The following is a 60,948-nucleotide window of genomic DNA, read 5'->3' as shown; positions in this document are numbered from 1 at the left end:
AATAGGCTTGTAGAAACCAGATTTTCATATGGGGTTCTTTCTCAAACAACAAAAGCCCAAGTGACTAAGTGAAATACCCATGTGGGAGAGGCTCATAAACACTCAGGTCTTCATCCTCAATGATTAACAACTTTCCATTCCCCTCTACTATAACCAGAACTACAACTATAAGTGCAGGAGTGTTCCTGGTACAAGGCAGGGCAGAAAGCCAGTTCTCCCTGAGGCTGTCCACGGAAAATCTCTGCCCAGACACAGAGTAGGAATGATTCTCTGGACCTGCCCTATCAACCCACCCAGTATGTAGGTACAAGCAAAGAGACCAGGCAGAGAAGGAGCTAGGAATTGTGTCACGTGAAGCACTGGGGATGCTTTATGGGAAAGAGGCTTGGGTGATTAAGAGCATTAGGTGCACCATCCAAACAGCCGAGCCTTGAATAGAAAGCAGAATTGGTGCCTGTGGAATTTACAGTCAGAGGTTGAGCCTGATTTCAACACAGTACAAGGAAGACATTTCTGAGTTGACTCCAAGGGTGTCACTACTATTGGTGGGGCCATGAAGCCTGTGCCTCATAGTCACAGAGGCTCTCAAAGTGCTATTTTAGTTTTTAATCTTCAAAGAATGTTTTATATACAATCACAGACACACCAGCAGGACTGAAAGAAGGCATTGCTTATCACCTGTAGAACTCTGATTTCCCTCCAAAGTCACTCTTCCAGGTCTCTATTATATATTGTCTTTTCTTAGACTTATCATTATTTCTGCCACTTCCCCACTAGAATATATGTTGTGTTCTCAAGCCATTTTATATATGTTCTCTTAACCTCTGGGCCAAAGGAGCTCTGGGAGAGGAGATAACGTAACACTAGATTTGTATCCCAGCCTCATCCTCTCGCAGTTTCGCGTTAGAACAATGGTCCCTGAGTCTCTATTTGATGACTCTGAGGAGCCAGACTTACATTATAAATTAGGAAAATGAAGTCAGAAAGGGCAGAAAAAGGATTCAAGCTCTGGAAACTGGGGAGTTCTGTCTTTGTCATAATCTAGCTGTGGGAAAGTTGTCGTGAAGCCAGTTATCTACTCTGGGTTGGTTCAGTTTTATGCTCTGTAGTAGGCTTCCTCTGTGCTTGAACCAATGAGTGCTCTTTGATTTTTTAAAACTTAGAATAACCTATTTATTGTATTAGTTCAATATATATCAATATTTAGAATCACCTATATTTTGATCAATCAGTTGATCCATCCATCCATCCCTCCATCCATCCATCCATCCATCCATCCATCCATCCATCCTCCATCCATGTTTTCTTTCTAAATCCTACCTTGAAAGCTGCCTGGGTACAAATATTCTGGATCCGATTTTCAGACTCAGTGGGAGTCGATCTCCTGCCGGGTAGAACCATCTCATTCATCATCCTCTTCTAGTTGCTCCTTCTCTCAGAGGACCTAGGTTACTTTTATCTTGGATCAACTTGATGGATGGAAACAAAAAGAATTTCCCAAAAGTTTGCACCAGGGAGAGGTGAGTAGTGTGTAGGGAGAGGTGACAAGTGTGAAGTTATCCTGTTATCCTGCCACTTTCCATCTCTAGCCTGAGGGAAGTTTATAGGTTCCTTAAACATACAGCCGGTACTTCATGTCTGTGGGTTCCACATTTGTGGATTCAACCAACTGTGGGTCAAATGTATTCAGAAAAAAATTCCACAAAGTTGCAAAAAGCAAAACTTGAGTTTGCAGTATGCAGAGTTCTATGTTGAACCCACCCCACACAATGAAGTGGTGTTTAGGAATTGTATTAGGTATTATAAATAATATAAAGATAATTTAAATTATACCAGAGGATGTATATAGGTTATATACAAACACTATCTTATTTTATATAAGGGACTTGAGCATCTGTGGATTTTAGTATCTATGGGAGGGTCCTGGAACCATTCTCCCATGGATACTGAGGGATGACTGTATTTGGTACTCAAATTATTTAAAATAACAGAGCCACTTACTTCCTTCTCCTCTCCCCTCTTCAGACTACTCTTTTGAGCTTCTGCCCACCCATCAGCATTGGATTAGAGATTCCGGACTATATGACTTTCCCCAGGGATAGTTGCTGGTGGACAAAACTTCCAGGTACACCCACTTTTGGCCTTTCTTATACCTCTGATCCTTGCCTCATGGTCCTGCCATTCGTTGCTAAGCAAGCCCGTCAGTTAGAGACCTGTGCTTCTCCATGCCCAGGGGCACTTAAATAATCTCCATCATTGTTCTTTGGGTTGTGAATGATTTAGTCCATTAAGTTTTGTTTACTAAATAACATTTTCTGTTATTTAAAAATAATATAAAACCTGTTACTTGAAAAACACAGTTGAGAACTAAAATATTTCATAACTCAATGTAAGATAAATTATATAAAAGATTGAACTAACTCTGTTAATGAGATTAGAAAGTTCTCTAATTGTATTCCTATTGTTGATATTACTATATATTAGCATGAAATGGTATTGATACCATTTGGTGAGGATTGAGAAATGTGAGGTTATTTTAGATGACTCAAAATCTTAGACTTTGGAAGACAGAATAGGTGATGTTGATATAGAGTTTTGGTCTTCCAGAAGAGCAGCAAGGTTATGAAGAATGGGATGGGTTTTGTTTTGGGTACACTGTGATCAAGAACTGTGATAATCTAGGTTGAAATGTTAACTGACTGTTTAGGAATATCATTCCTATGGTCTCCCAACAGGGCTGAGACACAGATGCAGTGCACAGAAGGTATATGGATGGGGTGAAGATTTGGGAAAGGAAGAGAACAGTCAGAGGGACAAGGTGAGTAGGAAAAACTGAGCTGAGGACAGAATGCCAAGGTTCAGAGGATTTGAGGGCTGCATTTTAGGCTCCAAAAAGAAGATGACACACCTCTCTTGCTTTGAAACTTGCTTTGGAATTGGTATACACTGCTTCGCAGCTAACATTTTGAAGACCTCTTACTCTCCTCTTATGTGTCCCCAAATATAGGAGCCCCAAATATAAATAGTCAAGTCTCTATCACCTATAATTCCAATTGCTATAGGGAGGCGTGTGATGTTTGGCAGGGCTAATGTAGTGGAAAGATGAGATGTTTAGAAAATCATGTGCTTTTGGCATAGATGGCCTTCTTTTTGGAATGTTTAAACAACCATACTTTATTTTATGAAACACAACCTCACCCATGAGATAATTTGTCAGCTGATCCCTCAGCTCCATTTTTTTCAATCACATGTGCACACAAAGTCACACTCAATCCATGCACAGTTCTAAAAAGAATGCTTCCTTTCCAGTGCCACATTTTCCATGTTATGATCATCTGGAAGCAAGTCTTCTCTGTCACAATACACTGTATATTCTTCAAGATTAGGGTCATGAACAGCTCTTATCTTCATCTTGTGCATTTTTAATGGTGTCTGCTATGTAGCAAAACTATTGACTGAATGGATGGTTAAAAACTGGTTTTGCTTCTACCATTAGTATCACTGGATCTGCTAATCGTGAGAGAAGATTCTTTATTGTCATTTTAGGCATTAGAACTAATGTTTATTTACTTGTTTGATAATATCTGTTTAACCCCAATTATGTAGCATGCTCTGTCATAGGCACTGGGGACCTGAGATTGACTAAGGCACTATCCCTGCCCTAAGGGGCTCATACTATCTTGTATAAAATATAAAGACACATAGAAAATTAAAATATTATGTTGGCAAGTACAATGATAAAGATGCACAGATTGGCTGTGGTTGGGAGAGGATTCCTGGAAGACATAATATCTGATCTGAGCTGGAAGTCTGAGGTGGTCAGGCCATGGAGTTTGAGGTTCCCAGTCCATGATGTGTCCTGCTTTAGGACCCTGTGGTCCCTCACTTTCTCTCTGGTCACCAAGCAATTCTAAGTCCAGGGTCTTGGGCCCGCACCATTTCAGTGGACTAATTTAACTGTGATTCTGTCTGTTTCCCCAGCCCTGATACACTAACTTGCTGTTTAATGGTGGGATCCATAGCAGTAATGGAGCCTCAAGAATGTCCTGGCTCAGGCATAGCAGAAGGGCAGAGTGTTTGGGTTACTCTAGGCAGCTCCCTGTTCCATTCAACAGAGGACATGCATTCCTGAAAATAATTGGTATTCACCATGGAATACTATGTAGCCACAAAACAGAATGAGATCATGTGCTTTGTAGGAACATGGATGGAGCTATGGGCCATTATCCTTAGCATAGTAATTCAGGAACAGAGAATCAAATACCACACATTCTCATTTATAAGTGAGAGCTAAATGATGAGAACACAGGGACACTCAGAGGGGAACAACACACAGTTGGGCCTATCAGAGGAAGGAGGTGGGGAGGAGAGAGAGGATCAGGAAAAATAACTAATGGATACTAGGCTTAATATCTGGGTGATGAAATAATCTGTACAACAAACCCCCATGACACAAGTTTACCCATATAACAAACCTACACATGTACCCCTGAACTTAAAATAAAAGTTGAATAACAACAACAATAACAACAACAACAACCCCCCTATTGGTATCATGGAGATGGTTGAAATGCAGTTTTCTGTCTTCTAATTTTATGAAGCAGATTTTAGACATTGTCAATTTAGAAAGGTCAATTACCATTATTTGAAACCCATTTTCTTTTTTATGAGAAGATTCTCAAAATCTGCATATGACCTGAGGATATATTTCTAATTCTAGAGTAGTCTTTGTAATTTTTGTCCATCTGATTTCTAAGATTATTCGCAGTTTATATATGATCATTCTCATTTCTTTGCTCCAGAGTTCCAACAGCCCAGCTAATGGCAGGCTAGGACTCTTAGGTGAGTCTAGGGTAATGATTTAATGCAAGTTATAGATGAAACTTACATGAAAATCACAGGCAATGAAATAAAAAAATAGAACAGTGGGGCTGTGTCAAACTAAAAACCTCTTGACAGAAAATGAAAGAATCAACAGAGTGAAAAGTCATCATACAGATTGAGAGAAAATATTTGCAAACCATACATCTGATAAGGGGTTGATATCCAAAATATACAAGGGACTCAAACAACTCAAAGGCAAGAAAACAAATAACCTTATTAAAAAGTGGGCAAAGTACCTGCATAGACATTTCTCCAGTGAAGAAATACAAATGGCCAACATGTATATGAAAAAATGCTCAATATCACTAATCACCAGGGAAATGAAGAGCAAAAACCACAATGAGATCTGACTTCATATGTGTTAGGATGACTATTATCAAAAAATCCAAAAAACGAAGGATATCAAGTGTTGATGAGGATGTGGAGAAATTGGAACACTTATGCACTGTTGGCATGAATGAAGAATGGTGCAACCACTATGGAAAACAGTATGCGGTTTCTTCAAAAAATTAAAAATAATTCAGCAATTCCATTTATGAGGATATATCTAAAATAGTGAAAATCAAGATCTCTAAGAGATAGCTGCATTCTAATGTTCATTGCAGCATTATTCACAATAGCCAAGATATGGAAACAATCTAAATGTCTATGAGCAGATGAATGAATTGAAAAATTGTGGTATATACATACAATGTAATATTATTGAACCTTAGAAAAGAAGGAAATCCTGTCATTTGCAAAAACATGGTTGATCCTTGACGATATTATGCTAAGAGAGCTAAGCCAGTCATGTAGAAGGAAAAACACTGCATGATTCTACTTATGTGAAGTTTCTAAAATATCCAGACCTATGGAAGCAGAGGAAAGAATGGTGGTTGCTAGGGCTGGGGTAGAAGGAAATAGAAAATTTGTTTTTCAGTGAGTATAAGGTTTCAGTTATATAAGATAAATAAATTCTAGAGACCTGCTGTGCAATATAATACCTATGGTTAACTATATGGTTGATATGGTTTGTCTCTGTGTACCCACTCAAATCTCATTTCAAATTGTAATTACCACATTTCAAGGGAGGGACCTGCTGGGAGGTGATTGGATCATGGAGGCAATTTCCCCCATGCTGTTCTTGTGATAGTGTGTGAGTTCTTATGAGATCTGATGGCTTAAAAGTGTTTGGCAGTTCCCCCCAACTTCTCTCTCTCTTCTGCCACGATGTAAGACGTGCCTTGCTTCCCCTTTGCCTTCTGCCATGATTGTAAGTTTCCTAAGGCCTCCCCAGCCGTGCAAAACTGTGAGTCAATTAAACCTGCTTTCTTTTTACCTGGTTTCAGGTAGTATCTTTACAGCAGTGTGAGAACAAACTAATACAGAGAATTGGTACCAGCAGAATGGGTACTGCTGTAAAGATAACTAAAAATGTGAAAATGACCTTGGATGTGGATAATGGGCAGAGGTTGTAACAGTTTGGAGGGCTCAGAAGAAGACAGGAAGATGTGGGAAAATTTGGAACTTCCTAGAGACTTGCTGAATGGTTTTAATCAAAATGCTGATAGTGATATGGACAATGAAGTTCAGGCTGAGTTGTTCTCAGATGGAGGTGAGGAATTTATTGGGAACTGGAGTAAAGGTCACTGCTGCTATGTGTTAGTAAAGAGACTGGTGGCGTTTTGCCTCTGCCCTAGAGATGTGTGGTGCTCTGAACTTGAAAGAGATGATTTAGGGTATTTGGTGGAAGAGATTTCTAAGCAGCAAAAAATTCAAGAGGTGACCTGGTTGTTTCTGAAAGCATACAGTCACATACATTCACAAAGATATGATTCAAAATTCGAACTTAGGCTTGAAGGAGAAGCAGAACATAATGCTTTGGAAAATTTGCAGCCTGACCACGAGGTAGAAAAGAAAAATCCCTTTTCTGGGGATAAATTCAAGACTGCTGCAGAAATTTGCGTAAGTAACCAGGAAAGGAATGTTAATCACCAAGACAATGGGGAAATGTCTCCAAGGTATTTCAGAGATCTTCGTGGCAGCCCCTTCCATCATAGGCCCAGAGGCCTAGAGGGGAAAAATTGTTTCATGGGCCAGGCTCAGGGCCCCACTGCTCAGTGCAGCCTTGCAACTTGGTACCCTGTGTCCCAGCCACTCCAGATCCAGCCATGGCTAAAATATCCCAAAGTGCAGCCCAGGCTATGGCTTCCTTCAAACGGTGCAAGTCTGAAGCCTTGGCACCTTCCACATGGTGTTGGGTCTGTGGGCATGCAGAAGATAAGAGTCAAGCTTTGGGAACCTATGCCTAGATTTCAGAGGATGTATGGGAATGCCTGAATGTCCAGGCAGAAGTCTGCTGCAGGGGTGGAGCCCTCATGGAGACCCTCTTCCAGGGCAATGCAGAATGGAAAAGTGGGATTGGAGACCCCACACAGTGTCCCAACTGGGGCACTGCCTAGTGGAGCTGTAAGAAGAGGGCCACTGTCCTTCAGACCCCTGAAAGGTAGATCCACTGACAGCTTGCACCGTGCACTTAGAAAAGCTGCATGCACTCAATGCCAGCTCAAGAAAGCAGCTGCAGGGGCTGTACCATGCAGAGCCACAGGAGTGGAGCTGCCCAAGGCCATGGAAGCCCACCCCTTGCATCAGCATGCCTTGGATGTGAAACATGAAGTCAAAAGGGGATTTTGGAGCTTTAAGATTTAATGACTGTCCAGCTAGGTTTCAGACTTGCATGGGGCCTGTGGCTCCTTTGTTTTGGTCAATTTCTCCCATTTGGCAGGGGAACATTTACCAAATGCCTGTACCCCCGTTGTATCTTGGAAGTAACGAACCTGTTTTTGATTTTACAGGCTCACAGGTGGAAGGAATTTGCCTTGTCTCAGATGAGACTTTGGACTTGGACTTTTGAGTTAATGCTGAAATGAGTTAAGACTTTGGGGAACTGTTGGGAAGGTGTGATTGTTTTTGAAATGTGAAAAGGACATGAGATTTGGGAGGGACCAAGGGAAGAAAAATATGGTTTATCTCTGTGTACCCACCCAAATCTCATCTTGAATTATAATCCCACATGTTGAGGGAGGGACCTGTTGGGAGGTAATTGGATCATGGGGACAGCTTCCCCCATGCTGTTCTTGTGATAATGAGTGAGTTCTTATGAGAGCTGATTGTTTAAAAGTGTTTGGCAGTACCCCGCCACCCCCCCTCTGTCTCCTGCCACCATGTAAGACGTGCTGTGCTTCCTCTTCACCCTCTGCCATGATTGTAAGTGTGGCCCCCCTCCAGCCATGGGGAACTGTGAGTCAATTAAATCCATTTCCTTTATAAATTATCCAGTCTTCGGTAGTATCCTTGTAAGCAGTGTGAGAATGGACTAATACAATGGTATTGTGCCCTTTAAAATATAAGAGGTTAGGTTTCACATTAAGTATTCTTACCCAAACCCAAACCAAACCAAACCAAAACAAACCAACCCATAACAACACAACAACAAAAAACCCATAGGGAAATTTTTAGAGGTGATGGATATGCTTAGTATCTTGATTGTGGTGATGATATCATGGGTATATGCATATGTCTAGATTCATCCAGATGTGTATGTTAAGTGTGCACAAGTTTTTGTATACCAATTATACCTCAATAAAAGCAATAAAACAGAGTATTATAATCTCTCTTGGATCCATCACCTAGCTTCAAAAATTATCAACAATTTGTTATTCTTGACTTCATCTACTCTCCCATACTTTATTTGTTCTTTTTATCACTGAACTATTTTACAGTTTCAAACATCATATCATTTCACCTATAAATTTATCAGTATGTGTTTTTAACAGATATCTTAAAATAGCCACAAGATGATCATCACACTTAATAAAATTAATGATTATTCTACATGTAATCTAAAAAAGATATATATGAAACTTGCACCTTAAGTTCTAAAAGCCGAGCGATAATTCACAAAGTACAGATAATCACTGACTTATGCTAGTTTTCCTTACAATGTTTTTGATTTTATGATGGTGCAAAAGTACTGTGCATTCAATAGAAAATGGTATGATATTCTTGGGTGATGCTGGGCAGTGCCAGTAAGCCCCAGCTCCTCAATTTACCATGTGGTTTACCCTGTAAATTGAGGAGATCTTTACATTTTGAATAAAGCCAAACAATCTTGTTCTGACCTTATGCACAGGGTGACATTCAGAAGAAATATTAGTCTGAGTTCTAAAAAGGAAAAACAATTGAAAATCAATTTAAATACTGACGTTTACTTAACAAATGGCAAACTGGAATTATATTGCAATAAAATAACTTAAAATCCTCTTTACCTCTCTCCCCCAAATTTGTACTCATTTTTGCATAGCAGCTGCCCTAACCTTCTCTTTTGCCTTTTCTGTGCTTTTTAGTATGACTCTGTCTAGGCTTTCTGGTATTATTTTAGTTGTCTTCTTTATCCATTATCTGGTTCAATATAACAAAACAAACTTCTCTACTAATCAGCAGTGGGCAGTGAATGGTGAGGGTAAGGGGGGATAGAGAAAACAGCGTGTATTTAAATGTACTGCTCTTACCAAATGTTATAAAAATAATATTTAATATTCTACTACCTCTGTCACAGGAGACATGAACTAAAGAAACTCTGCAATGTCAGTGTCTTTTAAAATTCTTTAGACAATTCCTTCTGTAATCCACTGGTAAGGTACATGGTGTTTACAAAGTTATTCAGCAATCACATGCATTGGGACAAATTGTCATGGAGTATCCAATTATAGGAGCCCCAAATCTAAATAGTCAAGGCTCTATCATCTGTAATTCCAATTGCTATAAGTATGTGTGTGGATTTTTGCAGGGTTAATGTAGTGGAAAGATGAGATGTCTGGAAAATCATGAAATCACATAGTAATTCTGTGGAATATTAAATGTTATTTTTTTCTAGTCACAGAGGTAATAGCATATTCTTTCCCCCAGAACTCACAATATTGTTGTGACACATGTAAGTCAACAAAATTTAGGAACTAAAATCATTAATTTTTTTTAACAACTATTTATTTAGCATGTACTGTGTTCCAGGTATTGGATCATGTCAAGTGTAGAAGGTGAAGTTGCAGTCCGACTGTTCAAAGCACATGCAAGCTCAAGGGAAAAGGGTATGGGTGGGAAATCCGCTTAATGCAGATGGGTTGCACTAAACATGTAATGCAAAGCTCAGAGTGTTTTATGGGACTCTTAGGTAGGGGCACCTGCCCTAATGGGAAGAATCCAGGAAGGCTTTTCATTGAAGTGATGGCTTTTAGAGAATTGTATGGACATTAGCCCGGTAAAACAATAACAATATGGCATATTGCCGGTTAGTAAATAAATTAACTGAGGATAGAAAAAACTGGTATGTGAGCAAAATTACACCGTTTGATACATGATAGCACACAGTACAAAAAGTGGAGTAATGAGGAATGAGGCTACAGGCGAAGGAAGGACTATGTAATGGGCCTAGAACTTACTCTTGTAAGTTAAAGTATTTTAAGCAAGCAAGTGATGTAGTCAGATTTTACTTTTTAATGTATTACTCTTATGGCAATGGAAAGATGGATTTAAATCAAACAAGACCGAGGAAGAGAGCTATATCTGGAAGCTATAGTAATAATCAAGCAAGAGATGAGGAGGCCCTGAACTAGGGCATGACAGTCAGCATAGAAGGAGAGAGATGGATTCCAGAGATATTCAGGCTGTTGAACTGTCAGGATGAGGTGTTTAGATAAGTAGCATGTAGCAGAGGGGAAAATGTCAAGATAACTCAAGTAGCTTGGTGATTATTGGTGTATAGGATAGAGAATACTGGAGGTTCTAGTGGTTTGTGGGAAAGATGATCAGTTTGTTGGTACTTGAGGATATTTGGACAGAGATATCTAGAGGGCAAGGGGATATTTAAGTTTGAAGTGAGTTCTGGAGTGCAAATATAGATGTGTGAGTTAGTAGATTTGCGATGACTGAAACCATAGGAATAATTGATATTGTCACCAGAGAATGCATATGATGGTAAGATCCACGGAATGAACAACAGAGGACTCCATTTGGCATTTAGAGGAGGAGGTTCAGATCAAGGAGGAGAAAGATTAAGCACAGGAGTAGGAGAATATTAAGTGGATGTTATGAAAACCAGTAAGTAGAGACTTTAGAGAAAGATGGAATGATTGCCACTGTGACATATAGCAGAGAAGTCTAGGAAGATAAAAATGGAGAATGACTCAGTTTATCTGACAGAAAGGTTGGAATAATTTCAGTAGATGGTGGGCTAAACCCAGACTGCCATGGGTTGAAGGGTTAGTGAGATGTGGGACAGAAGAGACAGCAGTTGTAGATGACTCATTTGACAAACCTCTAACTAGACTAATAAAGAAAAAAGGAGAGAAGATTAAAATTAATAAAATCAAATATGAAAGGAGATATGAAAACTGATGCCATGGATATAAAAAAGATCCTAAGAGACTACCTATAAACAATTATATAGCAATAAATTGGATAACCTAGAAGAAATTGATAAATTACTAGAAACATGCAACCTACTGAGACTGAATAATGAAGAAATAGAAAATCTGGACAGACCAATAATGAGTAAGGAGATTAAATCAGCAGTGTAAATACTGTGATAAAAGAAACTCAGAGCCACATGGCTATAGTAGTAAACTCTACCAAACATTTAAAGAACTAATGTATTAATAAATTATTATGAAACTTTTCCAAAAATTGGGGAGAGATCACTTCCAAATTCATTGTATGAGGATGGCATTACCCTGATACCGAAGCCAGATATGAACACTACATAAAGAAATTACAGACCGACATCCCTGAAGAATATAGAATCAAAAATCTTCAACAAAATACTGGCACACCTAATTCAATAGTTCATTAAAAGAATAATGCAGCATGACCAAGTGGGATTTATCCCTGAGATGCAAGGATGGATGGTTCAATAAATTTCCTTCTTTCCTAAAAAACCAGAATGATTCAATGTAGGCGAATCAATAAATGTGATACACTACAAAAACAGAATAAAGGATACAAATTGTATGATCATCTGAATAGGGATAGATAAAGCTTTCCACAAAATACGACATCTTTTCATGATTAAAGCAGTCAATGAATTAGGTATAGAGGAAATGCATCTCAACATAATAAGGGCCATATATGAGAAACCCACAGCTAATCTACTCGAGGGTGAAAAATTAAAAGCTTTTCCTCTAAGATCATGAGCAAGGCAGGGACACTCACTCTTGCCACATCTGTTCTTTTCTATTATTTTTAATTCTATATTCTCAAGAACTTAAAGACATATTTTGTAGTAGCAGCATATCTTAATTTATTTATTAAAATGGAAATAGTTTTATCTGGAGCATAAAGTACTAGGCTATAAATGTTAAATCAAGTAAAATCAAATGGTCCTTGGGAAATGTCATCATCTCTCTTTTTCCCTTTTCCTCTTCTTTCCACTCCCTTATCTTCTACCCTCTCTACCTTCCTTCATTTCTTCACTTCTGTGACTCCCATAAAATAGCTTTGTCCTTCTTTCCAAAATCTTTAGGCACATCAGGAACTTTGGGACCAGGTAATTCAGCCTCATAATTCCCAGCTTTCCACAGTTGTTTTACTAGGCTTACTATTTAATTTATTTTATTTTCACCTTATGAAAACATCCATCAGAGAAGTATTATTATTACCATTTCTCAATGAGGAAGCTGAGAATTGCAGAAATGTTAAGAAAATTGCTTAAAGTTACATACCTAATTAGGACTTAACTCAATCATTGTGTTTATACCATGCCAATTTGCTAACATAGTATTTACTCACAGATTTATTTATTTCAATTAAAAAATATCTTTGAACATTTAAATATTTAAATATTTTGAATAAGCAAAAAATAAACATGACACCAAAATTCAAAAGAGAAGAAAATGGTCATGCACTGAAAAGTTAGTCTCTCCCCCACTCCTATTCCCTAGATACTTAACTATTCTCCTGAGATAACCACTGTTACTAGTTTATAAGTAAACTCTAGCAAACCTTCATGTAGAGACTACGTGAGTTTCAGAGATTTAATTTGCACAGAGTGTTTCAAGTACCCATTATATGTGAAAAATGAGGATCATCTGTCCTTTAGCTATTTTCTCTTCATACAAAAAAATTATTCTTCTTTGTGAAGCTGGAAAATCTCATTAAGCATTCTTTTCTTTAAAAAGCCCAATCCTCCATCAGTTTATCAAGCATAATTGATAAACCAAATAATTTATTGGTAAAAATAACTTTGGAATCTATTAGTAATTCATGAGGCAAAAAAAGTAGGTCTAAAATTGTGTTGATAGAACTGTTTTAAGTCACGTAATCCTTAGCTAATTCTTCAGCATGCATCAGCTATAGTTTCTAGGATTTCAACATGAGAAAGAATGCTGTGAAAGTGCCTCACCCATCCCAGGAGCATCCCTGTTCCTTCTGGCATCCCTGAAGTGTGTCAGTTTCCTGATAGTAACTTAGATGACTCAATTGTTTGGTTTCAGAGTACTAGGGAGGGATGACTAGACTCATGTTGTTCCTCTGAGATGCTGAGAAAGAATTTAATAGTAGGACTCAACTCAAAGACGTTCCTACCTCTTCAAATTCCCATGTTAGGTCCTCAGTTTGTTTCTGTTTCCCTATTGTACCAACCCCATCAAGTTTGAAACATTGCAGATACAACACAGCATTATTCTAGGTAAAGAGAACAAGGCATGAAATCTTCCCTCAGATGGTGAGAGGAGGTTTCTCCGGAAAACAAGGTGGTGACCCTGCAGGTGCTATGGTACCCATGCCGTCTAATTAGTAGTGACTACAGCTGGAACAACGGGGGATGCAGGGCAAGGATCTTCACTGAATAGGCCTTACTCCAAACAATGGCATTCTTTATCATCTTTTTTGACATGTTTGAAATTATTGGTTAGTTATGATTAGTTATTAGTTATTCTTATTTCTTCTTCATTTTAGAGTTTATATTTCTTAGAAGACCCACTATGTAATGTGCATAATTTTAGGCCCCCCTTTGAGTTTTTGCAGGAGACTTTTGTGGTACATATATTTTTAATTTTTGTTTTACAGCTGTGTAAACTGTGTTTCAAGGAGGTTAGGAAATATTTAATGTCACACAGTAGTGGTGGCTGTAGATGTATGCATAACCAAGGTACTCAAGTTTTCTCCAAGTTGGGACAGTGAGCAATACTAGCTGAAGTGTTAATATGGTTAAATAAGCTATACTAAGAAATTATCCGTGGGATCCGTGCCAGCCATATTTTACTTATTTAGGTAAAAATATCCATGAAGTAAATGGCGGGATAAATAGCTTTACAGAACTTCATTCCTTGAACATGCAAAGAAAGGCTGAAATCCTACTAAATTCATTTCAAAAGAGAGAAATTGTGAAGGAGTAAATTGAATTAACTTGTAGGAGAAAGTAACACACAATATTTAAAGAGTATGAGTGGAAAAGCTTCAAAATGGATGCAGCACATACATTAAGTCAGTTTGGGAGAAAATGGGAGAAGATGAGTTTGGGTTTCTAGTAGACCACAGGTCGCTCATAGTTACAAGGGCCATAGAGATGAGGTTAGTGTGTAAATCTGCAAACGTGAAGCTTTAATGAGGGTCCCCAACATGACTCTCATGGCCTAGGAAACTGAGGGATGGTGTTGCCTTGTTCAAGCCCATTAATACCATGTCGGAACACACCCAGGGTGGGGCTGTCAGCATCTAGGAAGCTGATATATGATTTTGTGGCCCTGTTCAAGTCAATTAATTGTCAAGAAAAGCCTAAGGATCAATAGGCCATGATAAAAGGGGAAGTTAGTTGTAAAGAAAAACTGCAGTTGAGGGTTAGGATATAGCCAGGCTGCAGGATCAATACATACTGGTCTCTACTAAAGAGAACACAGCTGGATACTGGGCATGTGAAATTGAATGGGAGTAGTTTTACATAAAAGACGCTTTGGAAGCTGGGAAGTAGGAGAAGCACCATCTCTAATTATAGGAAAGCACCACAGTTGTCAGACAATTTGTCACATTCTACAATTGCCACTGGCATGAGGAACCTGAGATAATGTCCCAAGTGAATCACTGTGCACTTATCCTGCTGGGGAGGATCATGGACTAGGAAATTTTGTGACACCAGCGTGGATTGCATGTAGGTGGTATTTTGGTTGGGAAATAAGCACATCATGCTAGTCCTGGGCTGTTCCCTGTGTAGGGCTGCCTGCCCCTTATAAAAGGACTCTCCACCACACAGGCTATCTTCTTGACATTCAGTTGTAGATCTTTGGAGACTCTGGTGAGTATAAATCTTAGAAGCCTTTCTTGCACTTGGCTGGTGTGAGGGTTTAACTTGGGGACAGAAATGCCTATTTGTTTTAACCAATTTATCCTCATGGATAGGAAAAAGAAGATAATGAGGTCTTGAAGGTAAATTTTAGCTGGTATTTGGTAGATAAACATGAAGGTGATGAGGAACCTGGAGTCAAATAAACAAAATCTTAAACTAAAGGAGAGTGAGAGACACAAGATGCTGTTCTGTCTCGTGCTTCACATCTGTTCCAAATACATCTTCTTGGAGTGCAATCTCCTTGGGTGAAGGGTGCAAGTTTTTGCAATTCTCTTCAAAAACTCATGGCTCAGCACCACAGTCAGCTCATTAAAACTGGTAACGAGGGCCTCATGGAAGATACAAGTACAGATTTGTTTGGTATTGGCTAGAATTTCAATATCTGAGTTTTTCTTCTTCAGATAGTGTTTGTATTCAGACAACACTTGTTGCTGTCTCATAGGCAATTTTATTTTCAGAAAAAGGTAGAATGAGAGAACAGCCAGAAAGACTGAAGAACTGAGGGTAAGAAGTCCTAAAAGTGAAGTGTGAAGAAGCAACATAAAGTCATAAAGACTGTATTAGGGATCAGAGTTGGTCCTTAGATACTGGAGATTTGATGTTCTAGCTAATTGCTCCACCAACAGGACTATCTCTCTTATGAGCACTGTTGCTTGTGTATCTTTCAGATTCTCTGAGACTGAGGAGAGATGTCTTACCAGCAGCAGCAGTGCAAGCAGCCCTGCCAGCCACCTCCTGTGTGCCCCACGCCAAAGTGCCCAGAGCCTTGTCCACCTCCGAAGTGCCCTGAGCCTTTCCTGCCTCCTCCTTGTCCACCTGAGCATTGCCCACCTCCACCATGCCAGGATAAATGCCCTCCTGTGCAACCATACCCACCCTGCCAGCAGAAGTATCCACCCAGGAGCAAGTAACATCACTAGAATTCATCAGGACCATGAAACAACAAGATCCAGTGGCTCTTCTTAGTCCCAGCACTCCATCATCTTCCCTTCAGCTGTGGTGAGAGGCTGCATCTTCCCTAACCTCTGCCTGGCTTGAGAGCTGACAGAGAAAAGGCTTAGTTCCGAAAGCCGATATCATGTTGTTGTAAGATGAGCAGCCAGATCATTGCCTAATCTCGCCTTGCTGTCTGTGATGTAGATAGTGGTTCCTATCCAGAGAACAAGTGTGTTTATTCTTTTGCTTCTCCCCAATAAAGCAGATGTTTCATGGTTAGGCCCACATTGCTTTTGTTTGCATTTCGTGTCTTTAACCTCTTCTGTTAACTAAATCAAAGTGAGTGTTTCTTTTCATTCCTATTGAATTATTAGAATTATTAGGCTTTTCCATCACTGAATTCAGTGTTGCTTGAAATGTGTGTTTTGGGTTGGGTACAACAATTGATTCTCTTTTATTGGTTTTAAACTCATTTTTACCCCTTCTAGCTTGTATGGCTGAAAAAATTACCTAAACTGTCTTAGCTTCAGTTTCATCATCTGTAAAAAGTAAGAGAGCATGTATTCAGCTGAGTGTACTTATAGCAATTAACTTATTCACAAGTTTCCTAATTGTCTATCATGTGTCAGCCAGTCTTCTATGCCCTGCAGATAGGGATGATGATGACCAAACAAAGTCCTTGCTCTTAAAGAGTCTATAGTCTTAAGGGAGTTACATATTACCACCCCCCCCACCCAACCTACAACCTCCACACATGTCCCACACACATAGGACAAATTATAGTAATGCATGGGCTACATTTAAATAAAATTATTTAGAATGACTCTTTGAAGTGACTTTTGGCTCAAAGACATGAATGAATAGAAGAGGCAGCCATGGGTATATCAGGGGTAGATTGTTTCAGTTGGAAGAGATGGCCAGTGCTAAAGAAATACAAAATAACAGAAAGGAAAATGGTGGTCAAGGAGAAATGTTTGCAAATGAGGTCAGAGATGTTGGATCTCTAGGATACAGTCATGATTTCGATATATATTTGAAGTTTGACAGTCATCTTATGAGGATGGTCAAAGTCCTAAAATTTTATTGTATATAACCCAACAATTATATAATTACTTTTGCATAGCATTCAACCAAAAGTATATAGGGTGTTTCAAACATATATTTTTTTAAAAGTTGAAAAGAACTGAGGAATAGATTAAAACTCTTTTGCTAAGAGGGACTGCCCAAATGAAAAGTAGGTCTACCTGTTTTCACATCTTTTTTTTTTTTTAAATTATACTTTAAGTTCTAGGGTACACATGCACAACATGCAGGTTTGTTACATATGTATACATGTGCCATGTTGGTGTGCTGCACCCATTAGCTCGTCATTTACATTAGGTATATCTCCAAATGCTATTCCTCCTCCCCACTCCCCACAACAATAGGACCCGGTGTGTGATGATCCTCTTCCTGTGTCCAAGCGATCTCATTGTTCAATTCCCACCTATGAGTGAGAACATGCGGTATTTGGTTTTCTGTTCTTGTGATTGTTTACTGAGAATGATGGTTTCCAGCTGAATCGTGAATGAACTCCCATTCCCAATAGCTTCAAAGAGAATAAAATACCTAGGAATCCAACTTACAAGGGATGTAAAGGACCTCTTCAAGGAGAACTACAAAGCACTGCTCAGTGAAATAAAAGAAGACACAAACAAATGGAAGAACATACCATGCTCATGGATAGGAAGAATCAATATCGTGAAAATGGCCATACTGCCCAAGGTAATTTATAGATTCAATGCCATCCCCATTAAGCTACAATGACTTTCTTCACAGAATTGGAAAAAACTGCTTTAAAGTTCATATGGAACCAAAAAAGACCCCACATTGCCAAGACAATCCTAAACTAAAAGAACAAAGCTGGAGGCATCACACTACCTGAGTTCAAACTATACTACAAGGCTACAGTAACCAAAACAGCATGGTACTGGTACCAAAACAGAGATATAGACCAATGGAACAGAACAGAGTCCTCAGAAATAATACCACACATCTACAGCCATCTGATCTTTGACAAACTTGACAAAAATAAGAAATGCTGAAAGGATTCCCTATTTAATAATTGGTGCTGGGAAAATTGGCTAGCCATAAGTAGAAAGCTATAACTGGATCCTTTCCTTACTCCTTATACGAAAATTAATTCAAGATGGATTAGAGACTTAAATGTTAGACCTGTTTTCACATCTTAAAGGGAAACGTATTTGATTAGTTTCATCAAATTGCAGCTAGCAGAATGCTTAGGAAATTTTGTTCTTGCTGTGCTCCAAGCCCCAACAGGAATGTTAGAGGGTAGAGTTTACACAAGGCAATACAGAATAACTCCAAGTTATTGTCTTAACAGTAGGCTGTTGAATAAAGCTCTGGCTTAATATTGTTGACAGTTCCTCTTAACCCCAGGCCACATTTTGTCTTTAAGAAAAACAAAAATAAAAAATCCTTCATTTTAGGCGAAATATAATCAACCCATTCAGAAAGTTCATAAACTTTAGCTGTACAGGGCGAATAATTACAAGCTCAGCACTCATGCAACCAATGCCAAATTCAAGAAAAATGACATTATCAAACCTTCTAAAGACCCCACATTGTCTTATTCAATAACACTCTACACTTTCATCACTGGAAGTAAACTCTCTGCTGACATTTAACATAATTACTTTCTTGCTTTTTATTTTATTTTTTAACCATTAACATAGAGGTATCTATATTAATAGATATAGTTAAGTTTTCCAGTTTTTGAATTGCATATAAATGGAACCATACAGTATGTCATTTTTTGCCTGTCTCCTTTCAACCATCATTGTGTAATTTTTGCTTATTCATGATTGCGTTGTAGCATATCATTGTATAAATATACAATACTTTTGTTTCTTTATTTATTCTACTCTTGGTTGACATTGGGTTGTCCCTATTTGATATTGTTATGAATAGTGCCATCATGATGTTTTCTTCCTGCCTGTGGGTGTACATGATCACACATTTCTCTAGGGTATACGCCCAGAAGTATGTGCATCTTCAACTTTGGTAGGTGATGCCAAACTGTTTTCTAAAATGCTGTCCCAATTTAAATGCCTAGAGCTGTGTAGTAAATTTTATGCTTCCTTTCCCTCTTTCAGTTAATCAATCATTGTCACCTTTCTAAGTTTTACCTATCTGGTATTGGCATAATTATCTTTTATTGTGCTTTGAATATGCATTTTATTAAATATTAATGACCTTTAGAAGCTTTGAAAAATATGTTTATTCATTTTGACATATATTCTTATGAAGTGCCTGCTGAAGGCTTTTACCCATTTCTATTGAGTTGTTTTTTCTGACTAATTTTTATGATTTCTTAATATATTTTGGATACCTAGCTTTAATGGTAACTTGGCTAACCCACTGTAACTAAGATTTTCTCCTGTTTTCCTCCAGAATTATAGAATGTTTTATTTTTATCTTAGTGATACATTTTGTATTAATTTTTGTATGTGTGAAGTAAGAATCAATATTCACTATTTCCCATATCAATGTCCAATTTCTTGAGTACCATTTGCTGACAAGTTTCTTTTTTTTGCCCATTAAATTACTTTGACACCTTCATTGAAAGCCAGCTAACTATATAGATATAGACACATATCCATGTGGGTCTGTTTTTGGACTTTATTCTATTCTATTGATCTCTATGTCTATTTTTATGCTAATACCACATCTGATTAGTTTGGCTCTAGAATAAATATTCATTTGTGCTGCTCCAAGTACTATATATTTCCACAGGTGTTTTATAATTAGCTTGTTAATTTCTTTAAAAAACACTGAGGGGTTTTGACTGAAATTATATTAAATCTATGGCTCAATTTGGGAAGAACTGACAGTATTGACAAAATTTAGCAGTGTTGGCTTTTTTTTTTTTTAAATTTATTTATTATTATTATACTGTAAGTTGTAGGGTACATGTGCATAACGTGCAGGTTTGTTACATATGTATACTTGTGCCTTTGATCCATGAACAAGGAGTATCTCTCCATTTATTTACTTTCGAGAAGTACACAGTGTTCAGTGAAAGGTCTTGCACATCTTTTATTAAAGTTTTTTGGTATTTACTTCAAAGGTTATTATAAGTGGATTTCAACATTTTATTTTTGAATTGTCTGTTGCTACAGATATTGCTATGACCCTGCTTGAAGTCACCTGAATGTCTGCATTATTTCTACAGCCTCCTTACTCTCTCCCAGTTTTCATCCTTGCTCTATATAACAAATACTCAACACAGTAGTCAGAATTAACCTCTTAAAGATAATGTCACTTTTCTAGTCAGATAATTCCCTTCTAAATCAGAATATGAGATACAGTCTCTACAGTGGTCCACAAAGCCCAACATGAACTGAAACTCATCTCTGAAATCTACCTCATCTGTATTCATTCTTCCTTCCTTCTCTCAGAAAAGCTTAAGTAGGGTAGGAAATTGCATGGTCATATTATGAGGTGAGAGGCAGCATTTTTTTTCTCTGTAAAATTTTGTGTACCATTTTATTATTATATAATACATATTTCATACCTACTACTAAAATATACAATTAAAATGTTCAAGCTAGTGCATTGAAATAGTAAGGTACTGAATGAAACGATTTGTTTTGTCAAGTGTTTTCTTTGATATGTATTTATCATATGTTTATCCTGGATTTCTTTATCTTTTGTTAGTATTTATGTAGTTCAGGCAGAAAAACTTGGGAAAGTTACTAAGACTAATACTTAAAACACACATGCAAGCATCTTCTTTTTTACAAAAAGGGGAAAGTCTGTAATTGTTTGATTTGAGACAGATTATTTTAGCTCTTCTTTTGTTTTCATCTTACTCTCTTTCATTTCTTCCTTCTTCCCTCTGACATACCCACCCTATTTACCTGATTTTTCCTTCCTTCTTGCCTTCATAAGTTTTGAGTATATATTTGCCAGGCACTAAGCTCAAGGGATAAACGATAAGCCATTTTGCTTGCCCTCAAAAACCTTAGAATCATATGTGAAATAAAATAATTGCAATTCTGGTATACATACTATGTTAAAATTATGTTTGAAAAGCATAATTGGGGTGATTTGATTCTACTTGAGAAGATAGGGGTGGAGCTAGGAAAACCTCCAGATGAATCAGCAGATTGTAGAAGCATATGCAGGTGATCATCAGGGAGACAGGAGAGCTGAAAGGTGAAGTATTCCAGATGCAGGGACATCAGAGAACCCACACAGACGCAATATTCCAGAGACTGCTTTGTCGTTCAGTAGGTCTGGAGTAAATGGTGCAATTGTAGGTGTTGTGTAAAGTTGTGTTAGAGTACACACAGCCCAGTTGTGAACCTTCTTGTGGTTATCTACCAAAATAGCTACCATTTCTGTCTTATTTACAATGATACTGCTATAAAGTTAAAAAACTTCAACAGCACAGAAAAGCTATGATCCTCTCTATCTGAGTCTATGCTCTTTCTTGTTGTCCAAAGATAATCACAGTTTATTTCCAAAGTAACCATCATTAACATGAACAGCCATCATTATAGATACTTTTCCATGCATAGTAAGTAGAAAAAGAGATAGAAAGAACAGAAAAGTGCCGTAGCTGGAATTTTTAATGCATTCATTTAACTTAACAGAGGAAAAGGAAATCAAGATGATAATTAAGAATTGTCAAATGTCAGGAAAAATTTTCTCCAGTGCTCAGATTTCTGCAACATTGTGAATAAGCAGATCTTAAAATGCAAAACATTTGGAGTCATTATTTTCTTATCTCCACATTTCAATATCAAATAGTATTACAGAATTACCAACATAAATGTTGAGTAAATTTGTATCTTCCCAACCCATTTTCACTTCAACATTTTTGCTAGTCATATAGAAATTTTCACATTGCTAGGGTTTATAAATATTGATGCTCTGTTTTATGACCTCAGTTCCTACATATGATTATGCTTATTTCATTATTTAAAATGATACACTGCAAACTACTATTTATCTTACCATAGCTCTCCACCTATGGGATGTTTAGTAGATTATATCTCTTGGATGGTTATATTTGACAAAGCAGTTTTATAAGAATTTACTGCAGGAGCTATATTTATTAGCTTCTTCCACATCTATATTTTAAAGCTTCAATGGCCTTTATTTTCTTGTTGGATTTTTCGAAAATTTAAAGGATGATTTAGAGTCTGTTCTCCTTCTTCCTTTTCAGATGGTCATTTCTGGAGGTTTCTGTTTGTTTTTTTCCAGTCTGTGCTGACAGCTCTCCAGGTCTTCTCTACACCCCTTGTCCTCTCTCTTCCCTTCTTAAAGTAATTTCCTGGATTAAACTCACCATTTCTCCGCCTTTCTGTTTCTTGAGCTTATGCCACTGCTCATTGAAGAATATCCTTATGTAATTCCTTAATGAAGAACGTGTGGGAGAAATATTGTCTCAAAGCAGATACAGGACTCAGCTATCTTCTACAATTTGTGCAGCTAAGAGGAAAAAAAAAACACATTGGGCTTTCCCTCATCATTCTACTCTGTTTCTCTTTCTTTCCTCATCAACTCTCATACCCAATCAGGAGGACTTTTGGCTCCTTTGTGCCCTGAATTTAAAAGATCCTCTTTAATTGGGTCTTCAAGTCCACCTCCAGATTTATAAAGAAATTCCTCTTCTGAGTAATCCTTAGCATCAAACACTGTATCAGCAATACAGGCTGCTAGGAGTCAATGGATAAAGACCTTAAAATTCCGAGTGAAGTTTATTTTTATTTTTCCAATATGGTGGATTGGAGACATTGTTTGCATGCCTCTCTCACTTGGAAAGACAAAATAGTGTGTAGAGATCCACACTGTGAACTTTTTCCCAAGAAGCAATGCAGGAACTTAACAGGAAAACTGAAACGAACAAACAAACAAACAAACAAACAAATGAAACAAAAAAACCACACATCCTTTGAAAAAGCTGCAGGCTGCAACCTACACTGTGAGCCAGGCAGAAAACAGAGTTTTAAGAGTGTTAGCGGGGAAGGACTGCCTCCAGGATATACACCACTAGGTAACCTGGCAATCCAGGCCATGGGAGAAGGCCTTAACCCTCTCCAGAGCTGGAACTGATTTATGGAGCAGTGGGGAATATAAAAGTAGAAGCAGCAGTGGGAAGAGCCTTGTGTGTATTCCCAATCTCCAGAATTTACATGTGATGGTGAGTCTATGCATCTTGTTCTCTGCTGTGGGAAACCACATAGGCACAGTTCAATAAATAGGTTTTAGGGGATTCCATGCGGTTTTTGTTCACTTCTCTCCATTTCTTTAATGTGGCGATTAAGAGCACAGTTTTTAATTCCTTAAAAGGTGTATAGTACACATATTTGAGGGCAGCAAGGAGGAAAAGTGCTGAGGGGACTGTGGAATCTGTCCTAGCAGAGAAATGCCTCTATGAATTGGGTGGAAAAGACAGCTCTAAAAGTGCAAAGAATAAAGTCAAACCCAGGATTATATAGGAAAAAAAAAAAGAGATGGAGGAAAAAAATTTCAGGCTTGAAGAAGGGTCTACAAATAGCACAATGTGGACAGTCTCCAACCCAGAGCCAAGTATGCTTTCCTGTGAATAGAGAAAAGCTCAAACCCAGGGAGGAGAAGTGACCTACCTGTGATCACAGGACTTGGCAATGATAGAACTATGTTCAGTTTCTCATTAGTTCTAGCAAATTGGCAAATTATACTAAGGGAGTAGAGGTAGAGTTGAGTTCATGTACAACAATATAGAAATCAGCTAAAGTGGATCAGAGCAGGATGCTTTATAATTCAGGGAAAGGGTAAGATAGAAAGGGATCCTTTCCCCCAATCAAGAAAGACAGCCTTGGACCACCAGTTAGAGAATCTGCCAATTTTCTCTCTGCCATAAGTCACTGAAACTGAGAGCTAAGGCAGGGCCTCCATGAGTCATGAGCACTTAATTCAGCGGGAGATCTCAGAACAGGATATTTCCTTTTTTGAGATTCCCTGTCATGCCAGTTATGGATACATTTGCATTTTGGATGGGACATTACTTGATCCAGCCCATTTTAGGCAGTTCTACTTCCCCCTGGGTGGGGCAGCAGGCCCTATAAAGAGGTTCTCTGCCATATAACTCCTAAACTCCTGGTACTTGAGCACCGATCTGCTTTGGAGAACCCGGTGAGTCTGCTTTCTTGAGTTCCTCTGTTCTTTTTGCCCTCAAATGTTGAATTTAATCTGAAGACAGAAAGCATGGTTGATCCAAACCTCTGATTACAGTTTCGACACTACTTAGTGGATGGAACCTGAGGATTAAATCATAATGATACACTGTTTTAGCTTTTTTTTTGTAAGCAGTTTGGTATTCATATGAACAGAGAAGTTAACAGGAAGGCTTTGATTTGAAGAAGCGGTAAAAGCAAAGTGTTTTTCCTTTTTTTGATCTCTTTCTGGTGTCCTTTTCAAACATTTGTGTTTTAACAGGTGTCAGAGCCTGCAGTTCTTCCCAAACGGCCCTTTGCTCTGTGGCCATCAGCCCAATGGGACTTTACAACAGATAATGATGATAGGAGTAGCTTCTGAGATTGCCCAGGGTGTCTGAACTTGTGACTGCCTTTCTTGAAGTGGTTATTTTCATGTTTGATTCTTTATAACAGAGATATTTTCTTTGGAAAAATTGCATGAGAAAACAGAGGATTTCCCAGGGTTGATAAAGCAATTTGCTAAAGTGGAAAGGATAAACCAGAGTCATGAAAAGGGAATGAGGAGTTTAAATAAATTTTGGAGATTGGAGAAATAATATCCCACAGTATTACATAAACGTTGGCTTTTCTTTGTGAGAGTCCCTTCCCGTGAACACTGTCGTATCATTTCTTTCAGATTCTGAGACTCCAGCAGGATGTCTTACCAACAGCAGCAGTGCAAGCAGCCCTGCCAGCCACCTCCTGTGTGCCCCACGCCAAAGTGCCCAGAGCCATGTCCATTCCCGAAGTGCCCTGAGCCCTGCCCACCACTAAAGTATCCACAGCCCTGCCCACCTCAGCAGTGCCAGCAGAAATGTCCTCCTGTGCCACCTTCCCCACCCTGCCAGCCAAAGTATCCACCCAAGAGCAAGTAACAGCTTCAGGGTTCATCAGGACCATGAATGGATGAGGATAATTAGCTCACCTCATTCCACAACTTCACCTGCATCTTCTTATCAAAGCCATCCAGGGATACACGGGAGCTTCTTTCCCCTTAGCCAGTGATCTGCCCGTGATGTTCCCTGACAGCAAAAGCTTCCCTTTATGATGCTGCCATACTGCCACTATCCAGGTGGAGACTTAGAAAGGAAGTCCTCAGCTGTACTGGCCTTTCAGAGCTTCTCCTTAGGTGCCATCGAAGAATTCTGTTGATGTTTTCTGTGTCTGTCTGTCCCCTGGGCATGAGCTTCTACCACCTGTGCAGTTGTCCCTTTCCTTTCACTCCCTGAATAAAGTAGCTATGCATATATTTTTGTGAGTGGATATTTCGTTTCTTTTTAAACCTACTTTGTTAACAATATCATATGATCATTTGGATTTACTTCTATCTTTCTTTGGTCCCCAGGACCAGGCTTTCATGATTATTGTAGGAAATTTGGGTCATACTAAAAATTAGTTCTGTATTATTTTAAACCCGTGTTATTTTCCTTAATTAGTATTTGATTGATTTGAGGAACATATGATTCAACTTCTCCAAATGTCAGTCTCTTTACTGCAAAGTGAGCAAAATAACGTTTACATAACAAACTAGTCTAAGGCATAAAATTGAATTACTATCTGAAATTTGGTTGGCACAATGCCTGACACATAATTAGCAGTCATTTAATTGAGGTTTATTAGCAGGAATATATCATCATTGTCTTCATCATCATCACCAGCATCACTACACCACTACAACCACTACCATAGTTGCTCCAGCAAAAGAGTAGCTTGGATATAACTAATACAGGAAATAAGAAGAGTCTCTATTGTTATTTTTTGTGAATTTGTAATACTTGTACACAATTACGGGGTACATATGATATCTTGTTACACGGATAGAATGCGTAATGATCAAGTCAGGATATCAGGAAATTTAGATTATCCATCACCTGGGGTATTTATCTTTTTTCTTTGTTAGGAACATTTTAATTTTTCTCTCCTAGCTCTTGTGAAATATAGAATACATTGTTGTAAACTGTAGTCACCCTACTCTGCTATCGAATATATATATATATATATATATATATATTTTATTACTATACTTTGAGTTCTAGGGTACATGTGCATAACGTGCAGGTTTGTTACATATGTATACTTGTGCCATGTTGGTGTGCTGCAGCCATCAACTAGTCAGCACCCATCAACTCGTCATTTACATCAGGTATAACTCCCAATGCAATCCCTCCCCCCTCCCCCCTCCCCATGATAGGCCCCAGTGTGTGATGTTCCCCTTCCCGAGTCCAAGTGATCTCATTGTTCAGTTCCCACCTATGAGTGAGAACATGCGGTGTTTGGTTTTCTGTTCTTGTGATAGTTTGCTAAGAATGATGGTTCCAGCTGCATCCATGTCCCTACAAAGGACACAAACTCATCCTTTTTTATCAGGAAACAACAGGTGCTGGAGAGGATGTGGAGAAATAGGAACACTTTTACACTGTTGGTGGGATTGTAAACTAGTTCAACCATTATGGAAAACAGTATGGCGATTCCTCAAGGATCTAAAACTAGATGTACCATATGACCCAGCCATCCCATTACTGGGTATATACCCAAAGGATTATAAATCATGCTGCTATAAAGACACATGCACACATATGTTTATTGCGGCACTATTCACAATAGCAAAGACTTGGAATCAACCCAAATGTCCATCAGTGACAGACTGGATTAAGAAAATGTGGCACATATACACCATGGAATACTCTGCTATCGAATATTAAAACTTATTCCTTCTATCTTTTTGTTTGTACCCATTAACCAACATCCCCCCATCCCCCACAAACACCCTTCCCTGCCTCAGGTCTCTATCATTCTATTCTCCATGATATCTATCTTCGTGATATTGACTTTTCTAGCCTCCACATATGAGTGAGAACATGTGATGTTTGCCTTTCTGTGCTTGACTTATTTCACTTAAGATAATGACCTCCAGTTTCATCGATGTTGTTGCAAACAACATGGTTTCATTCTTTTTTTACAATCAAGTAGTATTTCATTGTAGGTATATACTATATTTTCTTTTTCCATTCATTCATTGATGGACACTTAGGTTGATGGACACTTAGGCTGATTACACATCTTTGCTATTGTGAATAGTGCTGAAATAACCATGGGAGTTCAGGCATCCCTTTGCTACACTGATTTATTTTCCTTTGTATAGACACACAGTAGTTACATTGCTGAATTGAATGGTCGTTCTATTTTTGGTATTTTTTTGTGAAATTGCTATTATTACCTCTGCTTTTAAAGTCTTACCCGAAAACTCCTTGCATACTCTAACATCATAGAGTACGTTTCCTGTGTGTTCTTCTAGTAGTTTTATAGTTTCAGGTCTTACATTTAAGTCTTTAATCCATATTGAGTTGACTTTTGTATATGATGAGAGATATAAGCCCGTATTTCATTCTTCTGCATATGAATTACATTTTTTTCTGAACAATTTATTGAGAAACTTGTCCTTTCTCCAATGTATATTCTTGGCATCTTTGTCAAATTCAGTTGGTTGTAAATATGGGGGTTTATATTTGGGTTCTTTATTATTTTCCATTGGTTTATGTATCTGCTTTTATATAATAGCATGTTATTTTGTTGACTGTATCCTTGTGACATATTTTGAAGTCAGGTAGTGTGATGCCTCCAGCTTTGCTCTTTTTGCTCAGGATTGCTTTGGCTATTCAGGGTGTTTTTTGGTTCCAAATGAATTTTAGAATTGTTTTTTCCTATTTCTGTGAAGAATGACACTGGTATTTTGATACGGATTCATTGAATCTGTAGATTGCTTTGGGCAGTATGGTCATCTTGACAATAGTAATTCTTCTGATTCATGAGTATGGAATATCTTTCAATTTGTTTTCGTGTTTTTTTTTTTTCATCAGTGTTTTGTAGTTTTCTTTCTAAAAAGTTTTCATCTCCTTAGTTGAATTTATTGCTAGGTATTCTATTTTTTCTTTTGTAGGTGTTCTAAATGGGATTGCCTTTATCATTTCTTCCTTAGCCAATGCATTATTGGTGCATAGAAATGCTACTGATTTTTATTTTGATGTTGTATCTTGTAACTACTGAATTTATTTATAAAATCTAAGAGTTTTTTGGTGGTGTCTTTATGCTTTTCCAGATACAAGATCATGTCATCTGCAAAGAGTAACAATCTGACCTCTTCTTTTCCAATTTGGATGGTTCTCTCTTGTCTGATTGCTCTGACTAGAACTTCTAGTACCTTATTGAATAGGAGTGATGAACGTGGGCATCCTTGTCTTGTTTCAGTTCCTAGAGGAAAGGTTTTCAGGTTTTCCTCATTTAGAATGATGTTAACTGTGTGTTTCCCATACATGGACTTTATTACATTGAAGTATGTTTCTTCTGTGCTTAGTTTGTTGGGTGTTTGTATCATGAAAAGATACTGAATTTTATCAAATGCTTTCTCTTCATCTATTGAAATAATTATATGCTTTTTCCTTTATGCTATTGATGTGGTGATTTATGTTTATAGGTTTCTTTTCTTTTTCTTTTTTTTTTTTTTTGAGACGGAGTCTCGCTCTGTGGCCCAGGCTGGAGTGCAGTAGTCGGATCTCAGCTCACTGCAAGCTCCACCTCCCGGGTTTACCCCATTCTCCTGCCTCAGCCTCCGGAGTAGCTGGGATTACAGGCGCCCATCACCGCGCCCGGCTAGTTTTTTGCATTTTTTAGTACAGACGGGGTTTCACCGTGTTAGCCAGGATGGTCTCGATCTCCTGACCTTGTGATCTGCCCACCTCCGCCTCCCAAAGTGCTGGAATTCCAGGCGTGAGCCACCGCGCCCGGCTCTATCATTTCTTACACGGGAAATCTAGGAGCAATGAACAGCCTCAGGTTTTGATTATCAGAGAATGTTATAATTTTGCCCTCATTTTTAAGTACAATTTTGCCAGAAGCAAAATTCTAGGTTACCAATTTTTCCTTTCAGCAGTCTTATTATATCATCCCACTGCCTCCTGATCTCCAAGGCATCTGATGATAAATTGATAACAGTCTTATTAAGGATCACTTATATATGAAGATTCACTTATCTCTTGTTGCTTTAAAGATTCTGTCTTTGATAGTTTGATTATAATGTGCCTCCATGTAGCTCTCTTTGAATTTGTTTTACTAAGGGTTTGTTGAACTCTTTGGATGTGTAAATTTATCTTTTACAGCAGTCACATATGTGGAACCTTAAAGTATGTAGCCTTTAAGACTGACTTCTGTTACTTATCAATTTGCATTTAAATTTCAACTTTGTCTTTGTGAGTCTTGATAGGTCATTCCATTTTGTCACTGTACAGTATTCCACTCTGTGGATGTGATATACTACAATTTATTTATCTATTCATCTACTGAAGGACATTTTGGTGGATTGTAATTCTTGGAAATTATGAATAAAACTACTATAAACATTTGAATATAGGTTATTTTTTATGGGCATATTTTGAAATCTGTTACATGAATTTCTAGGAGTCATGATGGTGGATCCTATGGTAAAATTATGTTTAGCTCGGTGAGATCATGAGTCAGCTTTGATTTTTCTGTTTATATTTTATTTAACTTCTCTTTGACTTATGGTACAATGCTGTCAGCTCTCTTCTATGTTAGGGTTTAAACTGCTTTTCCACTCCAGAGTTTTTCACAGTTTTGTCCAGGTTTACTTGCTTTCCTTTATTTATTTATTTATTTTTGTGTGAAGGGAGGAAACTTTAAATCCATGCACATTCACTGTCTTAAAAGATTCTTAAGAGGAGAAGTGTCAGATTTATTCTATTTCTTAGCCTATGTTTTAAATCTCCCTAACACAAAGCATATAAGATCATCCTGTATTTCTGATAGCTCTTGAAATTATTCTTTTAACTAGTCTGATCTAACATTTACAGAAAATAAAACTAGAATTTACAGGCCCTTTTTGCTTTGGGAAGGTTAATGCTAATGAATGATTCAGTTCCTTATAAGGACTTAAACTGAAATTTAGGTAATCTGCCACCAGAAGAAACATGTTATTTAAGTGAGAGAATTTTTTATTGTCCTGAACAGCTAATCATAGTAATAGTAAACTAGATTAGAGATTACATTATATATTTTTATACAGAATGCTAAATATTTACAAATGTCAATTTTCTGCAAACTAACACAGTTAACATATTGCATTTTTCATATTTAGTTTTTTATTTTTGTACTTAACAGTAGTCAGAAGACAATCTTAGTCCAAATAACTAGGAACAATTAAATTATCTTGTTTCTGTACTTTATTCTACATTTCTTCTTTGATTAACTCTCATTTTTACCACAAAAGAGTAAGTATCAAGGTTAGCACATCTTATTATTTCACGACACCTCATTGACATAAAATATTTTCATTTGCTTCCCCCTAAAATCTTCGGGCACTGACCTAAAAGAAATATGATATAAAAGATCTTAAAGATAAAGCAAATAATTTACTCACCATCAAACACATCTCAGACTTGACGTTTTGGCTCTATTTCCTTGATTAACAATGTATTACATTACTATTATGAGTACTATCTGTGGTCATAAGTCTAAGCACATAAAGTACTAAGTCCTAATGTACCTAATTTAATGGTAGGTATTATTATTATCACTATGTACTATTATTATCACTATGTTCTATTATCCTTACCACCTGTCTTAGTAACCATCAGTTTCTTCCAATTTCATCATAATCAGACCAATTTTATGATTTCTATCTTTCTGGCTCTTGGATAGTAGACAAACTCATTCCTGATGTTTTTACCCTAGTATGATCTCTCAATTTTGGTGAACTGTTTCATAGACACGTATGGCTATTGGGTGCTTGTGGCTTCCCTGTGTTTATGTCACTGGTAGGAGAAAGGGTGATTATTATTAGGATTTTTCTTCAAGAAAGATTATAATAGGGAGGTAATTAAATATTGGGGTATAATAATAAAACAACTCCTACTCACATCCGGCCCCACCTTTAGTGTTTGACCAGAGATGCTTAAAAGGAAGAAGATCATTATCTCTCTAATTGAGCTATGGACAGACTTGTTTCTTGTCAACTTTCAAAGAAGAATTTTAAGAGTCTTTACAAAGTAATAGGTAACATTTGGAGAATATTTTGAAAAGGAAAATAAGAAAATAAAAATCATCTGTAATTACAGCAACCAAACAGAATCACATTTAATAAAATGTTTTAGGTATTTCTTATCTTTTCAAAATAAATGTTAAAATGTTGTCATGCTTTATATATGTTTTTACTATAATTTGAATGTTTTAAATAATATTAAATAGTCTTCTAAAACATCCTTCCTAATGATCTTAAGAATTCTGCAGGGCCTGGATGTCTCAGGGCCTGGATGTTCTAACTAGGGGAAGCTGTGACCGCTAGCTGCCCCTCTTCATGTTGTGGCCATTCCTCATGTAGCTGGTCTGTGAGGAACTCTGAGTTTCAAGTTCCCCACCTCAACTTGTAAAGTGACCCTGTCTGAGATGCTGGAGGCACTAGGGCTGCTGGCACTCTGGTGCCTGCACTGCTGTGATAAGCAGCCTGTTTGAGTGGGGTGTCCTCAGAAGGGGAGTCTCAGGGAGTGACCCAAACTGTGTTATCTCACACAGTGATCTCATTTGGCAGCAAATTCTCCAATTTTGCATGTTAGAAATCAGACATTTCTCTAAGGATTTGTGTTTTAGATGTGATGTGAGGCTGTTGGGGAGTAGTAAGTGACCTACTGAATAAAGGCTGTTTACTTTGTCCTCTGATGTGCTTGGCATGTGTAATAGTTTGTAGGGATCATTTGGTGAGAACACCATTTGTAAACACCTCACTTTAAGGTGCTGATGCTGACGTGATGTTTTTATATCTGTACTGTCCTGGCCAGTAGTGATCTTGCCCCAAAGCCCTTCCTTATTGACAGGAGCAATGGCAGTTCTGGGAACCTAACCTGCTTAACTGAGGGATGTGATGCTTGGTTGATTCAGCACTCCTGCCCTTCCTGGAGCATAGCTGGTGACTGCTCCAATGATTTTGAGTCTTTCCTCTTCCTCATTTTCCTTTCTTCTTCTCCAATTACAAACCACATTCTTGCAAAGCTTCCTGTTATTGGTCGAAGGAAGCTCTAGCAACATTACCTTAAATATTCAACATACCGTGTTTAGTAAGCCTCACTGATTGCAGGAAGAGTTTACGAAAGATATGAAAGAGGAGTCACTATATGTGTTCACAATATATATGTTGAGTGAACAATATGTAACCAAATGGATAGATGAGAGGTGTACATTGGGGTGTGACTTGATAATCTAGCAGGTCATGGGACTAGGGGGCTTATGGGAAAGACAAAGAAAGAACATGAAAACAAATTAAAAAACACCGAGAAACTCCTAAAACCTGTTTGGAAAGAGACAGGAAGAATACATTTTAGATTATACTTAGTTTGTATTTTCCCCCAGATTTCAGACTTTAAGTGCTCTGACCATCTCCACTCTGCAAACCTACTTCTAATTATTCACATATGATAATGTGAGTCTATGCAGCTTGTTCTCTGTAGGATGGTTACAGGGAATCACATAGGCATAGTTCAATACCATGAATGCTTGTAATTTTGTTTCACGTCTCTCCATTTCCTTAATGTGGTGGCTAAGAATACATTTTTATAAATAAAAAGACAATAGTACACATCCTTGATGGCAGCAAGTAGCAAATGTGCTGGGGAGACTGGCTCTCACTCTGGAATCTGTCCCGGGTGACAATTGCCAGTACAAATTGGATGGAGAAGATAACTTCAAACGGGAAAGGAAAATCATAAAATCTAGGGTCCTATGAGAGAGAAAGATAGAAGTGCAAGAGAAAGTTTCTGGCTTGAACAGGGTCAGTAGATGGCACAATGCGGTCAGCTTCCAACTCCAGAGGTAAGTGTGATGCTCCCCTGCTTATAATCCCAGGGAGGAGAGGTGACCTGGCTGTGATCACACAACTTAGCAAAAAAAAATCTGGGGCCAGAATTCAGGCCTTTGTTAGGTCTCCTCTTCCTTCTAGCACATTGGCAAATTGTATAAGGAAAGTAGAGGTGGAGATGGGTTCATGTACAACAATATGGCATTCAGCTAAAGTGGATCAGGGCAGGAAGTTTTATGATTTAGGGAAGGTGTAAGACAGGAAAGGATCATTGCCCCCAGTCAAAAAAGAGAGCCCTTGACCACCAGTTAGAGAATTCCCCAATTCCTTCTTTGCCATAGGTCACTGAAACTGAGATCTAAGGCAGGGCTTCTGTGAGTCAGGAGCACTTAACCCAGTGGGGAGATCCCAGAACAGGATATTTCCTAGTTTGATAATCACTGTCAGGCCAGTTATGGATACATTTGCATTTGGCTTAAGACAATACTGGATCAGCGTAGTTTTTGGCAGTTCCATTTCCTGTTGGGTGGTGCAGCAGGCCCTATAAAGAGGTTTTCTGCTGCAGTGCTCCTGAACTCCTGGTACCTGAGCACCGATCTGCCTTGGAGAACCTGGTGAGTCTGCTTCCTTGAGTTCCTCTGTTCTTTGTGCCCTGAAATGTTGAATTTAATCTGAGTACAGCAAGTTTGGTTGATTCAATCCTATGAATGTTGATTTGATACTATTTAGTGGATGGAAATGTACGATTAGAGCACAATGATATGCTATTTTAGCTTTCTTTTGGTACACAGCTAGGGGTTCATATGGACAGAGAAGTTAGTTAAGGGGAAAGCTTTGATTTGAACAAGAATAAAATAACAAAGTATTTTTCTTTTTTCTTTGCTTTTCTGGTGTCCTTTTCAAAGGTTTATGTCGTAGCAGGTGTGAGAGCATGCAATTCTTCCCAAACAGCCCTTTTCTTTGTGCCCATGTGCCCATGTCAACCCACTGGGATTTTACAACAGATAACGATGATAGGAATAGCTTGTGAGGTAGCCCTGGGTATCTGAACTTGTGACTGCCTTTCTTGAAGATGTTATTTTCATAGAAATAACATGCTTGGTTGTTTACTACAGAGGTATTTTCTTTGGAAAAATTATATGAGAAAACACAGGAATTCCCAGGGACAATGAAGTAATTCGCTGAACTGGAAGTGAGAAACCAGGGAGTCTTGAAAAGGGAATTAAGAGTTTAAATAATTTCTTGGAGATAGGAGAAATAATATGCCATGGTATTACACAAGCTTTGGCTTCTCTCTCTGGAGGAGTCCATTCCCATGAACACTGTCATATAATTTCTTTCAGATTCTGAGACTCCAGCAGGATGTCTTACCAACAGCAGCAGTGCAAGCAGCCCTGCCAGCCACCTCCTGTGTGCCCCACGCCAAAGTGCCCAGAGCCATGTCCACCCCCGAAATGCCCTGAGCCCTGCCCACCACCAAAGTGTCCACAGCCCTGCCCACCTCAGCAGTGCCAGCAGAAATGTCCTCCGGTGCCACCTTCCCCACCCTGCCAGCCAAAGTGTCCACCCAAGAGCAAGTAACAGCTTCAGGATTCATCAGGACCATGAAAGGATAAGGATAATTGACTCACCTCGTTCCACAGCTTCACCTGCATCTTCTCATCAAAGCCATCAAGGGATACACAGGGAGCTTTTATCTGCCTGTGATGATCCCTGATAGCAAAAGATTTCCTTTTTGAGGCTGCCATACTGCCACTGTCCAGGTGGAGACTGAACAAAGGAAGCCCTGGGCTGTGCCAGCTCCCAGAGCTTCAGAAGAAAGAGCAGCTCTCTCCCTGGGAACCATCAGAGAATTCTGTTGATGTGTTCTGTGCCTGTCTGTCCCCTGGGCATGAGCTTCTACCACCCGTGCAGTTGTCACTTTCCTTTCACTCTCTGAATAAAGTATCTATGCATAATATTTGTGAATGGATCTTTTGTTTCTTTTCAAATCTGCTTTATTAGCAATATTTTATAATCATTTGGGTATATTTCCACCTTTCTTTCATCCACAGGCAGGATCTCACAATTTGGGACATATCAAAGATTATTTCTGTACAATTTTAAACCTGTTTTATTTTCCTTAATTAGTGTTTGGTTGATTTGAGGAACATATTATTCAACTTCTCTGAATGTCAATCTCTTTACTGCAAAGTGAGCAAAATAACATTTACTTAACGAACGTGTCTAAGGCATAAAATTGAATTACTATCTGAAATTTTATTGGCACAATGCCTAATACATAATTGGCTGCCATTTGATAGAGGTTTATTCGCAGCAACATATCATCATTTTTTCCAGCATTATGATCATCATCATCATGATCATCATCATCATCACTCCCCATGACAACCACTACCATATTTGTTCCAGCAATAGAGTGGCTTGGTTGTAACTAATATGGAAAATAAGAAGACTCTCTTTGCTATTTTTTATTGATTCTTAATACCTATACACATTTTGGGGTACATGTGATATTTTGTTACATGGATCAAATGTGTAGTGATAAAGTCAGGATATTAGGAAATTTAGGGCATTCATCACCTTGAGCATTTATCATTTCTCTCTTTATTGGAAACATTTAAAACTCCTTTTAAAAAGTGTTTTCTTACACTTTAAGTTCTGGGGTACACGTGCAGAATGTGTAGGTTTGTTACATAGGTATACATGTGCCATGGTCATTTGCTGAACCCGTCAACCCATTATCTACAGTGGGTATTTCTCTTAATGCTATGCCTCCTGTAGCCCCTCACTCCCCGAAAGGCCCCCGTGTGTGATGTTCCCCTCCCTGTGTCCGCAGGTTCTCATTGTTCAGCTCCCACTTATGAGTGAGAACATGTGGTGTTTGGTTTTCTGTTCTTGTGTTAGTTTGCTGAGAATGATGGTTTCCACCTTCATCCATCTCCCTGCAAAAGACGTGAGCTCATCTTTTTTATGGCTGCATAGTGTTCCACGGTGTATATGTGCCATGTTTTCTTTATCCAGTCTATCATTGATGGGCATTTGGATTGGTTCCAAGTCTTTGCTATTGTGAATAGTGCTATAATAAACATATGTGTGCATGTGTCTTTATAGTAGAGTGATTTATAATTCTTTGGGTATATACTCAGTAATGGTATTGCTGGATCAAATGGTATTTCTATTTCTAGATCCTTGAGGAATCACCACACTGTCTTCCACAATGGTTGAACTAATTTACACTCCCTCCCACCAACAGTGTAAAAGCATTCCTATTTCCCCACATCCTCTCCAGCATCTGTTGTTTTCCTGACCTTTTAATGATCACCATTCTAACTGGCCTGAGATGGTATCTTACTGTGGTTTTGATTTGCATTTCTCTAATGACCAGTGATGATGAGCTTTTTTTCATATGTTTTTTTTTCTATTTTTTATTTTTTATTTATTTTTTATTATACTTTAAGTCTAGGGTACATGTGGATAATGTGCAGGTTTGTTACATATGTATACTTGTGCCATGTTGGCGTGCTGCACCCATCAACTCGTCAGCACCCATCAGCTCGTCATTTATATCAGGTATTGTTGGCTGCATAAATGTCTTCTTTTGAGAAGTGTCTGTTCATATCCTTCACCCACTTTTTGATGGGTTTGTTTATTTCTTGTAAATTTGTTTAAGGTCTTTGTAGATTCTGGATATGAGCCCTTTGTCAGATGGGTAGATTGAAAAAATTTTCTCCCATTCTGTACATTGCCTGTTCACTCTGATGATAGTTTCTTTTGTTGTGCAGAAGCTCTTTAGTTTAATTAGATCCCATTTGTCAATTTTGATTTCTGTTGCATTTGCTTTTGGTGTTTTAGTCATGAAGTCTTTGCCCATGCCTATGTCCTGAATGGTATTGCCTATAAAATCAATGTGCAAAAATCACAAGCATTTCTATACACCAATAACAGACAAACAGAGCGCCAAATCGTGAGTGAACTCCCATTCACAATTGCTATAAAAAGAATGAAATACCTAGAAATACAACTTACAAGGGATGTGAAGGACCTCTTCAAGGAGAACTACAAACCACTGCTCAAGGAAATAAGAGAGGACACAAACAAATGGTAAAACATTCCATGCTCATGGATAGGAAGAATCAATATCATGAAAATGGTCATACTGCTCAAAGTAATTTAGAGATTAAATGCTATCCCCATCAATTGGAAAAAACTACTTTAAATTTCATATGGAACGAAAAAAGAGCCTGCATAGCCAAGACAATCCTAAGTGAAAAGAACAAAGCTAGGGGCATCACACTACCTGACTTCAAACTATACCACAAGGTTACAGTAACCAGAATAGCGTGGTACTGGTACCAAAGCAGATATATAGACCAATGAAACAGAACAGAGGCCTTAGAAATAACACATCTATAACCATCTGATCTTTGACAAACAAAACTTACTCCTTTTATGTATGTCTATGTTTGTACTCATTAACCAGTGTTTTTTCATTCTCCACCCCCTGAACACCCTTTGCTGCTTTTGGTATCTCTCATTCTACTCTCTACCTTTATCGATCAGCTTTTGTAGCTCCCACATATAAGTGAAAACATGCAATATTTGTCTTTCTCTGCTTGACTTATTTTACTTATCATAACGACCTCCAGTTGAATCCATTTTGCTTCCAATGACAGGATTTCATTCTTTTTATTACAATGGAATAGTATTTCATTGTGTGTACATACAATATTTTCTTCATCCATTTATTTGTTAATAGATGCTTGGGTTACACATCTTTGCTATTGTGAATAGTGCTTCAATAACCATGGAAGTTTAGGCATCCTTTTCATAATCTGATTTCTTTTTCCTTTGGAGAGATACACAGCAGTTGGATTGCTGGATTGAATGATAGTTACATTTTTAGTTTTTTTTGGAGAAATCTTCTTACTGTTTTCCATGGTGGCTGTACTAATATACATTCCCACCAAGGGCATATAAGACTTTTTTCTTTACATCCTCTTCAGCACCTGCTATTTTGTTTTAAACTTTTATTTTAAGTTCAGGGGTACATGTGCAGGTTTGTTATATAGTTAAACTTGTGTCACAGGGGTTTATCATACAGTGATTTCATCACCTAGGTATTAATTCTAGTACCCATCAGTTATTTTATCTGATCCTTTACTTCCCCATAACCACCACCCTGTGGTAGGCCCCATTGTCTGCAGTTCCCCTTTATGTGTCCATGTGTTCTCATCATTTAACTTGCTGTTTTAAGTGAAAACATGTCATATTTGGTTTTTTGATTCTGCTTAGTTTGCTAAGGATAATGGCCTCCAGCTCCATCCATGTACCTGTAAAGGACACACTCTCATATCTTCTTATGGCTGCATAGTATTTCATGGTGCATATGTACCACTTTTTCTTTATCTAGTCTATCATTGATGGGCACTTAGTTTGATTCCATGTCTTTGCTATTATGAATAGTGTTGCAATGAATGTAACACATTCATGTATCTTTATGATAGAATGGTTTATATTCCTTTGGGTATATACCAAGTAATGGGATTGCTGGTTTTAATGGTAGTTCTTCAATTTTAGTTCTTTGAGTAATTACTACCATGTATTCCACAATGTTTGAATAAATTTACACTTCCACCAACAGTGTATAAGCATTTATTTTCTCTACAACCTCTCTAGTACCTCTTTTTTTTTTTTTTGACTTTTTAATAATAGCCATCTGACTGGTATGAGACTCTATCTCACTGTGGTTTTGATTTGCATTTCTCCAGTGATCTGTGACACTGAACTTTTTTTCACATGCTTCTTGGCCACATGTATGTCTCCTTTTGAAAGTGTCTGTTCCTGTCTTTTGTCCACTTTTCAAAGGGGTTGTTTATTTTTCTTGTAAATTTGTTCAAATTCCTTATAGATGTTGGATCTTAGACCTTTATAAGATGTGTAGCTTGCAATATTTTTAGCAGAGATGGGGTTTCACTGTGTTATAGTGCTATAAATTTCCCTCTTACCACTGTTTTAGCTGTGGCCCAGAGATTCCGGTGCTTTGTAGCTTAATAACTTCTTGATTTTTTCCTTAATTTGATTATTTACCCAAAAGACATTCAGAAACATGTTACTGAATTTCTAATTAATTGTATGTTTTTGAGTGAATTTCTTAGTCTTGATTTCTAATTTCATTGCACTCTGGTTTGAGGAACTGGTTGTTATGATTTCAGTCCTTTTGTATTTGCTGAGGAGAGTTTTATATCCTATCATGTGATGGATTTGAGACTATGTGCCATGTGGCAATAAGAAGAATATATATTCTGTTGTTTTTAGGTGGACAGTTACGGATTATTAGCAGGTAAATTTGATCCAGTGCTAAGTTTTGGTAGTGAGTAGCATTGTTAATTTTCTGTCTCTATGATGTGTCTAATACTGTCCATGTGATGTTTCAGTCTCTCACTATTATTATGTGGGAGTCTAAGCCTTTTTGAAGGTCTCTAAGAACTTGATTTATAAATCTGAGTTTTCCTGTGTTGGGTGCACACATATTTAAGATAGGTCTTCTTGTTGATTTGATCCCTTTACCATTATGTAAGGCTGTTTTTAATCTTTTTTTGATGTTTGTTGGTTTAAAGTCTCCTGAAATTAAGATGGCAACCCCTGCTTTTTTCTGTTTGTTTGTTTGTTTGCTTGCTTGGTAGATTTTTCTCCATGCCCTTACTTTGAGCCTATGTGGGTCATTGTATGTGAGTTTGGTCTCTTGAAGACAGCATACGAATGGATCTTGGTTCTTTTTCTAGCTTGCCACTCTGGGTTTTAATTGGGGCATTTATCCCATGTGCATTCAAGGTTAGTATTGATACATGTGGATTTGATTGTGTCATGATGTTAGCTGGTTATTCTGAAAATTTGTTTATATGGTTGCTTTATAGTGTCACTGGTTGTGTACTAAAGTGTGTTTCTGTAGTTGCTGGTAATTGTCTTTCTATATTTACTGTTCCCTCTAGTAATGTAGCTCTACTGATAACAAATTCCCTCAGCCTTTGCTTGTCTGAAAATGATCTTTTTTCTCTTTAACTTATGAAACTGAGTTTGACTAGTTATGAAATTCTGGGTTGATATTTCTTTTCTCTAAGAATGTTGTATATTGGCTCCCAATCTCTTCTGGACTATATGGTTTCTGCTGAGAGGTCTGCTGTTAGTCTGATGGGCTTCCCTATATAGGTGACCTGACCTTTCTCTCTAGCTGCCTTTAGCATTTTTTTCTTTCATTTGACTTTGAAGAATCTGATGATTATGTGCCTTGCAGATGATGTTCTTCTGTAGTATCTTGCTAGGGTTCTCCACATTTTCTGAATTTGAATGTCTACCTCTCTAGCTGGATTGGGTAAGTTCTCATGGATGATATCTCGGAACACATTTTCAAGTTGGTTACACTCTTCCCATCTCTTTCAGCAACACCAATGAATCACTAATTTGAATTCTTTATAAAATAACATATTTATCCAAGGCTTCAGTCATTCCTTTTCATTCATTTCTCTCTTTTCTTGTCTGACTGTCTTATTTCAGAAAGTCAGTGTTCGAGCTCTGGGATTCTTTTTTCTGCTTGGCTTATTCAGATATTAATGCTTGTGATTGCATTAGAACATAACAAACAATAAATTTTGTAGTGTTTTTCAGCTCTATCTGGTAGGTTATGTTCTTTTCTTTACTGGCTACTTTGTCAGTCAGCTCCTGTGTTGTTTTATTGTGATTCTTAGCTTCCTTGGTTTCATCATAGTCTTACATATCAATGATCCTCCTTCCTATCCATATCGAAATTCTATTTCTGCCACTTCAGCCATTCTAGCTCAGTTCGGAACCCTTGCTAGAGAGGTTGTGTGATTGTTTGGAGGAACAAAGACACCCCGGCTTTTTGAGTTGTCAGAGTTCTTGTGCGGATTCTTTCTTATCTTCATGTGCTTATATTCCTTCAATCTTTGAAGTTGCTGACATTTGGGTGGCTTTTAATTCCTTTTATCTCATTTGATAACCTTGAGGTTGTGATTGTGGTATAACATCAATTCAGATGACTGACTTTATTTCTGAAATATTTTAGGGTCCCAACACTCAGCTCCCAACTCCTGGACTGCATGCCATAACTCTGAGGGAACTATGTCAGGCTTGACTTTGTCCTTTGGCTCCCCCAGGTTAGGAATCCACTGTGCTATGGAGGCTGAGGTGCTCCTTGAACCCTGTTCACTACACTCCGATGAGTGGTGTCAGCCAAGGTGTTTTGTAGTGTGGTGACAGTGGGGTCCATTCTTGTTTGTATGTGCCAAGAGCAGTGGCAGCATGGCAGGGTGCATACTATTGGGCTGGGGGCAGTGTTCTTGCAGGTGCTAGTGTACCTGCCTCTGCGGGGATGTTCACCACAATGGTGGAGGCAATGTGGCTTGGGGGTGTAGGGGGTCCCTTCTGGTTACTGTGTGTGTTGTCACACTTGTAGTGTTGTTGGTATATGGTAGGGTGCTGGCGGGTGCAGGTCTGTGCCCTTTTTCTGTGTGCTGCAGTTAGGGTGGTTGTTTGGGGTGCAAGAATTTCCATTGTTTTCAGTGCCTAGTTTCACTCCCATGGCAGTGTTGGCACAAGGGTATTCACTGGCATGGGCAGTGGACTGGCAAGGTTGGGATTGGCTGGCTCTGTGATTGCAATGGCTATCACCAGGGAGAATGGGCTGACTGTACTCTCAGCAGTAGTGCAGCAGTGACAGGGCAGTATGCACACTCTCACATATACTGGTGAGGAGAGGAAAGCAAAACCCACTCATGCACTCACCTGCTGGCGAAGTGATATGGCGTGTTACTCTGGGCCCAGGGTAAGCTGCAGTGTTAGGAGTGATCAGGTGGGCCTGTGGGTGACCCTGGGCGGCTGCCCTACTGGAGCTCTCCATTTGTTAGCTGTGATCTCCCAGCACAGAGGCTAAAATGTGGGTCCCAAGGTCCCCCAAGTTTGCCCTAGAAACAGGTGCATCCAGGCTGGCACCTCAGGAGAGACCAGCTGACCAGGAAGTGCTTAGGTCAGACTGGTGCCATCTGAAGGGCAAGATTGCCCTGCAGAGTTCAGGTCCAACAGTCCCCCAAGGGCTACAGTCTGCTAGGTGAGTAAGTTGAGCCTAGGGAGATGGCCATCCCTAGCCCTGTTCCACTATAGACAAGCCCCCACCAAACCTGTTGAGCTCCACATCAGCTGGCATGCTGCCCCTGTCACTTCTCTAAGCAGCTCTCCCTGTCAACTGGAGTGTCCCTGGTGGTTGAGGGAGTCGCCTCCTGCCGGGATTCCAGAGGCCCATGGGGAGAGTGTGTTGCTCCTTGTCAGTTCATCTCAGCTGTTCCCCTGGATTCACTGGAGGCCAGGAACCAGTCCTGGTGTGTAGTGTCTCCGGGCAGAGCTCCTAACTTTTTCCTTTTCAGCCTCGTTTCTGGGTCTTCCCTTGGTTCACTCTCAGTGCCTTCCCTCTGAATATCTGTTAGAAGTGCACTTGTTATCTTGGTGCTTTAGCAGCAGCTGTTCCTCCTGGCTGCATCCAGTTGGCCATCTTGCCCAGAGCCAAAAGAATTATCTGGGATTCTAAATGTTTTTGAGTCTTTTTTACGTCAATATTCATGAGGAATATTGTTCTGTAGTTTTCATTTCTTGTAGTGCCTTTTCTGACTTTTGTGTCAGGGTAATGGCGGACCTCATGGAACAAGACAGGAAGTAGTCCCTATTTTCAGTTTTCTTTTTTGAATGATTTTGAGAAGGATCGGCATATATTTCTCCAGTAAACCCTTCTGGTTCAACACCTTTCTTTCTTGTGAGATTTTAGATTAGTGATTCAATCACCTTACTTATTATAAATCTATTCAAATTATCTATTTCTTCATGATTTGGTTTGGTAGACAGTATATTTCTAAGAATTTGTTCATTTTAACTGGGTTATTTAATAAGCTGACATAGAATTATTTATAGTTTCCTCTTCAGATTGTTTTCATTTCTGTAAAATCAGTAGTAGCGTTACTCCTTTTTTTAAAGAATTTAGGTATTTGAGTCTTACATCGTTTTTTATTCCTGTAGTTAATCTAAAGATTTGTCAAATTTGTTGACTTTTTCAAGGAAATAAAACTTAATATTATTGATTTTTCTCTACTGTTTGCTTGTCTTTTATTAGTATCTCTATGCTAGGCTCATATTTTCTTTTTTTGGGGTTTATCTTACTTTACTTTTTGTAGTTTCTTAAGTGTAACATGAGGTTATTGGTCTGAGATTTCTTTTTTCATTAAAAATGTATGTGGTTATGGCTATAAATTTTCCTGTTAGCACTGCTTTCTGCTGCAACCCATAAGTTTCGGTATGGTGTGTTTTGTTGCGAGTAGTCTCAAGTGAGTTCTAATTTTCCCTGTGATTTCATATTTGACTTGTTGGTTGTTTAAGAGTATGTTGTTTAATTTCCACAAATTTGTGAAATTTGCCATTTTAATTTGATTATAAGTTTTTCGTTTTATTTCCTTGTAATTGGAAAAGTCCATTGCATGATTTTAGACTTTTAAAATATATTAACTTGTTTTGTAGCCTAATATGTGGTCTATCCTGGAGAGTGTTCTTCCATGTTCTCTTGAGAAAACTGTAAGGTGTATCCTGCTGTTGTTAGGTGGAGTGCTCTATATTTGCCTATTTGGTTGGATTGGCTTATATATTTATGTCGTCTATTTTTTCAAACTTCTATTATTCTAGCCATGAGAATTCACTAATGAGAATTCACTCACAATTCACTAATGAGAGTGAATTATTTGAGTTTTCAACATTTATTATAGACCTATTAACTTCTTTTAATTTCTCTCACTGTATCTTCGTATACTTTGTAGTTCTGATGTTTAGTAAATGTATGTTTATAACTTCTATATTTTCTTGGTGAATAAATCTCTATCAATAAATGTGTCCTTATAACAGTTCTCAACACTATCTTAAAGTTAATTGTGTCTGATGTTAATGTAGCCGCCTATGGTCTCTTTTGGCTACTATTTACATGAAATATCTTTTTCCATCCGATTACTTTCACCTCCTTTGTGTCTTTAGCTGTAAAGTTACTCTCTTAAACAAAAAATAGTTGAATTTTTTTTTCTTTTTGATTCTTTATTCTAATTTGTGTTGGTGGGGAGAATTTAATTCATTCACATTTAAAGTAATTACTGATAAAGAAGGTCTTCTTTCTGCACTTACTGTTTTCTGTATAATGTTTGTTTTTCATTACTGTCTGATTTATGTTTATTTGATTTTTTGTAGTGAAACTAGTTTATTGCCTTTTATCTTTTGTGTATACTCGAAAATATTTTTGTGATTTCAATGGGGATGATATATAATATCCTAAAGTTATAGTAATCTATTTGAAATAACACTCATTTAACTTCAATTGCATCGAAATGTTGACTCATACCCCGCCTGGACAACATGGCGAAACCCTGTCTCTACTAAAAATACAAAAATTACCTGGGTGTGGTTGCACATGCCTGTAATTTCACTACTCAGGAGGCTGAGGCAAGAGAATTGCTTGAGCTCAGAGGTGGAGGTTGCAGTGAGCCAAGATTATACCACCACATTCCACCCTGGGTGAGGCAGTGAGATTGTCAAAAAGGAAAAAAAAAAAAGCAAAGTTGACTCATACAGCCCTATCCTGTTTTTATGCTGAGTTCACAAATTACTTCTCTATACATTGTGTGTTCACTAACTTAGACTTGTAATTATATTGTATTTATTTGCATTTTAAACCTTGTAGAAAGTAAAAAGTGGAGTTACAAGCTAAAATTTCAATAATGCTGGCTTTTATATACCAGTGTACATTTATCAGAGATTTTTATACCTTCATATAGTTTCTCTCCAGCATCCTTTTATTTCAACCTGAGCATCTCTTTTTATAATTTCTCATACACAAAATCCAGGGCCAATGAAATGCCTCAAGTTTTAATTTCTGGAAATGCCATAATTTTGCCTTCATTTTAAAGGACAGTTTTGCCGTGTATTCTAGGTTGAAAGTGTTTTCTTTTAGGGCTTTAAATATGTCACCCCACTACCTCTTGATCTCCAAGGTTTCTGATGAGCATTTGGTCACCTACTTCTTAAGGATTTCTTAGATATGATGGTTCACTTCCCTCTTACTGCTTTCAAGATTATCTCTTTTGATAATTTGATTATAATGTGTGTCACGGTGGGTGCCACCGAATTCATTGAACTTGGAGTCTGTTGCACTTTTTGGAAGTGTAATTTTGCCTTTTACAGAAATCACATAAATGGGCCTACAGCCTTTGAGGCTGACTCTTCTTATGTATCTGTTTGCATTTCAAATTCAACCACGACTTTGTGAGTCTTGACACGTCATTCCATGTTATCACTGCACAGCATTTGACTGCTTGGTTGTGATGTACCACAGTTTATTGATTCAATTATTGAAGGACATCTTGGTAGATCACAAGTAGTGGATATTATGACTAAAGCTGCTGTAAGTATTTGAATGCACATTATTTTTTGTTGAGATGTTTTAAAATGTACTAGATCAATTTTTGAATGTGCTATTGTGGGATCATATTATAAAATTATGTTTATCTTTTAAGATTGTAAGTTAGTTTGGATTTTTTAATAGTGTTTATATTTTATTTAACCATTCTCCAACTAACAGTATAATTTTCAGGTCTCTCGTCCTATGTTAGAATTCAGACAGTCTTTTCTCTCCAAATTTTGTTCACAATTTTGTTTGTGTTTCTTTGTTTTCCTTTTGACTTTTTTTTTGAGGGAGACCACAGCCTATGCACATTCACTGTGTTGAAAAGATTCTTACAAGAAGAAGTGTCTGATTAATTCCATCATTTACCACATAGCCTTCTTAATCTCATTAACACTAAGCATACTGAAGTACTTTGTATTACTAATAGCTCTTAAATTTTGCTCTTAAATATTCAGGTCTAACATAAAGAGAAAATAAAAGTAGAATTTATAAGGTTTATACACTTTGGAAAGATTAGTGCTAATGAGGTATTCAGGTTTTTATAAGGATTCAGCTAAAATTTAGGTAATTTGCCAGCAGAAGTTTGTGATATTTAAATGAGCAATATTTTTATTGTCCTAAACAGCTAACCACAGTAACAGTAGACTAAATGGGAGATAACATTATATATTTTTTTCACACAGAACAAACCATTATATATATTTTTACACAGGATAAAAATATCTATACATGTTAATATTTTGTGAATCAACAAATCAACATACTGCTATTTATTGTTTTTAGATTTATTTTTTCTTGTACTAACTGAATTGAGAGGAAGTCTGTAGAGAGCTCAAATAACATGGACAAATTAAAACATTTTTTTCTATCCTTTGTTCTAAGTTTCTGCTTAGGTTAACGCTCATTTTTAATACATAAGAACAAATGTGCAGAACAGCCCATCTTATTATTTCTGCACATTTCATTCAAATCATATATTTTCATTTGCTTTTTCCTAAAAACTTCTGGCACACACTTAAAATAGGGATGATATAAACAATCTGAAAGAGAAAGTTAATACCTTTCTTAACCATAAACAACTTGAAATCTATGTTTTACCTCTGTTTAATTAACCATGTGTTTCTTTACTATTTTGAGTACTATCTGTAGCCTGTGCTAAGTACTTTATATGCAGTCTCTGATTTAATTTTTTTTCTCATGACAATTTAGTGGTAGGTACTATTGTTATCACTATGTTCTATTATCTTTATTACCTATCTACCCATCTTCCATTACTTCCAGTTTCATCATATTATGGCCAATTTTATGATTTCTATCTGTCTGGGTCTTGGATAGTAGACAAACTCTTTCCTGATTGTTTTTTACCCTAGGAAGATCGACCAATTTTGGTGAACTTTTTTACACATACATATGGCTATTGGGTGTCTGTGGCTTCTGTGTACATATGTCACTGCTATGAGGACGGGGGATATTATTGGGGTTTTCTTCAAGAGAGATTTTAGAAGGGATGTGATCAAATGTAGAGCTATAACAATAAAACAACTGCTACTTGCATCCAGCCCCACCCTTGATCTCTGACCAAAAATGCTGAAAAGAAAAAAGACCATTATCTCACTAATTGAGCAATGGACAGGCTTGTCTCTTGTCAGCTTTTCAAAGCAGAATTTTAAGATTCCTTCCTCAATAATAGGTAACATTTGGAGAATATTCTGAAAAGTAAAACAAGAAAATAAACATCATCTGTAATTTCACCAGCCATATATTAATAACATTTAATATATTGTTTCATATGTTTCCTACCTTTTAATAAATGTTGATGAAAATGCTGTCATGCTTTACATATCTTTTTCGTACAATTAGAATATTTTAGATTATATTAAATAATCTTCCAAACCATCCAATTTAATGATCTTCACTATTCTATGATATGTATGTTCTGTAATTTATCGGATTCAGCATGGAAGGACAATGGAGGCTTAGCCTTTCATTCAGAAATAAAAGCAGAAGGCAGATATGTGATATGCATGCGGAGTTGCAGTTAGCGTATCTCTGAACATATCAAGAATATTTTCCCATAATTTCTGTTTTTTAATTTTTTTCTATTTAATTTTAAAATTTTATTTGCCAGTACTATTTTGTTTAGTGGAATGTATAGTATTGAAATGTGAGATAAAATGTTGAATCAAGTATTAGACAAAATTAAAAGTGCTTGCACAAAGTGAATGGACTGCCATGACATTATGTTATGTGAAAAAAAGAGCAGTTCTCAAAAGGTTACGTGATGTATAAATTCACTCAAATATTCTTAAAATAATGAAATCACGGAGATGGATAAAAGAGTAATATTTACCAGAGGTAAGTATTTGGGAAGGGAGGGGTGGTTATGACTATAAGTGGGGAGCAGAGAAGCCTTGTGGAAATGGAATAATTGTGTATCTCAATTGTAGTAGTAGTTAGCCAACACTATGTACGTGATGTAAACTTCTTAGCATTATAAACATACACAAACACAAATGAGTGAATATATAATTAATAAAATTCAAATATACTGTCGGAATCAGAAAATGTTAAAGTTATTTGTTCTTTCCTGTCATTTTAAGTATGAATAATTCATACTTAATGATCCCCTAAAAATTATGAAGTAGAAGTAATAGGAATGAACCTAAAGCTATTAGACTCTTAAAGAACATAAAGCTAACCTCTTTAGACATGTAGATAGATGACAGATAAAGACACATGGTCTGTGGGTGTGAGTGTGTGTGTGTGTTTGTGTGTGTGTGTGTGTGTGACGTATGCCTCTCTCTGTGTCTCAGGGCCTGGATGTCATAACTAGGGGAAGCTGTGACTGGTAGCTGCCCTTCTTCATGTTGTGGCCACTCTTCATGTAGCTGGTCTATGAGGAACTGTGAGTTTCCAGTTCGCCACCTCAACTTGTAAAGTGACCCTGTCTGAGATGCTGGGGGCACTAGGGCTGCTGCCACTCTGGTGCCTGCACTGCTGCAATAAGCAGCCTGTTTGAGTGGGGTGTCCTCAGAAGGGCAGTCTCAGGGAGTGACCCAAACTGTATTATCTCACACAGTGATCTCATTTGGCAGAGAATTCTCCATTTTTTCATGTTAGAAATCAGACGTTTCTCTAAGGATTTGTGTTGTAGATGTGATATGAGGCTCTGGGGAGGAGTAGGGGACCTATTGAGAGAAGTCTGTTTACTTCACCCACTGTGCTTGGCATGTGTACTGGTCTATAGGAAGCATTTGGTGAGAACACCATTTGTAAACACCTGGCGCAAAGGTGCTGACATGATAGTTCTATTTCTGTAGCATCTGGCCAGTGGAGATCTTGGCCAAAAGCCCTTCCTTAGAGACTGGAGCAGTTGCAGATCTGGGAAGCTAATGTGCTTAACTGAGGGATGTGATGCTGGGTTGATTCAGTGCTTTTGCTCTATCTGGAGGATAGCTGGTGAGTGCTCCAGAGAATTTGAGTCACTCCTTTTCCTCTTTTTTCTTATCTTCCTCTTCCTTCTTCTTCTTCAATTATAAAACCACATTCTTGGAAAGCTTCCTGATCATTGGCCCAGATAAGGAAACTCCAGCAGCATTATTTTAAATGTTTAATATACAATGTTTAGTAAGCCCCATTGATTGCAGGAAGAGTTTTTAAAAGACGTGAAAGACATTCACATTGGCAACATATGTATTGAGTGAACAATGTGTACTAAAATGGACAGATGAGAGGTATACATTGGGGTGTGAGTTGATCATCTAGCAGGTTATGGGGCTAGAGGGCTTTGGGAAAAGACAAAGGAAGAACATGCAAACAAATAAAATAATACTGCCTTTCAAAGACTGAAACCTGTTTTGAAAGAGAAGTAGAGAAAGGAAACATATAGGATCACACTTAGTTTATATTTTCCCCTAGATTTCGGACTTTAAGTCCTCTGACCTTCTCTACTCTGCAAACCTTCTTCTAATTATTTACATAAGATACTGTAAGTCTATGCCTCTTGTTCTCTATAGGATGTTCACAGGGAATCATCTAGGGATGGTTGAATACATAGATTTGAAACGAATGTTTGTAACTTTGATTCCCTTCTCTCAATTTCCTTAATGTGGTGACTAGGAAGCATGTTATTCATAAATTAAAAGGCTGTAATATACATCCTTGATGGTAGCAGTAGCAATCGTACTGGGGAGACTGGATCTCACTCTGGTATCTCTCCCGGAAAACAAGTGCCTCTATGAGGGATGTAGAAAACAACTTCAAAGAGAAAAGGAATATAGGTAAAATCTGGGGTTCTGTGAGAGAAAGATAGAGGTGGAGCAGAAAATTTCAGGCTTGATCAGGGTCAACAGAAGGCAAGATATGGTCAGTGCCTTCAAAACCAGAGGTAGGTATGATGCTCCTCTGTTTACAATTCCAGGGAGGAGGGTTGACCTGGTCATACAACTTAGCAAAAAACTCTGGGGACAGAACTCAGGTCTTTGTTAGGTCTGTCCGTCCTTCTAGCACATTGGCAAGTTGTACGAGGAAAACCCAGGTGGAGATGGGTTCATGTACAACAATATGGCATTCAGTTACAGTGGATCAGGGCAGGAAGTTTTATGACTTAGGGAATGTGTTAGACAGGAAGCATTCATTGCCCCCAGTCAAGAAAGAGAGCCCTTGACTACCAGTTAGAGAATCTCCCAAATCCCTCTTTGCCATAAGTCACTGAAACTGAGATCTAAGGCAGAGCCTCCATGAGTCAGGAGCACTTAATCCAGTGGAGAGATCCCAGAACAGGATATTTACCAATTTGAGAATCCCTGTCATGCCAGTAATGGATAAATTTGCATTTTAGTTGGGACATTGCTGGACCAGCCCAGTTTTAGGTAGTTCCCCTTCCTGCTGGGTGGGGTAGCAGGCCCTATAAAGAGGTTCTGTGCTCTACAACTCCTAAACTCCTGGTACTTGAGCACCGATCTGCTTTGGAGAACCTGGTGAGTCTGCTTCCTTGAGTTCCTCTGTTCTTTGTGCCCTGAAATATTGAATTTAATCTGAATACGGCAAGTTTGGCAGATCCAAACCTCTGATCATAGGTTTGATGGTACTTAGTGAATGGAACTACAGGATTAGACTACATGATGCAGTGTTTTATATTGCTTTTTAAAAAATGCACAGTTATATGTCCATATGAACAGAGAAGTTAAAAGGAAAGCCTTTGTTTGAAGAAAGGGATGAAGTATTTTTCTCTTTTCCATATTTTCCTGGTGTCGTTTTCAAAGGGTTGTCTTAGCAGGTGTGAGAGCCTGCACTTCTTGCTGAACCACCCTTACTCTGTGCCCAAGTCAACCCACCGGTGCTTTACAACAGATAATGATGATAGGAATAGCTTGTGAGATTGCCCAGGGGATCTGAACTTGTGACTGCCTTTCCTGAAGATGTTATTTTCATGTAAAAACATGCTTGTTTCTTTGTTACAGGGATGTTTTCTTTGGAAAAATTGTATGAGGAAAGGCAGGATTTCCTAGGGCTGAGGAAGCAACTTGCTAAAGTGGAAAGGAGAAGACAGGAAGTCATGAAAGGGAGCTAAGAGTTTAAATAAATTTTTGGAGATTGGAGAAATAATATGCCATGGTGTTACATAAGCTTTGGCGTCTCTCTCTGGAGGATTCCTTTCCCGTGAACACTGTCGTATCATTTCTTTCAGATTCTGAGATTTCAGCAGGATGTCTTACCAACAGCAGCAGTGCAAGCAGCCCTGCCAGCCACCTCCTGTGTGCCCCACGCCAAAGTGCCCAGAGCCGTGTCCACCCCCGAAGTGCCCTGAGCCCTGCCCACCACCAAAGTGTCCACAGCCCTGCCCACCTCAGCAGTGCCAGCAGAAATATCCTCCGGTGCCACCTTCCCCACCCTGCCAGCCAAAGTGTCCACCCAAGAACAAGTAACAGTTTCAGGATTCATCAGGACCATGAAAGGATAAGGATATTTGGCTCACCTCCTTCCACAGCTTCACCTGCATCTTCTCATCAAAGCCATCAAGGGATACACAGGAAACTTCTTTCCCCTTAGCCTATGATCTGCCCATGATGACCCCTGATAGCAAAATGTTTCCTTTCTGAGGCTGCCATACTGCCACTGTCCAGGTGGAGACTTAGAAAGGAAGTCCTCAGCAGTGCCAGTTCCCAGAGCTTTGGAAGAAACACCAGCAGCTCTGTCCATGGGAACCATCAGATAATTCTGTTGATGTTTTCTGTGTCTGTCTGTCCCCTGGGCATGAGCTTCTACCACCTGTGCAGTTGTCACTTTCCTTTCACTCCCTGAATAAAGTATCTATGCATATACATTTGTGAATGGATCTTTTGTTTCTTTTCAAATCTGCTTTATTGGCAATATTATGTAATCATTTGGGTTTATTTCCACCTTTTTTTAATCCACAGGAAGGATCTCACAATTTGGGTCATACCAATGATTATGTCTGTATTATTTAAATCCCTTTCATTTTTCCTTAATTAGTGTTTAATTGATTTGAGGAACATATTATTCAACTTCTCTGAATGTCAATCTCTTTACTGTAAAGTGAGCAATATAACTTTTACCTAACAAACTAGTTTAAGGCATAAAATTGAATTACTATCTGAAATTTTGTTGGCACAATGCCTGACACATAATTAGCTGTCTTTTGATAGAAATTTATTTGCAGCAAGATATCATCATTTTTTCCACCATTATCACCACCACCACCATCATCGTCATCATCATCATCACTCCCCACTACAATCACCACCATATTTGTTCCAGCAAGAGAGTGGCTTGGCTGTAACTAATGTAGAAAACAAGAAGACTCTGTTTTGTTATTTTTTATTGATTCCTAATACCTATACACATTTTTAGGGTACATGTGATATTTTGTTACATGGATCAAATGTGTAATGATAAAGTCAGGATATTAGGAACTTTATGGCATTCATCACCTTGAGCATTTATCATTTCTGTCTTCGTTGGAAACATTTACTTTCCTCTCTTCTACCTATTTTGAAAAATACAGTATGTTGTGGTAAACTGTAGTCACCGTACTCTGCTATTAGATGGTAAAACGTACTCCTTTTATATATCTGTATGTTTGTGCTCATTAACCAGTGTGTTTTCATTCTCCATCCCTGAACACCCTTCCTGGCTTCTGGTATCTATCATTCTACTCTCTAACTTTATAGATCAACTTTTGTAGCTCCCACATATGAGTAAAAACATGTAATATTTGTCTTTCTCTGCTTGATTTATTTTACTTAACATAACGACCTCCAGTTGAATCTATGTTGCTTCCAATGACAGTATTTCATTCTTTTTATTACAATGGAATAGTATTTCATTGCCTGTATGTACAATCTTCTCTTCATCCATTCATTTGTTAATGGATGCTTAGGTTACACATCTTTGCTATTGTGAATAGTGCTGCAATAACCATGGGAGTTTAGGCATCCCTTTTATAATCTGAATTATTTTCCTTTGGATAGATACACAGTAGTTGGATTGCTGGATTGAAAGATAATTCTATTTTTGGTTTTTTGGAGAAATCTTACTGTTTTCCACAATGACTGTACTAATTTACATTCCCACCAAGAGCATATAAGACATTTTCCTTTGCATCCTCTTTGGCATCAGCTATTTTTTAAATTTTTACTTTAAGTTCAGGGGTACATGTGCAGGTTTGTTATATAGTTAAATTTGTATCACAGGGGTTTGTCATAAAGCTATTTCATCACCCAGGTATTAATTGTAGTACCCATTACTTATTTTTCCTGATCCTTTTCTTCCCCATAACCTCCACCCTGTGGTAGGCCCCATTGTCTGCTGTTCCTCTCTATGTGTCCATGTGTTCTCATTATTTAACTTGCTGTTATAAGTGAGAATATGCCATATTTGGTTATTTGTTTCTGCATTAGTTTTTAAGGATAATGACCTTCAGCTCCATCCATGAACCTGTAAAGCATACAGTCTGATTTCTTATGACTGCGTAGTATTTCATGGTGTATATGTACACTTTTTCTTTATGTAATTTATCACTAATGGGCACTTAGTTTGATTCCTTGTCTTTGCTATTATGAATAGTGCTGCAATGAACATAACATGTTCATGAATATTTATGATAGAATTATTTATATTCCTTTGGGTATATACCAAGTAATTGGATTGCTGGTTTTAATGGTAGTTCTTTTCTTTAATTTTAGTTCTTTGAGTAATTGCCACACTGTATTCCATAATGTTTGAATAAATTTACACTCCCACAAACAGTGTATAAGCATTTACTTTTCTCTACAACACTCTAGCACCTCTTTTTTCTTGACAATTTAGTAATAGCCATCTGAGTGGTGTGAGACTGTATCTCATTGTGGTTTTGATTTGCACTTCTCCAGTGATCCGAGACATTGAACTTTTATTCATATGCTTCTTGGCCACATGTATGTCTCCTTTTGAAAGTGTCTGTTCCTGTCTTTTGCCCACTTTTCAATGGGGCTTTTTTTTTTCTTTTGTAAATTTGTTCAAATTCCTCATGGATCCTGGATATTAGACCTTTATAAGATGTGTACCTTGCAAAATTTTTATCCCGTTCTTTTGGTTGTCTGTTTACTTTTTTGATAGTTTCCTTCAGTATGCAGAAGCTCTTTAGTTTAATTAGATCCCATTTGTCAATTTTTTTCAGTTGCTTTTGACATCATCATCATGAAATCTTTGCTAGTTCCTGTGTCCAGAAAAGTATTGCCTGGGTTGTTTTCCAGAGTTTTTTCAGTTTTGGGTTCTACATTTAAGTCTTTAATCCATCTTGAGTTGATTTTTGTATATGATTTAAGGAAGGTATCCAGTTTCAATCTTCTGCATATGGTTAGCCAGTTATCCCAGCACCATTTATTGAACAGAAAGTGCTTTTCCCATTGCTTGTTTTTGACACATTTTTAGAAGGTGTGTTGTCTTATTTCTGCATTTCTTATTCTGTTACATTAGTCTATGTGTCTGTTTTTCCACGAGTACTATGCTGTTTTGTTTATGGTAGCCTTGTAGTATAGCTTGTAGCTAGGTAGCATGATGCCTTCAGCTTTGTTCTCTTTGCTTAGGATTATCTTGTCTATTTGGGCTGATTTTTGATGAATTTTAAAATTTTTAAATAGTTTTTTTTCCCCTAGTTTTGTGAAGAACTTCATTGGTAGTTTGAAAGGAGTCACACTGAATGTGGAAATTGGACAATTGGCCCTTTTAACGATATTGATTCTTCCTATTCATGAGTATGAAATGTTTTTCGGTTTGTTTGTGTCACCACTGATCTATTTCAGTAGTGTTTTATAATTCTCCTTGTAGAGTTCCTTCACCTCTCTGATTTTCTGTATACCTAGGTATTTTACCCTTTTTGTGGCAATTGTGAATGGGAATGTGTTCCTGATTTGACTCTTGTCTTGCTTGTTGGTGTATAGGAGTGAAAGCAATTTTTGTACATTGGTTTTGAATCCAGAAACGTTGCTGAAGTTGTTTTTCAGTTGCAAGATGCTTTTGGTCTTCTAGATATAGAATCATGTCATGTACAAACAGAAATAGTTTGACTTACCCTCTTTCTCTTTTGATGCTCTTTATTTCCTTATCTTCTCTGATTGCTCTGGCCAGGACTTCCCATATTATGTTGAATAGGAGTGGCAAGAGAGGGAATCCTTCTCTTGTGCTAGTATGCCTCCAATTTTTCCCCATTCTGTATGATGTTGACTGTGGGTCTGCCATAGATGGCTTTTGTTATTTTGAGGTCTGTTTCTTTAATACCTAGTTTGAGAGTTTTTAACTTAAAAGGGTGTTGAGTTTCATCGATAACTTTTTCAGCATATATTGAGATAATCATGTGATTTTTGTCTTTAGTTTTGTTTATGTGATGAATCATAGTCTTTGATTTGCATATGTTGAACCAACCTTGCATCCCAAGGGTAAAGCCAACTTGATTGTGGTAGATAAGCTTTTTGATGTGTTGCTGGATTCAGTTTGCCAGTAATTTTTTGAGGATTTTTGCACTGATGTTCATCAAGGATATTGGCCTGAAGTTTTCTTTTTTTGTTGCGTCTTTGCCAGGTTTTGGTATCAGGGTGATGCTGGCCTCACAGAATGAGTTAGAGAGGAGTTCCTCCTCAATATTTTGGAATAGTTCCAGCAGGAATGATATAAGCTCTTGTTTGCACATCTGGTAGAATTCAGCTGTGAATTTGTCTTGTTCTGGGCTTATTTTGATTAGTAGGCTATTTATTACTGATTCAACTTTGGAGCTCATTATTGGTCCTTTCACAAATTCAAATTCTTCCTGGCTCAGGTTTTGGAGGACATATGTTTCCAAGAATATATTTGCTTCTTCTACATTTTTAACTTATGTACATAGAGGTGTTCATAATATTCTGATTTTTATTTGTATTTCTGTGGAGTCAGTGGTAATATCCCCTTTGTCATTTGTAATTGCATTCATTTGTATCTTCCCTCTTTTCTTCTTTATTTGTCTAGCCTGCAGTCTATTTATTTCATCAGTTTTTTTAAGAAGCGTCTCCTAGATTTATCGATCTTTTGAGTGTCTTTTTTGTGTGTGTGTGTCTCAGTGTCCTTCATTTTGGCTCTGATTTTAGTTAGTTCTTATGATCTTCTTGTTTTGCAGTTGGTTTTCTCTTGGTTCTCTAGTTCTTTTAGTTGTGATGTTATATTTTTACACTGAGATCTTTCTAACTTGTTTTTTTTTTTTTTTTGAGATGGAGTCTCACTTTGTTGCTCAGGCTGGAGTACAGTGGCACGATCTCAGCTCACTGCAACCTCTGCCTCCCTGATTCAAGCAATTCTCCCGCCTCAGCTTTCTGAGAGGCTGGGACTACAGGTGCCCACCACCACGCCTGGTTAATTTTTTGTATTTTTAGTAGAGATGGGGTTTCACTATGTTATAGTGCTATAAATTTCCCTCTTAACACTGGTTAGTTGTGTCCCAGAGATTCTGGTATGTTGTAACTTAAGAACTTCTTGATTTTTTTTCCTTAATTTGATTTCCCCAAAGACATTCAGAAGCAGATTATTGAATTTCTAAGTAATTGTTTGTTTTGGAGTTAATTTCTTAGTCTTGATTTCTAATTTTATTCAGTTGTGGTTTAGAAATTGGTTGTTATGACTTTAGTGCTTTTGTATTTGCTGAGGAGTGTTTTATTTCCTATCAAGTGATGAATTTTAGACTATGTGCCACGTGGCAATGAGAAGAATATATATTCTGTTGTTTTCAGGTGGACAGTTGTAGATTATTAGCAGGTGCATTTGATCCAGTGCTGAGTTTTGGTGGTGAATAGTATTGTTAATTTTCTGTCTCTGTGATGTGTCTAATACTGTCCATGTGATGTTTCAGTCTCTCACTATTATCATGTGGGAGTCTAAGTCTCTTTGAAGGTCTCTAAGAACTTGATTTATAAATCTGAGTTCTCCTGTGTTGGGTTCACATGTATGTAAGAGAGTTAGGTGTTCTTGTTGATTTAACCCCTTTACCATTATGTAATGCTGTTTGGGGGCCTTTTTTGATGTTTGTTGGTTTAATGTCTATTTTGTCTGAAATTAGGATTGCAACCTCAGCATTTTTTCTGTTTTTCATTTGTTTGGTAGATTTTTCTCCCTCCTTTTACTTTGAGCCTTTGTGGGCTATTGTATGTGAGACTGGTCTCTTGAAGACAGCATACCAGTGGCCCTTAGTTCTTTTTTCAGCTTGCCACTCTGTGTTTTAATTGGGGCATTTAGCCCATTCACATTCAAGGTTAGTATTGATACATGTGGATTTGATTGCATCGTGATATTAGCTGGTTATTCTGCAAACTTGTTTATGTGGTTGCCTTATAGTGTCACTGGTGTGTGTACTAAAGTGTGTTTCTGTAGTTGCAGGTAATTGTATTTTCTTTCTGTATTTAGTGCTCCCTTTAGGAGCTCTAGTAATGCAGGTCTGGTGATAACAAATTCTCTCAGCATTAGCTTGTCTGAAAATGATCCTTTTTTCTCTTTAACTTATGAAGCTGAGTTTGACTAGACATGGAATTCTGGGTTGGTATCTTTTTTCTAAGAATGTTGTATATTGGCTCCCAATCTCTTCTTGCTTGTATGGTTTCTGCTGAGAGGTCTGCTTTTAGTCTGAGGGACTTCCCTATGTAGGTGACCTGACCATTCTTTCTACCTGCCTTTAGCATTTATTCTTTCATTCGACCTTGAAGAATCTGATGATTATGTATCTTGCAGTTGATGTTCTGTAGTATCTTACTAGGGTTCTTTGCATTTTCTGAATTTGTCTAGCTAAGTTGGGGAAGTTCTCATGCATAATATTTTGAAATACATTTCCAAGTTGAGTACACTCTTCCTATCTCTTTCAGCAACACCAGTGAATCACAGATTAGATGTCTTTATAAAATACCATATTTATCTGAGGCTGCATTCCTTTCTTTTCATTCATTTCTCTCTTTTTTCGTCTGGCTGTCTTATTTCAGAAAGTCAGTATTTGAGCTCTGGAATTCTTTTCTCTGCTTGGTCTATTCAGTTATTATTGCATGTGATAGCATTAGAACATAACAAACAATAAATTTTGTCGTGTTTTTCAGCTCTGTCAGGTGGGTTATGCCCTTTTCTACACTGGCTATGTTGTCTGTCAGCTCCTGTGTTGTTTTATTGTGATTCTTAGCTTCCTTGGATTGGTTTTCAATGTACTCCTACATCTCAATGATCTTCCTTCCTATCCATATTCGAAATTCCATTTATACCACTTCAGCAACCTTGGGCCAGTTCAGAACCCTTGTTAGAGAGGTTGTGTGGTTGTTTGGAGGAACAAGGATACTCTGGCTTTTTGAGTTGTCAGAGTTCTTGTGCTGATTCCTTCTTATCTTCATGTGCTTATATTCCTCTAATCTTTGAAGTTGCTGACATTTGGATGGGTTTTAATTTCTTTTATCTCATTTGATAACCTTGGGTTTTGATTGTGGGCAGGGTTCTTGCAGGTGCTAGGGTACTTGCCTCTGTGGGGATGTTCTCCACAATAGTGGAGGTGATGAGTCTTGGGAGTGTAAGTGGTCCCCATTGGTGACTGTGCATGTTGTCACACTTCGTTGGTATGCAGGTAGGGTGCTGACAGGTACAGGTTGTGTGCTTTTTCTGTGTGCTGCAGTTAGGGGTGGTTGTTTGGGGTTCAGGAGTTTCCATTGTTTTCAGTGCTTAGTTTCACTCCCATGGCAGTGTTTGCGTAAGTGTATATACTGGCATGGGCAGTTTAGTGGCAGGATTGGGGCTGGCTGGCTCTGTGACTGCAATGGCCCTCACAAGGGAGAAGGAAGCTGACTATACTCTCGTTGTAGCAGTGACAGGGCAGGAGGCACACACTCACATGTACTCGTAGGGAGAGGAAAGCAAAACCCACTGATGCACACACATGCTGGCTGGCAAAGTGATCTGGGGTGTTGCTTTGGGCCCAGGGGAAGTTGCAGTGTGTGGAGTGAGCTGATGGGCTGGTAGGTGACCATGGGCGGCTGTCCTGCTGGAGTTCTCCACTTGTCAGCTGTAATTGGCCAGCGCAGAAGCTATGATGTGGGTCCCAAGATCACCTCAGTTTGTCCTGGAAGCAGGTGCATCCAGGCTGGCACCCCAGGAGAGACCAACTGACCAGGGAGTGCTCAGGTCAGACTGGCCCCATCTGAAGGGCAAGATTGCCCTGAAGAGTTCAGGTCCAACAGTTCCCCAGGTGCTAAAGTCTCTTAGGTGAGTAAGTTGAGCCTAGGGAGATGGCCATCCCTGGCCCTGCTCCACTACAGGCACTCCCCTACCAAACCCTTTGGGCTCTACATCAGCTGGCATGCTGCCCCTGTCACTTCTCTAAGCAGCTCTCCCTGTCAACTGGAGTGTCCCTAGTGGTTGAGGGAGTCTCCTCCTGCTGGGATTCCAGAGGCTCTTGGTGAGAGTGGGTTGCTCCCTAGCAGTTTATCTCAGCTGTTCCTCTGGAGTCACTGGAGGCCAGGAACCCAGTCCTGGTGTGTAGTGTCCCTGTGCAGGGCTCCCAACATTCTCTCTTTTCAGCCTCGTTTCTGGGTCTTCCCTTAGTTCACTCTCAGTGCCTTCCCTCTGAATATATGTTAAGAAGTGCATCTGTCATCTCAGTCCCTTAGTGGCAGCTGTTCCATCTGGCTGCATCCAGTTGGCCATCTTGTTCAGAGCCACAGGAATTGTCTGGTATGCTAAATGTTTCTGAGCCTTTTTTGCATGAATATTCATATAGAATGTTGGCTAGTAATTTTCATTTCTTGTAGTACTTTGTCTGGTTTTTGTATCAGAGTTTTGGTGGGCCTCATGGAACAAGACAGGAAGTAGTCTCTATTTTCAGTTTTCTTTTTTGAAATGTTTTGAAAAGGATTGGTATATACTTCTCCAGTAAATCCTTCCGGTTCAACACTTTTCTTTCTTGTGAGATTTTAGATTAGTGATTCAATTTCCTTACTTATTATATATCTATTCAAATTATCTATTTTTTCCATGATTTGGTTTGGTAGACAGTATATTTCTAAGATTTTGTTCATTTCAACTGGGTTATCTAATAAGCTGACATAGAATTATATATAGATTTCTCTTCTAATTTTTTCATTTCTGTAAAATCAGTAGTAATGTCCCTACTCTCTTTTAAGATTTTAGGTATTTTAGTCTTACATCGTTTTTTATTCCTGTAGTTAATCTGTCTAGAGGTTTGTCAACTTTGTGACTTGTTCAAAGAAATAAAACATGGTTTTATTGATTTTTCTCTACTGTTTGCTTTTCTTTTATTACTAATCTACTGCAGGCTCACATTTTCTTTTTTGGGGTTTAGCTTACTTTACTTTTTGTAGCTTCCCAAGTGTAACATGAAGTTATTGATCTGATATCTTTTTTTTTCATTAAAAATATATGTGGTTATGGCTATAAATTTCTCTGTTAGCGCTGCTTTTTGCTTCAACCCATAAGTTTTGGTATGATGTGTTTTGTTGTCAGTAGTCTCAAGTGATTTCTCATTTTCCCTATGTTTTCATATTTGACTTGTTGGTTGTTTAAGAGTGTGTTGTTTAATTTCCACAAATTTGTGAAATTTCTTGTTTTAATTTGGTTGTAGATTTTTATTTTTATTCCATTGTGATTG

General features: G+C 38.0%; 4 protein-coding genes across 4 annotated transcripts; all 4 read left to right on the top strand.

The window, feature by feature from the left end:
- Positions 1–15,107: 15,107 nt before the first annotated feature.
- On the top strand, positions 15,108–16,477 carry SPRR2G (small proline rich protein 2G). The gene is made up of 2 exons (XM_025359245.1): positions 15,108–15,205; positions 15,925–16,477. The coding sequence occupies exon 2, from the start codon at positions 15,946–15,948 to the stop codon at positions 16,165–16,167; it is 222 nt and encodes a 73-aa protein (XP_025215030.1). The 5' UTR covers positions 15,108–15,205; positions 15,925–15,945; the 3' UTR covers positions 16,168–16,477.
- Positions 16,478–24,312: 7,835 nt separating this feature from the next.
- On the top strand, positions 24,313–25,684 carry LOC112630649 (small proline-rich protein 2E-like). The gene is made up of 2 exons (XM_025395078.1): positions 24,313–24,379; positions 25,079–25,684. The coding sequence occupies exon 2, from the start codon at positions 25,098–25,100 to the stop codon at positions 25,314–25,316; it is 219 nt and encodes a 72-aa protein (XP_025250863.1). The 5' UTR covers positions 24,313–24,379; positions 25,079–25,097; the 3' UTR covers positions 25,317–25,684.
- An 8,183-nt stretch (positions 25,685–33,867) lies between these two features.
- Positions 33,868–35,248, top strand: LOC112630636 (small proline-rich protein 2E). The gene is made up of 2 exons (XM_025395058.1): positions 33,868–33,912; positions 34,642–35,248. Exon 2 carries the CDS (start codon positions 34,661–34,663, stop codon positions 34,877–34,879), a length of 219 nt encoding a protein of 72 aa, XP_025250843.1. The 5' UTR covers positions 33,868–33,912; positions 34,642–34,660; the 3' UTR covers positions 34,880–35,248.
- Positions 35,249–50,731: 15,483 nt separating this feature from the next.
- Positions 50,732–52,118, top strand: LOC112630642 (small proline-rich protein 2D). The gene is made up of 2 exons (XM_025395070.1): positions 50,732–50,776; positions 51,487–52,118. The coding sequence occupies exon 2, from the start codon at positions 51,506–51,508 to the stop codon at positions 51,722–51,724; it is 219 nt and encodes a 72-aa protein (XP_025250855.1). The 5' UTR covers positions 50,732–50,776; positions 51,487–51,505; the 3' UTR covers positions 51,725–52,118.
- Positions 52,119–60,948: the final 8,830 nt, after the last annotated feature.

This window comes from Theropithecus gelada, chromosome 1 (genome assembly GCF_003255815.1).
Source record: "Theropithecus gelada isolate Dixy chromosome 1, Tgel_1.0, whole genome shotgun sequence".
Lineage (NCBI taxonomy): Eukaryota > Metazoa > Chordata > Mammalia > Primates > Cercopithecidae > Theropithecus > Theropithecus gelada.
This window is presented reverse-complemented; position numbering and strand designations above follow the sequence as displayed.

Excerpts from the sequence above, each read along its gene's own strand:
- SPRR2G (XM_025359245.1), top strand. The coding sequence starts at position 15,946 with ATGTCTTACCAGCAGCAGCAGTGCAAGCAGCCCTGCCAGCCACCTCCT.
- LOC112630636 (XM_025395058.1), top strand. The coding sequence starts at position 34,661 with ATGTCTTACCAACAGCAGCAGTGCAAGCAGCCCTGCCAGCCACCTCCT.
- LOC112630649 (XM_025395078.1), top strand. The coding sequence starts at position 25,098 with ATGTCTTACCAACAGCAGCAGTGCAAGCAGCCCTGCCAGCCACCTCCT.
- LOC112630642 (XM_025395070.1), top strand. The coding sequence starts at position 51,506 with ATGTCTTACCAACAGCAGCAGTGCAAGCAGCCCTGCCAGCCACCTCCT.